This window comes from Corythoichthys intestinalis, chromosome 9, assembly GCF_030265065.1.
Source record: "Corythoichthys intestinalis isolate RoL2023-P3 chromosome 9, ASM3026506v1, whole genome shotgun sequence".
Taxonomy (NCBI): Eukaryota; Metazoa; Chordata; class Actinopteri; order Syngnathiformes; family Syngnathidae; genus Corythoichthys; species Corythoichthys intestinalis.
The window spans coordinates 8,329,426-8,401,514 of NC_080403.1; the positions used below are offsets into that span (position 1 = coordinate 8,329,426).

At 41.5% G+C, this 72,089-nt stretch overlaps 2 protein-coding genes across 2 annotated transcripts; both read right to left on the bottom strand.

Annotated features, from left to right (window-relative positions):
- Nucleotides 1–7,841: 7,841 nt before the first annotated feature.
- LOC130921264 (green-sensitive opsin-like) lies at nt 7,842–10,185 on the bottom strand. The gene is made up of 5 exons (XM_057844934.1): nt 9,700–10,185; nt 9,455–9,623; nt 8,828–8,993; nt 8,490–8,729; nt 7,842–8,396 (listed from the first exon to the last, which is right to left on the bottom strand). Exons 1-5 carry the CDS (start codon nt 10,082–10,084, stop codon nt 8,298–8,300), a joined length of 1,059 nt encoding a protein of 352 aa, XP_057700917.1. The 5' UTR covers nt 10,085–10,185; the 3' UTR covers nt 7,842–8,297.
- Nucleotides 10,186–36,507: 26,322 nt separating this feature from the next.
- LOC130921320 (green-sensitive opsin-like) lies at nt 36,508–51,577 on the bottom strand. The gene is made up of 5 exons (XM_057845044.1): nt 51,148–51,577; nt 50,898–51,066; nt 39,620–39,785; nt 36,871–37,110; nt 36,508–36,757 (listed from the first exon to the last, which is right to left on the bottom strand). Exons 1-5 carry the CDS (start codon nt 51,509–51,511, stop codon nt 36,659–36,661), a joined length of 1,038 nt encoding a protein of 345 aa, XP_057701027.1. The 5' UTR covers nt 51,512–51,577; the 3' UTR covers nt 36,508–36,658.
- Nucleotides 51,578–72,089: the final 20,512 nt, after the last annotated feature.

Consider the following 72,089-nt stretch of genomic DNA (forward strand, 5'->3'; position numbering starts at 1 on the left):
ACCTTTTGACCCACCTTGTATGTCGGGTTGCCCGACCAATGGCGATCTGCCATCTTCTTCATACGGGCCGTGCTCCTGATGAGACTGGCTATGGCTTGGTTCCACACCCTCTTCTTGCGGCGGATCCACAACACGGCAGAGGGTACTCGGGTGGGTGTATCCGTCTGTGGGTAAAGGGGGGCTGGATACCCAAACACAACGTGAAATGGGGAAAAACCAGATGAAGAGCATGGCAGGCAGTTGTGGGTGACTTCGACCCACATGATTGATGTTTTGGGCCCACGTGGTCGGGTGTTTGGAAACCAAACAGCGCAGAGTAGTTTTCAAACTTTGGTTCATTCTCTCCGCTTGCCCGTTGCTTTGAGGATGGAACCCTGACGACAGGCTGACTGTGGCACCAATGAGCCCACAGAACGCCTTCCAGAAACGAGCCACGAATTGTTGCCCTCTGTCAGCCACTACGTCTGACGGAAAGCCGTGGACCTTAAACACCTCGTCGAGCAGAGCGCTGGCCGTCTCTTTAGCGGTGGGCAGTTTTGGGAAGGTGATGAATCCGACCATCTTCGAAAACCTGTCCACCAGCGTCAGAATTGTGGTCTTCCCCTGCGAAGGTGGCAGTCCGGTGATGAAGTCCGCCGAGATGTGCGACTAGGGTAGTGTCGGAACAGTCAAAGGGAGCAGCTCGCCCGCAGGTGGTCTCCTAGGTGTCTTGTTGGTGGAACAGACCACACACGCTGCCACATAATCCCCGACGTCGCTCCTCATGTGCGGCCAACAAAAATTTCCGGGCCAGGAGAGCAAGGGTGCGTCTGCTCCCTGGATGTCCTGCAAATCGGGAAGCGTGGCCCCATTGAATTACCTCCCCTCGGAGGCTCTGTGGCACAAAAAGCAACCCCGTGGGGGTACCAGGTGGGTTGGTCAGTCCCTTGGTGGCCTCTTGGACCTTCTTGATGATCTGCCACTGGAAGCCCCCCGCCAAGCATGATTTGGGAAGGATGGGTTCTGGGTCTTCTGCACGTCCCTCCGAGGGAAACACCCGGGAAAGGGCATCGGGTTTGGCGTTCTTGGAACCGGGTCTGTATGACAAGACAAAATTAAAGTGGGTGAAAAACAAGGACCACCTGGCTTGTCATGCGTTGAGCCTCTTTGCGGTTCTGAGATGCTCCAAATTCCGGTGGTCGGTCCACACAACAAAAGGCTGATCCGCCCCCTCCAGCCAGTGTCTCCATTCTTCTAGAGCCACCTTAATGGCCAAAAGTTCACAGTTTCCAACGTCGTAGTTTCTTTCTGCGGATGTGAGTTTCTTTGATAGGAATGCACATGGGTGCATCTTACCGGTGAGGGGCGAGCGTTGGGATAAGATCGCGCTTTCTCCTGAGTCTGAAGCATCGACCTCGACTATAAACTGGAGAGTCGGATCAGGGAACCTGTGGATTGGAGCGGAGGTGAAAAGGTGTTTGAGCCTTGGGGTCCCACTGAAAGCGACACTTGAGGGACGTCAAGGAGTGTAGCGGTGACGCCACCGAACTGAATCCCCTTATGAATTTCCTGTAGAAATTTGCGAATCCTAAAAAACACTGTACCTCTTTGCGTAAACTGGGCCTGGGCCATTCATGGATGGCTCAAACCTTTTCTGGGTCCATGCGTATTGCTCCTTCAGCGATGACAAAACCTATGAACTGAACAGACGGATTTGGCTTGTGAAAAACACATTTCTCTGCTTTAACGAACAGGCTGTTTTGTAGTAGCTTTTCCAGGACTGAGCGGACATGAATAATGTGGGTGTCCAGGTCAGGGGAATAAATTAGAATGTCATCCAAATAGACGAAAACAAACACATTCAGAAACTCCCTCAAAACGTCGTTGACCAGTGCTTGGAAGACAGCTGGGGCATTTGTCAGGGCAAAAGGCATGACCAAATGTTCGAAATGGCCTATGGGAGTGTTAAATGCGGTTTTCCACTAATCTCCGTCCCTTATGGTGATAAGGGTGTATGCATTGCGTAAGTCAAGCTTCGTGAAGACCCGCGCACCCAAAAGCAGAGGACATTAATGGTAGCAGGTACCGATCCTGGATGGTTATTTCGTTAAGCCCCCTATAATCAATGCATGGACAGAGGGACTTGTCCTTCTCAACAAAGAAGAATCCTGCGCCTGCAGGAGAGGAGGATCTCCTGATGAGCCCTGATGCCAATGACTCGTTTACATACTTTATCAGGCCCGGAAACCCAGGCTATGACAAAGAGTACAGGCGACCCCTGGGTGGTATTGAGCCCGGGTGTAGGTTTATGGCGCAATCGTGAACCGGCCGGGAACTCTGCTTGTTCGTCTTTCTGTTCGATAAGTGTGGTGGATGCAATCTGGGTCTTCGCCATGCAACGTGTTATGCAGGTCCTTTCACATGACGGGCTCCAGGAGACCACCCTCCCGGTGTCCCAGTCAATGTGGGGGTTGTGTCTCTTCAGCCAAGGCAAGCGGAGAACGAGTCCTTCGGGTGGTGAAGTGTAAACATGAAAACTGATACTCTCGATATGACGACTAGGGAATTCCATCTGGATAATGGGTGTGCGTTGTGTTACCCGCCATAGTGGGCTTCCATCCAGAACCACGGCTTCCAGAGGTGAAGGCATCTTGATGAGCTGCAATCCAAGTTGATTAGCCAGGTCCATGTTTAAAAGATTGGTGTCTGACCCTGAGTCGATCAGGGCTTTCTGCTGAAGATAGAAGACAGGTGAGCTTAAGACCACAGTGGGTTGGGCTGAAGATAGAAGACAGGTGAGCTTAAGACCACAGTGGGTTGGGCCCGAGAGGTTATGCCCAGAGAGATGGTGCGACTGATGGACAATTTCTGTTTGTGTGTGTAATCTTGCCTCTTGTTGAGGCATTTGACAGCAAAATGCCCGGGTTTCCCACAGTAAAGACAGAATCTTGCCAAAATACGACGACTGCGCTCCTCTGCAGACAACCTAACTCTGCCAATCTGCATCAGTTCTCCCTGGGTGGGAGATGCGGCCTCCGCGATACCTCGGGGAGCTGTGCGTCCAACGGATGGACTGACGAGATGGGGCCTCCATTGGGTATATTGGTCCGACACTTCTATGGCGGTGCCAATGACTTCGTCCAGCGTCGAAAAACGGCACCTGAGCGCTATCTCCCTGCCGATCTCTGGGTTAAGCCCAGTCTTAAACGACAAAATTAGGTCCTTGTTGTCCCAGCCAGATTCCACCGCCAGGGAGCGAAACCGGCTAACGTACTCCCTGATGGGTTCTCCGCCTTGCCTCATTTGAAGGAGGAGAGCGCACGCTTGCTGTTTGCGGAGTGGGTGGTCATAGATTTTTTCAGCTCTGCTGCCACATGTTCATATGAGGCCAGAAGGGGGGAATTCTGTTCCATAAGGGCATTGAAGTAGCCCAACGGTGCCCCCTCCAGGAGACTGGCTAGAGGCAAGGCAAGGCAAGGCAAATTTATTTATATAGCACAATTCAACACAAGGCAATTCAAAGTGCTTTACATCACATGAAGACAATAAAAATCACATTTAAATCAACACAACGTAAAAACCAAGACAAAAGATTGCATTTAATCACAGATTAAAAATAAATAAATAAAAATAAACCAAAAATTAAAATAAAGCAAAAACTACTACTACTAATAATCATTGAAATCAGCAATAGAGATAAGCACAAGAGGAATAGAAGGCAGGTAGATTGAAATATATAGACAGTTATGGATATGCAGTGCTAAACAAAAGCGTTTTTAGCCCTGATTTAAAGGAGCTAACAGTTTGAGCATACTTCAGACGTTCGGGTAACTTGTTCCAGAGGTGAGGAGCATAATAACTAAATGCTGCCTCACCCTGCTTGGTTCTTGTTCTTGGAACATGCAGAAGACCCGTTCCAGACGACCTTAGGGGTCTAGATGTCTCATAGGAATCTAACAAGTCAAGCATGTATTTTGGTCCAAGGCCATTAAGTGTTTTGTAGACGAGCAGTAGTATTTTATAGTCTATCCTTTGACTCACTGGAAGCCAGTGTAGCGATTTCAAAACCGGTGTAATGTGGTCCAGCTTCCTTGTATTTGTGAGGACTCGGGCTGCAGCATTCTGAGAGGCAATCATGGCTGTTTCCTGGGAAAAGCGACGGGGCTTAGACACAAAAATAAGCTTCAACTGGTTAAAAAACATTCTGCATGTTGTCGGGTAACCTGAGTATTTCGTGGGTGGTGGGATGTTGGACTCAGGCCACACTGGTGTTTCCCCCTCGGCAGTGGGTCGGTTGTGAAATGAAGCAGCCATGTGGGAAAGCTAAGACACTTTCTGGATCAGACGAGACAGGGGCTGCTCATGTTTGTCTAAACGCTGGCCCTGGTTGTTGACGGCCTGTTCATACAGGGAAGAGCCTGCTGGGTCCATGTTATGGCGAGTTTGTTCTGACAAGGGTCAGGGAACAAACAGACCCAATATTGCAGTGCTCAGAGCAGATTTATTGACAATGATCTTGGAAGGAGAAGTCTTGGGTCTTGGTGAGGCACGGAGAACTGTTCGAGCAGGGGGGGACGAGCAAGGTGAGGGCCCAGGCAGAGGCGATCCAGATCTGGTCCTGTGGCAGGTCGCAGAAACAAGGCAGAACTACAGTGCAGGCCAAATTTTATGGTTTTTATACATTTTTATGACTGTTCTTAACTTTTTTAGAGATACTTTGATGGGTGGCCCAGCAGGGATTTGAAAGGTTAAACCCCCAGGAGCCCTGGAGGCCTGCTCAGGTGGAGTGATTTTTTTTTTGTTTTGTTTTGTTTTTTGTTTGCCGTGCTGAGCCATGAAGCAGTGTCGTCTGCCCAGGGAGATACGAACGCCACACCACCCTGCCCAAGCTGGGACCGATGCAACCCTCTTTTACCTGTTTTTAGCCTGTTTTATTGTTTGTTAAATAAACTCAGTGGTGTGAACCGGAAAGCCTCGTCAGCCTCCTCCTTGCTGCTGTCTCAGAGGTAAAACAAACTTACGGGTTCGTTACACAAACCATCTTTAGAATATGCCATATTTTTCTGTAAATTATTGTTGGAATAGAAAGATAAGACACAAGACGGATATATACATTCAACATACTGTACATAAGTACTGTATTTCTTTATTATAACAATAAATCCACAAGATGGAGAGAGATCAACGGATAGAAAGAGTTGTAGTTCATAAAAGATAAATGTTGGTACAATTTATAGTAATTTTATGTTAAAACCCCTCTTAATGTTTTCGTTTTGATAAAATTTGTAAAATTTTCAGTCAAAAAATAAACTAGTAGCTCGCCATTGTTGACGTCGTTGAGCGGTGTTTCCTGCCGTTCTTCCACAGTGTCTTTAATTACATAAGGTAGTGATTGAAATACACCACAAGGTGTCAATGGAGAGTTTTAAATTACTTAGAAATCAAGCCAATGAGTGTGTTTTGTCCCTCGACTGACGCAGTAGTTCCCTTTTTACTGGGTCCATCCATTCCATTCACTGTCATTTGAGTGCTGGCTTCACAACGTACGAGGCCTCTGATAGCTGGTATATTGTGACTACATCCAGTGTTGTTTGTTGAGCTGAACGAAATGTTTGAATATGTTTTGAGTTTGACCAAAGTCTGAGCAAGTTTTGTGTGTATTTTGCATAGTCATTTTGATTGGGAATGCCAGTTGAAGCGCTTTTCTTTTTGTGAACATTTTTTTTTTTTTTTTTTTTTTTGAGAGATAGATAGTAATATTTTTGTTGTGTTTTCACTAAATGATACTTATGTTTGTTGCGAAGGAGTTGCCAAAGCTTATGCTAATAAACGGTGCGGTTCAATGAATGCCTGTGTCCACTCGCCTTTCTCTGCCTCTTAGCTCTCAATGTGCAAAAAATGGCTTCATTTTCATCCGTTTGAGGCAATGCATGAGCTGGTCATTCCGCGCATGCACTAAATGCATCAAATATTTTAACGTGATTAAATTAAATAATTAATTACCGCCCGTTAAAGCGATAAATTTGACAGCCCTAATTTTTTAGATAAATAATGTATAAAATATATTTGTGCACGTTATCACCCAATCAAACATGCGTTTGAGTGGGAAAAATGGACCAGAACATTCAGAAACTGAAAAAGGGTAACTTAATACTATGGTAAGGTCAATTCTATCCTTACAACATATGGGAAGACAATCTAAATACCTATATAACTGAACTCATTATAAAATGCTAATAAGGTAGCTTAAAAGATGGTGGGGACAATTTCAACATGCTGAAAAGTTGTAATGTTATGTCCATAAGCTGAATTTAAGGGGGGGCCAGGCCCCCCTGGTGGCCACTAAAGTGTCATTGCATGTACTTGACTTTCCTATACGTGTTTAGGATTTTAAAATTAAGAATTTTCCAGTAAAATATTGTCTATAAAAGTTGTAAAGCAATAAAACAAACAACAAAAATGAATGCATTTTTTTTTTAATTGTAATGGGTCAAATTTTTCGAACAGATCATGTGACTATTGAAATGATATGAGCAAATCGCATCTGCGTGTTTGATTAGTAATGTCTGCTCGTCACAGCACACGGAAGTCATAGATACGAAGCGAGCTCGAGATAAAAAGCCCGCCAGTGAACAGTTAATGTTGATGCCACTCTTCTGTTCTGTAACTAGAGATCCGTCTGTAAAAAACATCAACTCTTTTAGTAAGTTGTCTTATTCAAGAAACCCACCAATGCAAAGTAACACAACTAGCACCTGAGACGGTCATTTGCTTTGCTTAGCCAAAACCACCTGAGGAACGAAGAGGTAAGATGGATATACGCAAGTTTTTCAAACCAGTGCTCTCATAAGCGACAACAATTATTGAGCAAGAACCAAGGATTGAAAATGTGGACCATGAAAAGCCAGAGAGCACCGCCAAAATGGTGAGCAGAGTTTCAATTTGCCCCGCTAACGACATTACCTGTACAACAGAGTCACCACCGGTGTTCTGCCAAATTTTGCACCCTTATAATATTTTGCTCCCAAAGCTGCTGTGGCGGTGAATAAGCCCTCTTTTGTGCTAAATAAACAAGTAACATCATAAACATACATGTTCAACACGAATATGGCGTAAATTAATGCTTACCTACACGGCAAAGACGTACAGTGAGAAAGCGGCGTGCAGTTGTGTGCAGCTAACATGGCAGGATGTGTCTGAGAACTTTTCTATATGTCCGTCCATGATCAAACGTTAGTAAATATTACTTTATTTAAAGAAAGTTTGTAGTGTTTACTTTTTAACCGCTGTATTCACGGCCATTTTTAACACAAATTTGAAATTCCTGATGGGGTACAAAATTTGACAGAACACCGGTGGGCGTTCCATATTCAATGGATGATAATCTTGATGAAAAAGTATAGCTGTCCTAAGGAGCCTGATTTAGAATTCCCCTCAAAAATGATGAGAGGAAAAAACGCTTATTTTCAACTTATTATTATAAATATTCTTGTAAGTTAATTTTATTGCTGACACTGCGCTTCGGGGTCATCAACATGGTGTGCCCCTCTACCCCAAAAGTCAAACTCCGCCTATGGTTATGTCCCTACCGTCCCTATGCAAACCTACGCCCTTGAATAAAACTCAAATGACATTATCTCCTGTTTTACTTGGTGGATTGACTTCAAGTAAAAACCGGCATGAACCTCAATTTCCGCACTTTCCAATGAGACCAACCAGCGGCATGTGGGTGATGTAATTCCAGCGTGACAAGGCTTCAGAGATGATATGCTTAAACGTGTCGCCGCCGCCACGTTCAGTGTTAAAGGGTTAACAACAAGAAGAAACATTACATACAAATCAGACTCAAAGGAGGAATCAAATCTTTTCATGCATGCATTTATTTACTCAATTCTATGTTTTTTTGTTTGTTTTTTGTGTTAAATACATAAAAACATTCACACTGGTTGCCCAGCGAAACATTACATAATTACATGAAAATAGCCCCACAAGTGATTATCACGAGTGTTAAAATGATGCAGCAGGTTCAAACCTGTGTGTAATCAAGCTCTGAACAGGGAGTTATAGTTCATTCACACTGATACAAACACAGATAGACAACACGGTGCATAACCTCTGCAGCATTCTGGTACAGTATCTTGGTTTTATATACATATTGACAGGTGAGATATTCATTTGTCTGTTAAATCCAAAGTCCATTCATTTTCCATAATTTCATTTGGCAAAAGTCCAAGATGGTATTTTCATAGGATTTTTTTTTCAAAATCTGAATGCAATCAATAAGGAAAATGTCCATAGCTTTTGAGGTGTCATCATATCTAAGACACAGAAGAGACTTCTGTCTTGCTGGTAGAAACTGAGGTCTCATCCTCTACCATGCCGCCCATTCCAATAGTGCTCAGCATGCAGTTACGGAACTGGAAAAAAAGTTAGCATAGAGAATAGTTAATGGTATAGTCACAATATTTGTAACAGACAACAAAGATATTAAGACAGTATGCTGTACCAACCTGTTTGTTCATCAGCACGTAGATGACTGGGTTGTAGAGGGCAGAGCTCTTTGCAAAAAAGGCAGGAATAGCAGCAGTCAGGGCAGAGAAATAAGCTCCCTTGTTCAAGAAGATCCAGCCAGCGAAGGTGGCATAAGGCACCCATGCCACAAGGAAACCAAAGACCATCAACACACACATACGTGTCACTTCCTTCTCAGCTTTTTGGGTGGAGGCCGAGTCCTGCTGCTGGGCTGCAGCCTAGACAGAAAATCATAGATGCTGTTAAATTTCACATTTTTTTTTTTTTAGTATAATGAAACAAAAAGATTGGTGATTAAATATTTTGTATTACTTACAGCTTTGACTGTAAGCACCAGGCTGCCGTAGGTAAAGAAAATGAGGAAGACAGGAATGAAGAAGTGGACAACAAACATGTACATGACGTAGGATTCATTGTTATAGCCTGGAGCCAGTGTGTAGTAGTCAGGTCCGCAGGAGCACTGCATGCCTTCTGGGAGGTACCTGTTGAAATTTTTTAATATTGTGTTAGGCTACTACACTAAGAGATAATGATCTTCATCCATATCAAGCGTTCAGCAAGTGCAAAAGGCTACATGTTTGAGCCGTTCCTTCTTGAGCTTAATACTCTCATTTGACTCCCACAGTCCAAAAAACTCTAGGAAAGGTTCACTAAGTCTTTCGCTACCATTGAAGCAGTAATCCCAGTGCCAGCCCTCCAAGTTTAAATGGATCTGGCATCGATCACTGTCAACGGCCCTGAAACATGATCATTCACTGCCATCCCTCCCAGTTCAAATGTCTGTGGCCATCAAAGGCAGTGAATGAGTTTAGGAGTATGAGTCAGTTCTTTAAGTGAATAATCATCAGCACAGAGTGCATTCTGCCTCTCGATCTTAGTCAGCTAGGACAGGACCCAGTTTAACTGCGTTTTTTAAACAGGATGTCGAAATGTACTGGTGTACCTGGACCAGCCAGCCAGAGGAGGTGCAGCACATGCAAAAGCCATGATCCAAGTGAATGCAACTCCAGCCGCGGCGTGGGACCCAGTGAACTTGAAGCTTCCCATAGGTTTGCAGACAACAATGTATCTCTCCACAGCCAAGACCACCAGAGACCAAAGAGCAACTTCACCTGCAAGACAAGTGGGTTATTTGTTTCTCTGTTTTTTCCAAACACTCCAACCTCATAACTCCTAAGATGATCTTACCTCCTAATGTGGCCATGAATCCCTCAACTGCACAGGCTGTTGCTCCCAGAATGAAGTAGCCATTCACAGCAGATGTGATTGTGATGGTGAACCCGAAGGCGCACATGATGAGACCAGCCACAGCCAAATTGACCAAGATGTAATTGAGAGGTTGTCGGAGCTTCTTGTTCTGAGCCGTGACCAACAATGTCAGTCCATTGATGGGGGTTCCAGTGCAGATAAGGAAGAACATGTAAAGAGCCAGAAGTTTGAACCACATAGGGTCCGCCAAGTAATACTGCTGGTATTCAAAGGGACTTCTTACAATCCCTGTCCTGTTTGACATAGGGATGTAGAAGTTTTTGCCTTCGGTGCCATTAGCCTCAAATTGTCCTTCCCAACCCATCGTTGTTAAGTTCGTATGTGGGAGCTTTGTTCCGTCCAAATTGGAGAGGGTGTTGACTCAATTTATGCTGAACGCCAGCTCACTCCAGTTTGCGTCTGCCGTCCTGGGTGTTGTTTTATACCTCCTCTCAGTGATCCTCAAATTGGCAAAATAAGATTAAAGGTGGATTCCAGGGACAGTGAAGAGCTCACGTCTGACTGATAATTGACTTTGCCAGAGGATGTAAGCACTGCAGGTCACATCCTTAACACTTTAACACGCAGCACACACACGTTTCCAATTGACCATGACAATTCCAATCACTGTGAGCCAAATACCAACCTAAATAAATAAATAAATAAAGGGTTTATTTAACATTTTATATACCGCAAATTGGACGCTTCCCTGCAAATAAATCAATGACATTTTCAGCAATAACCTTCCACCAATGTTCCAATAAATTGGTTCTAGTAAGTACATATTTAAATACTTTGCAGAGGTATTTGACAATATTTTTTATAAATATGTTGTAGATTCTCATTATATGCAATATCATGTCACCAAAATACCATGCAGTTGTGCAACAATAAAAAGGGTATTTCTCAAAAGGTATTGGTCTCATGAGATTTGCAAGCCTAGTGTACAATTGTACAAGAAAAAATGTGTAGCCCCCTTTCCTTTTACTTATTCTTCTTTTACTATTGCTTGTTTCTTCAATCATGGTTTCTACAGTCAGAAGTGTAATACAACTCAAACGACTGCTACTGATTGGAAATGCTCTCGTTGTGATTAAATGTAAGAGGCGGAAAGTGTTTTCTCTGCTTTGTCAATACTTGCTTACAAGCATTGGCTTTTTCCTGTCCTTGTTGCATTGTACTTATTTTCAGATGTTTATTTTGTTTTACTATTTGAATTTATTTTTGTTTCTAAATTAGGTTAACTACAGTGGCTCATGTTTAAATGATTGGTTTGATTATTCAAGAAATGCTGAAAATAGTGACAAGCGTACATCATCTATCACTAACATCCACTTTAAGCCTCTGTTTATATGGACGCTTAACTTGAAACATGAGGCTACAACCATTGAAGCTGAACGTAGAGCTCATGAATGACTGGCTGCAACTTGTCCTTCTAACTAATAGATTCAAAGAAAATGTCTGTATTTCCTTTAGTCGCCTTTCTGAATGCGTATAGTACAATAACCACTCTAAAACAGCTCAACTCCTCAAGGTTGATTAATAGCTTTTGTTATTATTTGATTTGTTGTTGTTTTTTTCTGTTTATTTTTAGCCGCAGGAATGTAAGGTGGAGACTGAGAGTGAATTGGCAGTCCTGCCAAGTGGCTAATTTCCTTGACTACCACTAGGAGGATTCATTCCACCATTCAATGCCGTATATGACTATCTCCTCCTGACTACCAGCTTGCAGAGGAAAATGTCCTTTTGTGATACAGTCAAAGGCAACAAAGCCCTACACATTTACATTTGGAATCATTGGAAAGTTCTAAATATAAGGAACATCTTCAGCATACTTTACATATGAATACCTACCACATATTGTGAATCAAGGACGTAGGTTTGGTCTCAATTTTGGTAGGGACGATAAAACAGCACAAACGGCATGTACACTTTTTGCTAGAGACGGGACATTAATAAGACCAAACAGACTGGGTGAACGGCGATCAGGGCTACATTTTTCACCAATAAGAGCCTAATTAATTGATAGGCTAAATGATGAATGCAGAATAAATCTGTATTGATTTATACCGACTTTCACACTGCAAAATTCATATATAACGTCTTTACAGTATCTGATATTTTTTCGTTAATCTAGTTGAATCATTTTCTTCATCTTGCTTTTAGTTTTAAAGGCTAGTTAACAGATTAATGTGTCAGTTTCTTCCAATTACTTTTAGTAAACATTACAATTTGTTCTTATTAATCCCAAAAATCTAAAAGTCGGTCATTTTTCACCTAAATCAAGAAAAAAATGCTCTCAAATAATGTTTTCAACAATATCTATTCTTGACTTAAGAACATTTCTGACGTTTTTTTTTTTTTTTTAATTAAATATAGAAGCTTTTTGCTTAAAATAAGTCCGTCTTATTTTCAGCTAGGTATTTTTCTTATTTCAAGAAATCTGAGTAAAATTTACTTGAAGCACTGGCAGATAATTTTACTTATTTGTAGTAGATTTACACTGAAAAAAAGGGAATTTAAATTTTTTTTTTTTTTCAGAGATGGGTTTTCGCAAGACATATGTACAGGTTCAGGTGATACACCGTTAGATTCAAACCTTTGTTTTCAAAAACTACGAAAGAAACATTTTGAAAACTTCCAGAATAAATGTCTGGATTTTATCAGCACATTTAAATTGCAATATTCTAACACAAATTTGTATATTAACTAGTGCTGTCAAATTTATCGCGTTAACGAGCGGTAATTAATGTTTTAAATTAATCATGCTAAAATATTTGATGCATTTAACGCATGCACGGAATGACCCGTTCATGCGTTCCCTCAAACAGTTTACAATTATGCCGTTTTAGCGCATTGAGAGCAAAAAGGCAGAGAATTGCGAGTGGACAAAGGCGTTCATTGGAATGCGCCTTTTATTGGCTTAAGCTTAGGCAACTCTTTCACAACAAATATTAATATTGTGGCGAACGACGTGGGGAAGAATGACAGGAGACGATCTTTTTCTCAACACGCTTAATCAAACACAACGAACAACATACTGTATACCATTTGCAGCCACCACTGACAGTCATGGTTGCCCAACTCCCCATCATGCATTTGGGTGGAACAGTTAAGTTCCTACAGTAACATATAGTGAAAACACAACAAAAATAATAATCCTATCTCTCAAAAAATAATGTTCACAAAAAGAAAAGCGCTCAATGCAAAGAGAACTGGCATTCCCTGTAAAACACTGCTGGACAAAAAAGAAAATGTGCAAATAGTAGTACAGTACATGTTCACACCTACAGAACATAAATGACAAGCTCTGTCATTAACGTGCAAACATAATAATTATTGACAGTAACTCTAACTGCAAAACACTGCTCAATGAGAGAAATGGCATTTGGGGGTTACAAAGCTGTTTACTCACATCATCAGCCAGTACTTCAGTGCGTCTTGAATCTGAGAGTGAGATTTGTTTGATTTTTGTTGTCATTTCCTCCTTTTTTTCCTTCGAACATTTCTGTCATCACTTCAGTCATACACTCTGTTATTATTTCTCCATCAGAAAACGGCTTCTTGTGTTTGTTCAACACCCACCACACTCTGAGTGAGCACTCCGTTGCAATTTGTTGTTTTGTCATAGATTTAACAATAACCTTGCTTGACTTTTGATATGACTGCTTCAACCAGTTAATTTCTTGCCTTCTCAATTCTGATTTAGGAGGAATCTTATCTTCAAAAGAGCTGTGCGGCTTAACATAATGGCGTTTCACATCTTCACTTTTTATCAGAGAAACTGTCTTGAAGCATATCAAGCACATAGGTTTGATACTTGCTGTTGGTAAAATGGACGCATATTTGTCAGTCCATTCCTCATTGAAACGGGGATTCTCGTTGTCCACCTTTTTCTCTTGGTCAACTTTGAGCATGCCATTTTGTATGATACGGTCTTTTACTGCGATTGCAAAGTCCGGGTGCAATTCGTGTTTCACACTGCTGTGGTCCCTTCCAATCTAGCTAGTAGCATGCAGGTTCTCTCAGCCAATCAGCGCATCATTGTCAAAGGGATGACAACAGAAGTGGGAACATGGAAGATATTTGACTAAAAATGAAACTGAATTCAGCGATGGAATAGTAGTGCTCTTTTTTTGGGGGGGGGGCATTTGCTCTGGGTCCGCAGAGAGGTGTGCCGTGGTCCGGTCGTGGACCACTGTCCGCTAATTGAGGACTCCGGGTTTATATTAATTTTTTAACTTCTTGATTATTTTTAAATCATATAAACCAGGGGTGTCCAAACTTTTTGCAAAGGGGGCCGACCTTTGGTGACGTCCTTTACGTAGAACAATATATTGAAGCAAATTTTAGCAAGCCATTCTGTGTGTCACATTTGCTTTATTATTTTTTTTTAATTAATAATTTAAACAATCTCGCAACTAGCCTTTGTGGCGTTCTCTTTCGACTCTCAGACTCTAGGGAAATACCGCTGCTGTGAAATTAAACTAGCTTCAAGTTGCTTCAATTTCTCACTGCGTATTTTCCCTGCGAATTTTGTCGTACATGTCAGCGTATCTTGTTTAGTAATATCACCTCACATAGAACTCTTTAAAAACAGCGGCTGTCTCTTTGCAAATGAGGCAAACACAGTTGTTGCTTATTTTTGTGAAGAAATAGTCCAATTTCCACCTATCCTTGAAGCGTCGGACATCGCAGTCAACTTTTTTGTTGTTGTTGATTGTCCCCATTTTAGAAAATTGCAAGAAAAGGGTAACATGGGGTAATGTTGTTCAGAGTGCTGCTGCATTTTAGTGGGTAAATGAGGAGCAGCATTTAGTATATAAGCTACTTCATATGCTGGTAGCAGTATTGCTGACCAATTTATTAAGTCTGTGTGCGGGCCAGACGTTATTGATTTTATGACAGATGCTGGGGGCCGGATGAATTTTGACCATGGGCCGCATTTGGCCCCCGGGTCGGACTTTGGACATGTGTGATATAAACTTTCAATTAACACAAGTTCTCACAGTTCTATTTTTAATTGTATAAAAATAAAAAGTTTCTTTCCACAGGAGTGCACTTTCACAAAGATGTTTATTTTTCAAAAGCTCACGGAGGAATCATTTACACATATTCTTTTGCCCATGTTTAAGAGCAGGGTTCACCAAATCTGGACCTCGATGCCATTTACCCTGTCGTGTTTTCTACGTCTCTCTCCCCTAACACTCCTGAATCAAATGATTATGTCATAAGAAACCTCTCCAGAAGCCTGATAATGATCCTGATTATTTGATTCAGGTGTGTTGGAGGAGGTAGACATGGAAAACCCGACAGGAAAAGTGGCTCCGGGGTCTGGATTCATTGAACCCTGTCTTATGCTGCAGGCATTTTTACATGTTATTGAGCTCCCACTAATGGGCTAACCTGGTGCAGAATATGAAACAAACAAACAAAAAAAAAACAACGTATAAAACCCCGTCAAGAATAGCAGCGGGTACAATCTAAAATCAGAAACATTTTTTCATGAGGAAAATGATTATATCTGCCGTCTCAGGCAGTAAGTGTGAGCGTTCTGGACAGATAGTGTCTCCTGCAGTGGAGAACACACGTTCACTGGGTGTAGATGAAGCTTGAACACATAATATGAGAAAACAAGAAAAAGTCGCAAGTATTACGTAGGATAATGTAGCTGTGAGCCACTACGCACTTTACATACATGTTCCTGAGCTGGGAGCTACGACGAAGCATTTTTATAAATTCTTCTATTGATTATAATTTGATGTAGATGAGGCAAAATAATAAGGATTTTCTTATTTGCAAAACCAATTTCAAAACAAAAGATGCTTTTAATACTGTTGATATTACCGGAGGCGGCAACATGCTACGTAAAGTACGTAGCCGCTTATATAGCTACCTTAGCCCGGTGTAATAATACGACTTTTTGCCGTACTATTCCATCCATCCATCCATCCATCCATCTTCTACCGCTTAATCCAGGGTTGGGTCGCGGGGGCAGCAGAAGACAGATGTAATTTATTGTTTTACTTACCTGGTTCTGACTGGTAAGAAATACACCGCACTCAGCTATGCACTACTCGGAACTTGTATTCCATGAAGCCAGATTACTGGGATTTCCATAATGCTTTGCTGCCACTCATTCAGTCCACACAATAGCAGCTCTACAGCTTTTATCTACAGTATATTTTCATAAGCATAAGCAAAACCTTGCTGCTATTGTGTTGCCACAATATACTGCAGAACTATGTTGTCTAGCTGCGGCTGGGAGAGACAGAAAACTGGGCCACTCTGGTATGCTGTTAGCGGTATTTGGGTGGCAGAGGTACTGCTCTGGCCAACCGTTGCCGTCTCTTTCTTAATCGCACATGCTCGCAGTCACAGATACCTAGCAAGGCTTGTCGCATGCTTTATTCCGATGTGCCGTTTAAGGTTGGCTAAAGACTTACCGACGTACGGACGGTCTTCTTCAATCCAGGTGGACAAAGTTTACAAGTAAACGTTCTATTTTTGCCATCCGGGTCGGTACTGACTTTTTCGTAAAACTCTTTTAAATGCTGGTACTGTGTAGAAAGTTGCTCTGAGCGGGCCGGGTTTCGAGAGCTGCCAGCTTCAGTGTCCATGCTGCCGTTGTTGTGATGACGTATTTGCTTAAACAATACGGCCGTGACAGGCAGCTTGGGTTGCCAGGTTGGATAATTCTCCACTATTGAGGGTAATTTTTTTATTGTGTGTTTTTAGCCTATGGCTTTATATGCAGTTTTGTCGGTAAGGCTCTAAATGTGATGAACTCATGAACGAAGTTATGCGCACCGCTCACAACCACTAGAATGAGCGCGTTCACAGTAACGTTCATGAGACAGAAATATGATACGTTCAATTCACGTTCGCCCAAAATGTGAACGTGTTCATGCACAACACTGGTGGTAGATACCGCAATCGACACGCTACGAAGCCATGTTCATTAGCCGCTACGAAGCTAACTTATCATGGCGGCCGTTCGCGCACAATGCGAAGCTTGTGGGTAAGGATGCAACTGTTCAGATCGTTACACGCTTTGCAAAACAGCACCCTGTGCTGCTGAATGGATTGAGGGCATTAATCAAAGTAAGACTTTGGCCAAATGCGAACATATCAACCCATTTCTGTGCGTAGTGAGTTGCGCTAGCACACATGCTAATGAGGAGGAACTGTTTACCCGGCTGCAATTTTCCCCTTCCAATCCATTTGCTGATGATGCATATCAGGCTCAAAGGCACAGCATGGCCTATCACTCACATACTAATGTGCCCAAACGACTTAAAGAGTTGAATCCCTTTTCATCTGCTAATGTGGGGCATTTTGTGCACAGTACACCAATACCTATCAACGTGTGCAAGCAAGATGAGGCAATGGACTTTCAGCAGACCACTGCATGTTATCAACAGCACGCGACAAGGGGAAGGACTGGGTGTGTGCCCCGGCGGCCTTCCTCTGATAGTGAGGAGGACAGCGAAGCAAGAGAGCAGATTCCTACTCTACATCCTGGCCAGTACGATGGCACGACACCACGGAAAAAATTCCTGCATCGTTTTGAGAGCTGTGCGGAGGCGAGACCTGTCTAGTCTACCTGGACAACATCATAGTGCTAGCTAAGGACATGCCAGAGATGTTGCAGCGTTTGTGTGACACCCCTAACATAGGGTGATCCCATTTGCGTGTGGGAAATGTGTCATTGTGGTATAGTTGAAAGAAAGAAAAAAAAAACATAATTTAATTTTATTAAATTTACTTTTCTAATGATGTAAAAAGTGCAAATGTCAAGGCAATATTTCTGTTAAATATTACTTTTTTTTAATGAAAATATGAAGCAGACTTAGTTGAAGCACTTCCGGGTCGGGATACAGAAAGGAGGGGCAGACTCGCTCTCGCGCTCAGACGTTGTTTGAGCAGCAACCAGAGCGCATCGTGTCTGATTATTCCAACGTCTACCTGTCAACAGGTAAACATTTTTGTTACTGCGGTACACCTCGCTGGACCCGTAACAAATCTTGGGGGCTCGTCCGGGATCGGCGCCACCTTCCGGCTTGGAGCTGATCAAATGATGATATCCAGGGCCACTACCAGAGCTGATTCGTGCAGAGGAGAGCAGTGAACTGGATGGAGAGCTGATGCAAGCGAGGAGCAGTGAAAGTGATTCAGTCGTCGTTGAATCTTCAAGATCGTCGTCAAGAGCAAGGGAGAGCCACAGCCATGTCGGCGAGCCGAAGGAAAAGCCTAATATGGGACATTAGGAAAAGCCTGCTTGCCTTAACGGGCGAAGAACTCTTTCAAGTCGCTGATGGCCTTGGCCCTGTGCCAGGACGGGATGCATCAGAGCTCGACAAAGAAGATCACGAGGCCTGCTTTGAGTACATCAGTTCCTTCATGTACAGTAAGAACTTGCTTGAATTAGAAGATAGTGGTATGGTCAGTTGTTGATGTTGAAAGATGCAATTGATACCATTGCTGCCAATCAAAGTGTACCAGCCGCACACGTTAAAGCAACATCGGAACCTCTGGCATCACAGTCAGCCGCACGCACACTACCTACTCACACTCACAATGCACTAAGTAACCAAACACCACCCACTCACACTCACAATACAGTAGATAACCCACCTACAAATGTAACAGACATGTTTCCCCCAGCCCAGGCCAGTATGTCGAATGCTCGACTGGGTCGGGAGGGCCTGATCTCCTTAAGAGATCTCTCCTACATTCAGAGAAGGGAGTTTAAGGTGCAAGGGGGTCAGGTTGGTGATCACTCATCCGACATAGGTTACAATAACATTTGTAAACAGATGGAAGAGGGAATCAAAGAAGGTTTTATTGATGCAGAGATAGTTCGCGGTGTTTTAAGAATAATTAAACCCGGCACTTTCAAAGATATGCTCATTAATAAAGATGACCTCACTGTGGTGGAACTTAAAGGTTTCCTTCGAGCCCACCTCAGGGAAAAAATAGCACAGAGTTATTTCAGGAGCTAATGTGCGCTAAACAAGAAGAAAACGAAACACCTCAATAATTTTTATACCGTGTAATTGGACTAAAACAGCGCGTTCTATTCACTTCCAAGCTGTCAGATGCAGGCATTAAATACAACATACCCACTGTCCAAGATGTCTTCCTGCACACAGTGTATCAAGGCTTAGGCCACAAGCACAATGACATTCGGCGAGAGTTAAAATCACTTTTGTCCAACAGTGAAGTGAGTGATGAGGCCATCTTACGTCAAGTAATGAAAATTACAAGTGAGGAAAGCGAAAGACAAAGAAGGCCAGGCTCGTCTCGTCGTTCAGCCGCAACAAATGTACACAGTCTAAACCTAAACCATCCCAAGGACCCAGAGAAGCAGGAAAGTTTAATGCCCAAGTCAGAACAAGACCCAATTAAAGAGCTGACAGCCAAAGTTAATGAACTCGCCAATGTGATTGAATCAATGAAACAACTGCGTACACCCCAGCAAACGTATGCGCCAAGCCAGTATTCACAAAATAAAGGCCAAAGTAGAAGAGGAAGACCATATGGTTGTCCACAGTGTGTTGCACTTCAGCGATTAGATTGCAACCATTGCTTCTCATGTGGTGATGAAGGCCATAGAGCTGTTGGGTGTTCTAAAAAGCAAAAGAGTCAGGGAAACAAAGACCGGTCACTGCAGTGGGGCTCCCAGTGATCGAAACAGAAACACAGCCTCAAACTCAACCAGTAACAGCTAAGGAAAGTGAACAAAATAATCAGTTAGCAGCAAAATCACAATGCACCAGACAAGAGGCAGTCGCACAGCTAATTGGAAAAAACAGCTCACATACAGTGCAATTTGAATGGCTTGGTAGTAACTGCATTGCTCGATTCAGGTGCACAAGTCAGTATGGTGAGCCGTGCTTGGAAAGATAGCTACCTGCCTGATCTTCCCCTGCATTCACTGTCAGAAATCATTGAAGACCTGTACGAACTTAAAGTGTTTGCTGTCAACGGAGAGAGGATCCCATTTGATGGTTGGCTGCCCATCAAAATCAACCTTCCTGAGAATGAGGACCCCAATCTTTCATTTAATGTTCCTTTCCTGGTCAGCAGTGTACATATGGAAATACCACTTGTTGGATTCAATGTGCTACAAGAACTCATTGAAGGCCAGCCTGAACGAATGGTGCCAGTTTTGATTAAATTACTTCGTAATGCAATGGGTGACACTGATGAGAAGGCAGAGGCGATTGTGCACTTCATTCAGACCGCAAAGCCGACCACACCACAAGGTTGTCTGCGGACAGGTGCAAAGGACTTCGTTCTCCCAGCTGGTCAAGTTTCATGGGTCAAGTGCCAAGTCCCAGTAAATATGAAAACTTTTGATCGTTTGGTGTTGTTTGAAGCAGTTGTAGAAAGTCAACAACTAGAACAGCTGGACTTGGGCACCGGTTTGTGTGAGATAAAACCTGCTGTCAAACCATATGTCACCATTGCAGTCGGCAACAACACGAAGCATGATATCACATTACCACGTAAAACACCGTTGGGAAAATTGCAACAGATTGATAGGCTTGTGAATGATGATTCCAGTAATGGGCAAATGTCAACTGCAACAGTTAATGAGGTCACCACGGGGCTTCAAGAGCAGTCTTCAATGTTATGGCAGCCTCCAGTAAATCTTGATCACCTGGATCAAGAACAACAACAAATTGCCAGAAAATTGCTTTTTGAGGAATCCAGAGCTTTTGCAAGAGATGAAAATGACATCGGTACCAACCCAAGCCTACAAATGGTGATTAATTTGAAAGATGACATTCCAGTGCAGAGAGCATATGTGTCAATTCCAAAACCACTGCTGAGAGAAGTAAAGGAGTACATCCAAGATCTACTTGTAAAAGGGTGGATTGTCAAGTCGAAATCCTCCTATGCTGCTCCTGTCGTGTGTGTTAGGAAAAAGGATGGCACCCTCCGCCTTTGTATTGACTGTCGCCTATTGAACCAGAAAACTGTACCGGACAGACACCCATTGCCTAGAATACGGGATCTGCTGGATACCCTGGGAGGATATTCCTGGTTCAGTATCCTCGACCAGGGTAAAGCATACCACCAGGGTTTTGTGGCTGAAGGCTCTCGCCACCTAACCGCCTTCATCACACCCTGGGGCCTCTTTGAATGGGTGAGGATCCCGTTCGGTCTGTCCAATGCACCTGCCGTATTTCAGAGAAGTATGTTGAGTTCTTTGAGAGATGAGTGCCATATTTGGACGATATCCTATGCTATTCAGAGTGTTTTGGAAAACATGTGGAAGTTGTGCGCAAAGTGCTTCGGGCTTTACAAAGTTTTGGTGTGAAGCTCCGACCAAGCAAATGTGAGATGTTCAAGAGAGAAGTTCGCTATGTGGGGCGCTTGGTCTCGGCTAAAGGTGTCCGCATCGATCCAAAAGACCTGGAAGCAGTACTGGCTCTCAAAACTAAGGAACCACAAACCGTAGGTGACTTGAGGAGGCTCCTTGGCTTCTTAAGTTACTATCGCTCATATATCCAGAATTTCTCAAGAACAGCCAAGTCACTATATGAGTTGCTGCAAGTGAATTCTTCAACTCAAGAAGCTAATCTTCGTCAAAGAAAAGTCAAGGGGCCACAGTTGTCATCCAAGACGCCCATAATTTGGACCATAGAACATCAGCAAGTGCTTGAAGAGCTAATTGACATGTTGACACACACCCCTGTGCTTGCATATCCCAACTTTGACCTTCCTTTTGTTCTGCACACCGATGCGTCAGAGCAGGGCATTGGTGCTGTTCTTTATCAGAGACAAGACGGGAAGCTACGAGTTGTCGGCTACGGCTCAAGAACTTTGGCACCAGCTGAAAAGAATTATCACTTGCACCGCGGAAAATTGGAGTTCTTGGCGCTAAAATGGGCAGTGTGCGAAAAGTTTAGAGATGACCTCTTCTATGCTCCACACTTCACAGTTTAGACTGACAACAACCCGCTCACCTACATCATGAGCACAGCAAAACTAAACGCGGTTGGTCATCGCTGGGTGGGAGAGTTATCAGGCTTCCATTTCAACATCAAATACAGGCCAGGAAAAGCTAATGCTGATGCAGATACTTTGTCCCGTGTGCCTCTTGATTTTGATCACTTCATGTTAACATGCTCAGAGGAGATGTCACAGGAAGTGGTGAACGCAGCATGGGAAGGAAGTCAAGTGGCCAAAAGGAAAGATGTGGCCTGGGTGGCTGCCCTCTTCGCATCTTCCATCGATGTGAGGCCCCAGCTCCGCTCACCACTGCAAGAGATAAGTCATACTGATTTAATCCAAGCTCAAAGAGAAGATGCAACTATTGGAGAAGTCTTGAGACTGAAAGAGACAAATTCGAAAGTCACCGACACAATCAGACAATCAATAAAGGGGACTGCTTACAAACTTCTCCATGAATGGAACAGACTTCATCTTGAAAATGGTCTGCTCTATCGACGCACTCAAGAGAGAAGACAGTTAGTTCTACCACTCAAATACCAGTCACTCGTTCTGAAACACCTTCATGACGACCTGGGGCATGTAGGCCTTGAGAGAGTACTTCATCTTGTCAGAGAAAGATTCTATTGGCCATACATGAAGAGAGCTGTAGAGGATTATGTGACAAGAAGGTGTTCCTGCATAAAGCAAAAGAAACCAACTGTTCACGTGCGTGCACCTATGAGTAGTTTGAAGTCAAACTTTCCTCTTGAGCTGGTCTGTATAGACTACCTACATCTTGAGAAAAGCAAGGGAGGCTACGAGTATATCTTGGTTGTCATTGACCATTTTACAAGGTTCGCACAAGCCTACCCTACCAAAAATAAGTCCGGTCGTACAGCAGCAGAACGGATTTATAATGACTTTGTACCTCGCTTTGGGTTCCCTGGTAAACTGCATCACGACCAGGGTCGAGAGTTTGAGAACGAACTTTTCCGAACACTCGGGCAGCTCGGCGGTGTAGGCCACTCTCGAACTTTTCCATATCATCCTCAAAGTAATCCAGCTGAACGGTTCAACCGTACATTGTTGCAAATGTTGCGCACGTTGACTGACAAACAAAAGGAGTCATGGAAAGAACATCTTCCCCACATCATTCACGCATATAATTGCACTCGTCATGAATCCACTGGATTTGCGCCTCACTTCCTGCTTTATGGCCGACACCCCCGCCTTCCAGTGGACCTGATCTTTGGCCTGAAAGAGGAAGAAGATTCAGTTACACACAAGGGGTATGCTGAGAAGTGGCGGAAGAGGATGACTGAAGCATATCGTATCGCAAATCAAAACAGTTTGTCATCAAGCGTCAAGGGCAAGACTCAGTATGACCGAAAGGCAAGAGGCGTCGTATTGAAGCCAGGAGACAGAGTATTAGTCAGAAATCTAGGAGAGCGAGGTGGGCCTGGAAAACTGCGTTCTTACTGGGAAAAGAAAAGTTATGTCGTGAAAGAGCAGATCTCAGACAACCCGGTGTACGCTGTTCATCCAGAAGGTGCTGATCAAAAGAAAACCAGGACACTACACCGAAATCTACTCCTGCTGGCTAATGACCTACCAGTAGAGATCGAGCCCCAGTTATCCATAACAACCTCAAAGTTTTCAAAAAGCCATGGTAATCCTCTGCCAGGAACAAGCCATGGAACTGAACAAGATGTAGACACTGACAGCTCTGACTCTGATGACCCAACTGATGGCTATTGGGTGAGAATCCCAGTGCAACCTTTGCCTGAGGAAAGATTCAGTCCGACCCCCTTGGCATCACTTGAAGTCCTTGAACCAGTGCAAAGACAGGAACCTGAAATGCCACAACAAGCACCAGTTGAGGGGAACATTGAAGAGGACATGGTTGAGTCACCAGTTCAACTTAAGACGGTCAGGTAGAGAAAGGCAGCCATGCCGAATGCTCACTTATTCGTCTCTTGGCAATCCAAGTTACGAGTTACGTCCATGTTGTATTTTCCTATCTCAAATAAGTGTCAGGAGCCACTTTTGTTGTTGGGGAGCGTGTGACACCCCTAACATAGGGTGATCCCATTTGCGTGTGGGAAATGTGTCATTGTGGTATAGTTGAAAGAAAGAAAAAAAACCATAATTTAATTTTATTAAATTTATTTTTCTAATGATGTAAAAAGTGCAAATGTCAAGGCAATATTTCTGTTAAATATTACTTTTCTTTAATGAAAATATGAAGCAGACTTAGTTGAAGCACTTCCGGGTTGGGATACAGAAAGGAGGGGCAGACTCGCTCTCGCGCTCAGACGTTGTTTGAGCAGCAACCAGAGCGCATCGTGTCTGATTATTCCAATGTCTACCTGTCAACAGGTAAACATTTTTGTTACTGCGGTACACCTCGCTGGACCCGTAACATTTGGGCCAAGTGTTTGACTGACTCCAACAAGCTAATTTGAAGTTAAAACCGAGTAAGCATTGCCTTTTTCGTCGGCAAGTTGCTTATCTCGGCCACGTGGTGTCTGAAAAAGGAGTGGCCACCAACCCCAGCAAAGTTCAGCAAGTCCAGATGTGGCCCACGCCAACTTCAATCCACGAGGTCAGACGTTTCATAGGGTTGGCCTCATACTACCGCCGGTTCGTGAAAAATTTCGCCACAGTAGAAGAGCCGCTTCACAGTCTGACTAGAAAGAATGCCCACTTCCAATGGCACGAAGAACATCAAACTGCATTTGATGAATTAAAGTACCGACTCACCTCTGCTCCTGTCCTGGGATATCCCCTCGACCATGGCAAGATGACGCTGGACACGGACGCCAGCGACTCAGGTATCGGTGCTGTCCCACGAGACACGAGCTACTGGCCATCGTGGAATTTGCAGCTCATTTCTGCCAATATCTCCTGGGACGACACTTCAAGGTACGCACCGACCACAGTAGCCTGCGCTGGCTACTGTCTATGAAGGAGCCTGAAGGTCAGTTAGCCCGTTGGCTCGAGAAGTTGGCCGAGTATGCCCTCGAGGTAGTCCACCGCCCTGGTCAAATGCACACCAATGCTGATGGACTCTCCAGAAGGCCCTGCCGCCAGTCCTGTCCATGCAAGGTGCATGTCCACTCTGTGCCATCCACAAGTGCCACACATCAGGCGATCCAGTGCGATCTCGGCCCTGGTGCCAGCTATTTACCACTGAGCCCAGTGGGGGTAGCGGCTGTTTCCACTCTGAGTCCAGACGGCGTGGAAGGGGCAACCTTAAACCCTGGCCCTGTGTCCAGTGGGGGTAAGTAAAAATACCCTCACACGCGATACAGTGGCTAGTACACCTTATTTGAAAGTTAATGAGACTGTTTTTGTGACGAAGACATCTGATACTGCGTCTTTGTTGTCTTCCTTATTTCATGGCTGGACTGTTGATGAGCTGAGCCAAGCCCAGGATGCGGACTCTGACATTGCACCCATACGCACCTGGATGCTGGCCAGCAGCGAGCGTCCCCCATGGACCACGGTCGCGCCATACAGCCCAGCCGTTAAAACGTACTGGTCCGAATGGAACCGACTATCTATGAGAGGGCATCCTTGTTCGCCATTTCTACTGCCTCGACGATGTCAAGTTCTACCCCCAAATTGCATTGCCATGCGACCTGCGAGCGGATGTATTGGACCAAATGCATGGAGGGACGGTAGGCGGACACTTTGAAGTCGAGCGGACTGTGGCCAGATTGCGGACCCGTTACTACTGGTACCACATGAGGGAAGACGTCTCCCTTTGGTGCCGGACCTGTACCAGTTGTGCGGCCAGAGCTCGTCCATTGAAACGACCGCAAGCTCCATTAGGGGCTGTCTGAGTGGGGGCTCCCATGGAGCGCTTCACTTTGGACATTATGGGGCCGCTGAACGAGACCGAACACCGGAACCGGTATGTGTTAGTAATTCAGGATTACTTCACCAAATGGACTGAAGCGTTTCCCCTTCGTGACGAGCGAGCTGGGACTGTCGCAGAAGTTGTGCCTTCCGAATGGGTCTGTCGCTACAGGATCCCTCAAGCGCTGCACAGCGATCAGGGGCGCAACTTTGAGTCCGAGGTGTTTCAAGAATGTGCAACTTGTTTGGCATCGAGAAGACGCATACGGCACCGTTCTGACCCCAGTCGGATGGTCAAGTTGAACAGTTCAATGCCACTCTCCAAAAGATCCTTTCAACCACAGCAGATTGTTGCCATTGTGGCTGGGACCTTATGATTCCATATGCAGTGATGGCCTGCAGAGTGACCAAACACAGTGCCATTGGGTTCACTCCAAACTTCTTAATGTTTGGTAGAGAAGTGAGTGAACCGGTGGACCTCGTGGCAGGTTTGCCCCCTGACATGGACGATCAACCTTCTCAGCCGGAGTATGTGCAGCAGATGCGAGACCGGCTGGAGCTGGCCCACAGAATTACCCACGATGTCTTGGGTGAGTCAGTCGCACGTGCAAAACAGCAATATGACAAAAACTGTTTCCAGACACAGTACAAGGTTGGCGATCCCGTGTGGTACCTTGTCAAAGGAACGTGCCACGTCAAAAACAAGGTGAAGAAGTTCCTCCCATCTTATGACGGACCGTTCTTCGTCCTTGGTCAGTTGGATGATTTGGTTTATCGAATCCAGAAGAATCCAAGATCTAAGCCAAAGGTTGTGCACCATGATCAGCTGAAGCACTACCGCAGTCGGGAGCCGTTGGACAACGCCTGGGCCTTGGACCAGTCATGAGAATGGGCACCCACTGAAGTGGCACCGCCTGTTCTTGTGGAGGATCAAGATTACTCAGAACTGGATTTGCAGAACCTTTTCTCCACTTCGATGGTGTCCAGCCTTAACCCTGTGCCCTCGTCTGTTTCCACTTTCACCAACTCCTCTCTGGTAGGGCTCGGCCTGTCCTCCTCTTCCCACGTTGATCATCAAGCTGGTGGGGGTGTGGCGGGCGAGTCTCTCCAGCTGGTAGGACGAGGTCAACGACCTGCACGTCGGACCAGAGCGCCGGACGGTTATGGTGACTGGGTCATGTAATGTTGCACTGTTCTTTTGTGCCTTTGTTGTTAATGTTGTTCTGGCTGCCTCTTGTTACTTGGCAGGTGTATTGGTTTGTTCATGTTCATAATGTGTTATAATTGTTAGTCTGCTGGAATGTTATTTTTCAATTGCCATCCAGAGTGGCGGTAGTGTTGCAAGTGTTGCCTGGGAGACGTCAGGCGGGTGTGTGCGCATGCGCGGTCGGGGGAAAAAGGGAGCCCGCGCTGTAATGCGGAAGTGTCTAGCTACGTTGAGGCAGCCGGACGTATGTGTGTGCGCGCCAATAAACGCCACCACTTATAAAGCAATCAAGAGCAGTCATCCTTTTCCACCTGTCACCTCTCGAGTCACGCGAGGGAGGTAACAGTACACTTCACACGCTGTATTTCTTTGGTCAGTCGTTGTTAGTTTTTGGCAATGGCTTTCAATAGGGGGGCTCCAAAGCGTCTGTTCGCTCAGGGCACCGTGTAGGCTTGGACTGCCGCTGTGTTCAGGTCAGGGGACTGAGATGGTTATATTAGAACGTTGCACTTGTTCCTCTGCATGAATGCCGAAGTAGATTTTGGAGCAGTGTTTAGGGTCTTTGTCTTGTTGAAATATCCAGTCCCCGCGTAACTTACATTTTGTCAATGACTCGAGAACATCCATTGCAAGGATCTTTTAGTATTGACTGGAATATGCAATCTTCAACTTGAACAAGATTGCCAATGCCGACACAGGACACACAGTCACATAACATGATCAGAGGTGGGTAGTAACATGCTACATTTACTCCGTTACATTTACTTGAGTAACTTTTTTTTAGGAAATATGTTATACTGAGAGTAATTTTACAAAGCCAGTCTTTTTACTTGAGTAGATTTGTGAAGAAACGCTACTCTTATTCCGCTACATTGGGCAACACTAGTCGTTACATTTTTCTTCTTTATTCTACATATTAGATTTTACTTCATTTTTTCTCAGGGATGCCAACAGTAGCTCCACCAGTTTCACCAATGACACGTCCCAACAATAATCACATGACTCCACGATACCCATCAGACTCAAGCTTGCTGTTCTATGATCACACCAGCCTGTTCAATCACGTGGCGTCTTTAAAGCACCTTAAAAAAGTATTTGACATAGAGCGCTTCTCTCAACATGACTCGAAGGCGCAGATTTTAACCTCTCCCAGTTTTTCTTAGGCACCGATTGACCAGGGAAAAATGGAGGTATGATGCTTTTAATTTGATCACAGGAACTACGAAGGAGCTATTCACTATTCAAACGAGGAACTATTTTCTCCACTTGAGGGCACTCATGCTCTTTGGACGAATAATGCTTCAGTATTGCAGATTTTTTTTCTTTCGCCGGAATTCAATGATTTTTTTTCCTTTGGCTTAATGTGGTAGTGTAATAGGTTATAGTACAGTATAATAATAACAGTTCATATAGAAAACTGTGCTGAGAAAAAAAATACCATTGTTTTAAAAAAAAAATCAAACATTGTAGCAGTTACTCACAATATTACTCATTATTTGAATATTCTTTTCACCAAATACTTTTTTACTTGTAGTTGATTTTTTGGATGACTACATTTACTCTTACTTGAGTAACATTATTTTGAAGTAATGCTGCTCTTACTTGAATAGAATTTTTTGCTACTCTACCCACCTCTGAATATGATGGAACCACCACCAAATTATACTGTGGGCAACTAGTGTTTGTCTTGGAATGCCGTGTTTTTCACATGGTGTGCATATCGCCACTTGTTATGCCCAAATGACTCAATGTGTATTTCATCAGTCCACAGAACCTTATTCTAAAATGAGGCTGGTTTATCCAGAGGTGCTTTGGCATACCTCAAGTGACTCTGTTTGTGGCATGTGCACAGAAAATGCTTCTTCTGCATTACTCTCCCATACAGCATCTCTTTGTGCAAATAACAATGAATAATTGACCAATGCGTAGTGAAACCATCTGCAACATGATCATGTTGTAGATCTTGAGAGCTGGTCTCTGGATTCAATTTGACTCTCCTAACCATCTCTCGCCACTGCTCATCGAGATTTTACTTGGCCTGCCAACCCGGACCTTGACTGGAACTGTGCCTGCGGTCTTCAATTTTCTTACTATGTTCCTAACAGTGGAAATTGACAGCTGAAATTTCTGTGACTTTTTTATAGCCTTCCCCTAAATTATAATGTTGAATAATAGTTTCTTTCAGATCATTTCACAGTTGTTTTGAAGCTCCCGTGTTACCACTCTTCAGAGATGATGCGAAGAGGAGAACAATGTGCAATTTGCCACCGAAAATACCCTTTCTCATCATAGGCTTTACCTGTGTATGTAGGTCAGCTTATAAAACAAAATTTGAGTTAGAAAAATTAGTACTAAAGATTTTCTAATCAATAAAAACACAAGGGTGCCCAAAATTATGCGCTGGCCTAATTTTTTTTAAAAATATATTACACACTTTGTTTATCCTATAAACTTTATTTCACTTTTCAAATATTACTGTGTTAATCTGCTATATGATACATTTAACTGAATTTTTTGTTCCAAACACTCAGTGATTTATAAAGGAAAATCTTAAAGTGATCCTCTACCTTAAATACATGTAGGCTCTAATAAACCACAATTGTTCTCTTGTACTAAAATATGTCGTTAGAAACACATAAAATGTTAATCAATGGCAATATTTTATAATATTTACTACATATTTTGACCGTTAGTTGGCGCCATGGTTTGCGGGCTCGCAGTGATGACGTCATTGGGATCTTTCCAAATGTGTTGCGTGTTCAACAATTGCTTATTGCTGCCTAAACTCGCGAAGTAAAATGCCACGATGTGCTGCTTTTGGATGCAATTTCCAGTCAAATGGAAACAAGGGGAGTGAAGTGAGTGGTCAAGGTGGAATTATTAATTTTAGTGAATAAATGTGCATAAGTGGAAGCTTCTCCCCCTTTTTGGTCTCTGTATGCATGTATCCTACCCACCACGCGTTACAACTGGCGCCCAAACATTTTTCCTGGATCCTCAGTCAAGTAAGGGATCCGTCTATTTTCTGGATCCGACGGTCCCACTGCGTCTGCAATATTGGTTTCGGATCTGTCTTTTTTTTTTTATTCGTTGGTCCCACAGCGGCTTTTCGAATCGGTCTATTTTGTGGAATCGATGGCCTGATCACGGCTGCAACATTGCCATGGGATCGGTCTAATTCCTTGTAAGATGTGCTCTAATGCTTTTGCATGCTAAGGTTAATAATGTGTGTTTAAAACTAATGGCTATAACTACTTTTCTTATTTAACAGTCTTAAGGCCTTACAAAAGAAAGAATGTGTCGCGGAAGGTCACATTCAACTGAAGGACAGATGCCAGCATGACCCAGAGGGGCAGATTTCCTGTTTTAGGTTTCTATTGCTGACCATAAAGTTTCAACACAATGAGACAAGACAAATAACTGCCCGCACCGATCTCTCAAGATAACAGCTATTTGTCAAGATGTGAAACCCACACATGTATGTTGAAACTCTCTCACTTTGTCAATAAAAGGCTGCGCTCCTCAGGGGGAAAGTTAGAGAAGCTTGTTGTGAGCCACTCGCTCCGCATCAACCTTCCTCCTGACGTCCGTCAGCATAAAAACGTATCTCTGTTCCTGGTCTGATCCTTCTCAGGTCCCTCTCTGGGTCTTTAATTAATTACAAAAGTTAGTTTAGACCTAACATTCCTGGATCTTCGAGTGAGTAAAAAACGCGGATTTGGATTACTATTGCAATCTTTTTTGTTGACTATTCTTCGTGGGAGTTTTCCCCACATCATACCAAATATTCAAAGCACTATGGCACGCTACAGTGACGACAGTGACTCTGACATGGACCTTACAACAATGTTGGAGTTCGTCAGGGGACGCGTGTTTGCGTACTGCTGAGCTGCCGAGTGAAGAGTGGTCAAGGTGGAAATATTTTTTGTGAATAAAATTTGCATAGGTGAAAGCTTCTCCCCTTTCTGGTACTTTTACACAAGTATCCTACCCACCACGCGTTACAATATACAAGACATGGATTTCAGATGTTAAGCACACGACAGCTCTGGATGCTAATGATCTACATAATTATATTGGGATAAGTTTGAAAAGACAATATCTTTACCTTGAATATCTGCTAATAAAACCGGAGTTCCCAACAGCATACACTCTCGCTCCCAACTGGAGTTCCCAACAGCATACGCGCTCTCGCTCTGTTGTAATTGAGACTTTTGCCCAACTTTTGTCTTATCAGGTATTTGTTGCACGCATTTTTCCCTGAAGCTCGTCTTGTGAACAATAATAATAATAATAATGCATTTTATTTATAACGCACTTTACATTTGAAAAACAAATCTCAAAGTGCACATTGGCAAAAAAGAAAATAATAAATAAAATGAAGACTAAGAATAAAAGAGTAAAAGCAAAACAGACACAAGCACAGATAAAATCAGATACCAATCAGATAAAAGTAAAACAGTCAAATAAAATGAGCTAGAATAAGCTTTTTTAAAAAGGTGAGTTTTTAAGTCCTTTTTTAAATGCATCCACCGTCTGCGGGGCTCTGAGGTGGTCTGGGAGGGCGTTCCACAGACGGGGAGCAGCAGCTGTAAAGGCCCTGTCGCCCATAGTCTTGAGCCGAGTCCTGGGCGGGAGTAGACGGTACTGTTGGCCTGACCGGGTTCTGGCTGAAGTATGTGATGTGAGGAGTTCGGTGAGGTAGGTGGGGGCTACACCGTGTAGACAGTGATGGTGTGAAGGAGGATTTTGAATTCAATACGGAGGTGAACAGGAAGCCAGTGTAAAGTGCGGAGGATGGGGGTGATGTGCTCATGTTTACGCACCCTCATCAGGACCCTGGCAGCGCTGTTTTGGACATACTGAAGCCTTTGTAGGCTCTTGCCAGGGATCCCGATGAGGAGTGCATTGCAATAGTCCAACCTGGAGGAGATAAAGGCATGAATGAGTCTCTCTGCAGCAGAACGGGAGAGAGATGGCCAGAGTTTGGTAATATTGCGGAGGTGAAAGAAGGAGGTTTTGCAAATGTAATTGATGTGATTGTTAAAGCTAAGATGGGGGTCAAACCTGACTCCCAAATTAGTCACAGGAGGGGAAAGGGAAAATTTGTGGTCGAAAAAGGAGACTGAGGAAATGGGGGCGGAACGGAGCTGGTGAGGGGTACCAATGTGAATAGCTTCTGTTTTGGAGCTGTTCAGCTGCAGGAAGTTTTCACTCATCCAAGCCTTTATCTCCTCCAGGCAGGAGTCAAGTTGAGAAACAGAGGTGGAGGGGGTGGAGGACGGAGTGACCTTGAAATATAGTTGTGTGTCATCAGCATAGCAATGGAATTGTATTCCATGCTTGCTGACGACACGACCGAGGGGTAGTATGTAAATGGTGAAGAGGGTTGGACCGAGCACAGAGCCCTGGGGGACTCCGCAGACTACAGTGTTAGGGCGGGATTTAGCATCCCCCAGGGCTACAAACTCGGTCCTTCCCGTGAGGTATGAGTTAAACCACTGTAGGGCAGTGCCAGAGATACCTATATCCTATACCTATACCTATATGTTGGAGTAGTGAGCTAACCTGGCCTTGGAGAGTTCTTTGGCCTATTTCCGTAGGCCAATTTATGCACCAGCAGCCCTGTTGTAACATAGGCCCGCTCCAGGACTCGGCCAGTCTTTTTTAGTGATCTCAGCTCCTCTGTGAACCAGGGAGCTCAACGGGTGAAGGTGACTGTCCGTTTTTTTTGTGGCGCATGAGTGTCAAGGATAGACAGGAGATTGTGGTTGTAGTAATCCATGAGTCCAGTGACTGATGTATTTGGAGGAGGGGAAAGGAGCTGCAGATGCTGACTGAGGGATGTGGAGTCGAACGTGGAGTTGAACGACCGACAGTGCTGTCCTGCTCCTCACTTTTCAGATCTGGTTCAAGTAGGAAGGGTAGAACCGACGACATGTTGGGAAAGCTAATGAGTGACACGCTGGATTTTCGGCAACGGGCCCGGTGACGTCCCACACTGCGACGTAACAAGAATGGCGACCTATCACTTAAAATAATTTTACAAACTTTATTAACACAAAAACATTAAGAGGGGTTTTAATATCAAATTATTATAACTCATACTAACATTTAGCTTTCAAGAATTACTTGTCTTAAAAATAGAGGATCCCTTTAAAAATTATCAGGAGTGCCCAGACTTTTGCATACCATTTTATATGATATATTCAGTAAAACATTTATTGTAATCATATATTTATTAAATTAAAACATTTAAACATTTTAAAATGTTACTTGATTTCTACCCTCAAAGCTGGAAAAAAAAATTCCTACAGGAAACAATGTGGACAAACACGCTAATGCACGCATACACACAAAGACACACAAGTGCGCACACACACAATTTATAAACAATTTTCATAGATACAGATCCCTGCAGTGGGATGGTACACAAAACCGGGATAGAATACTAAGTGCATAAATACTGGCCATCCTGGATAATTTAAGCCTCATTTTGATTACACAGAAACAGGCCAAATAGCGTACCGTACGAATGCTATTTTTAGACTGTGATGTCGCCATTGTAACACAGAAGTGGGACATTATAGACACGCTCTCACATACAATCCATGTTATTTCTGCTTGTTTTCTCTGGTAATCTTTCAAAAAAGATAATGCCGATCAAACACGACTGCTATGGCAAAAATGAGCTCAGTATCAGATTACAAGATTCTTTGTTAGCTGAAAGTCACATACCTGTAGGTGAGATGTTGATCTAGCGATGATGTGAGGCCAAGGACCAGTTAAAGTAAGCTGCTGACGATGATCAGCGGAACCTGGTCCCAGCCTCCCCCATCTGTGTAATCAAGGCAGTGACACAAATACACAAACACGAGGAGGTTCCGTTCGATAATAGTTTACAAACACTAAAAAATTTACAGCAAACCACAATAAATGCTTTCTCCCTCCATGTGTGTTGGATTATATTTCCATTTATTGCCAATAATCATATGTGGACATTGCATTTTTTATCATAAGAAAGTTCTTTGTCCTTTGTTCAGTGAATGTCATTGAATAGTTGCACATCCTGAAATTATTAGCTAATGCTAGCAAGATGGGGTAAGGGAGAAAACCTCAGAGAGAAGTGGAGAAAAGAGGTATGCGCGGGGAGACGAGAAGTCTGTGTCCCAGCGCTGGTGTCTTGTCTGCATCTAAATGTAATTCTTTTTTCTTTTTATTCCTGAATTCTGTGTCATCATCTCCTGTTCATTATAAGAATAAAACAACCTGTAACAAGAATAAATCGACTCTTTTCCTTCATATGTCATCATGCAACAAATTTTGAATTATTTAAATGGCAGACATGGCAGATCACTTGAATAGACCGGCCATTTTATTAACGCTCGATTGAATAACTTGTTTTGCAGTCATAAAGTGACTTCAAAACGCAATTATGACTTTGAATAAAGCACTTACCATAAAAATTTCCGTACACCGAGATCTTGTGTCCTGAATCCTGCGCGTTCTCCTGTTCATACATGTTGATGACCCCGAAACGCAGTGTCAGCAATAAGATTAACTTACAAGAATATTTATAATAATAAGTTGACAATGAGCGTTTTTTGTTTCCCATCGTTCTTGATGGGAATTCTAAATCAGGCTGCTTTAGCAATACTTTTCGCCAAGATCGTCATCCATTGAATATGGTACGCCCGCCGGTGTCGTGCCAATGTAGTTACCCCAGTCAAAAATTGTATCCCCTGGACAGAGCCATACAGGGGTAGATTTGTGTCTTTGTTATTCAATCCCAAAAAAAGTTGCTTCAATAAAAAAAATTAAAAAATAAAAACATGCTTCAATCAAAATATATATTTTCAATAAAAAAAAGTTGCTTCAATTAAAAAAAAAAAAAAAAAAGTGCTTGAATGCAAAAATAAATTTGAAACTAAAAAATATGCATGTGAAAGCTATTTTTTAATTTTTTTTAATTTGAGTCAAGTTTTTTCTGATTGAAGTAATGTTTATTTGTGTTTGGGCCACATTTTGGCTAGGACATTTTTGTTTTTATTATTCAATCAAAAAATAAGTATATAATAAGTATATAAATATATATAAATATATTTTCAAAAAATAATCACTTCAATCCAAAAAAAAAAGAAAAATTTCAATCATAGAAAGCATTTTTAAATGCGAAAAAATATTAGAGATGGAAAAATTTGCATTTTAGCACAAAAATATTTTCAATCAAAGAAAAAAATCATTTGAAAAATAAAATTGCCCTCCTCTAATTTTTCTTTTTTGGGGGGGGGGGGGGACTTATATATATGACTGTCTAAGGTGCTAGTCACATGATTTGTTCGAAAAATAATCCCATTATAAAAATATATTTTTTCATTTTTGTTGCAGTTGTATTGCTTTACAAGTTTTATATATATAGGAAAGTCAATTTCATGTAATGACACTGTTCGGCCACCGGGGGGGGCCTGGCCCCCCTGCCCCTCCCTTAAAATCCGATTACGAAAAAATCCTGACTAAGTGTCACATCAACACGCATGACGTGAACGTCGAAGGACTGTGATTGGTCCGCTTAGAACGTTTCCAGTTCAGCACGAAACACCGCCGCTTTCAAACATTTCTAAACGTCTTTTGTGTCGCCTATGCTTCAACATTGGTATTAACAACATTTGCTTGTTCAATATTCATTAGCTGCAGCTGCAAATACACAAGTTCCATCTTTGTTGCCGTTGCTGTTAATGACTGAAGGAAAACTAAAGGAATTCGACAAAAGTCCCCCAAAATCATACAAAGACAATGCCACAACCCTCTAGTGGCATGGCTTTGAATTACAGTTCCCTTGACACAGAACTTCAAATGCTCAATGACAGCGTAGGGTCTATGCCGTCGCTCCTCCGTATCGCAGCAGATGCCCACCTTCAGGGTGGCGTCCGTTGTGACGTCACATGCCGAATGTTAAATTTCAGGTTTTTAGCGCGCTCGGTCTGCATGGTCCGCCCCGGGCCAGTGCGTAATCTATCATTTGGACTGTCAGATTGATGATCCCGGTCGCATCAGGCGCACTGAGGCGTTCAGGACACGTGATTGCTATCCGGCTTCAGCTCGCCAGATCCGGCGCACAGTCACCTGCTATTGGGTTTGGACTGTTAGATTGATGATACGGGCCGCATCTGACGTTCAGCAGGTGTGATTGCTACGAGGATCTGGCGAGCTGAGGCTGGATTCAGCACGGTCACCTGCTATTGGGGTAGTCTTAGTCAAGCTGTGTCTTTGCATTCATCCTGGATGTCTTTATCCTACTTTGTGCAATACCCCCAGACTAGCCCATGAGTAGAGAAAACTTTAACAGAAATACTAAACAAAAACATGAATGTTTTCATAATTGCGTTTAATAAGTTTTTGTCTACACATATACAAAAATATATACAGAACCGCACTAGCCACCTCCATGGCTAGTAGACAGTAGATTGTACTAACTGGACTGTTAATAGTCCGTGCACATTAGCTCATATGTAACATTAAATATAAAATAATAAACCAAAGTATTTCAGGAGACATTTCCTCTTTCTGAGTTTTCTATTAGCCGGTTTACTACAACAGTATAATGCTATCCTGAAATTCTGGCTTTTAGTTTTTGTGTGCAACCCCAATATTTTATGTGTTCCCATCTGGCCACCTCTGTGAAAATTTTTTGGAAGTGCCACTGGTTGCTGGTGAAAAGTTCAGGTGGGATCTAATATTGGTTTCCTTACCATTTCCTACTAGATTCTCAGAAAGAGTCGCATGCCTGTCTCCACTTGCTTACAGTATACACACATGCAGCCACAATTCAGAATCGGGGAGAAGTCAAGTAGAACGTCTGAAGCAGTTATGTCATCAAATTTAAGACACGGATGACACTTCTGTCTTGCTAGTTGATACTGAGGTCTCATCTTCAACCATTCCACTCATTCCAATTGTGCTGAGCATGCAGTTGCGGAACTGAAAGACAGCACATTCAGAGGTGAAATTCTGGAGTACAAATACTAACATAAATAGAGAAAAACACTCAAATCTTTTTATCATATGTACTGTAGTTTTCCCAAAGAAGTCACCTGTTTGTTCATGACCACATAAATGATTGGGTTAAAGAGTGATGAGCTTTTGGAGAAGAAAGCTGGGACAGCCATGGCTGATGCAGAAAAGGCAGCGCCCTTGTTCAGGAAGATCCATGCTGCAACTGTGGCGTAAGGAGTCCAAGCCACCAGGAAGCCGAGCACCATGAGGATACACATACGCGTCACCTCCTTCTCTGCCTTTTGGGTGGAGGCAGAATCCTGCTGCTGGGCAGCAGCCTGCGGGAAAGAAAAAAAAACAATACACATTTTTTGACTGCATTTCAGTTTTTAATCATCAGACATAATGTACAGTGGTACCTTGACATACGATCTTTTCGACATCCGATTTAAAATTTGACTCGTCATTTATTGACATATGACGACATGCTAGAAATATGACAATTTATGTTAGCGTCGCCATTTCATTGTTTTCCCTCAAGACGGATGTACAGCCAATTCTTTTGTGAGAAATAAACATGGATACCAAGAAGGTTAGTGCAGGTGGTGTAAAATAGGAAACGTATTGCATTGAAATTAAGATGGAAATAATAGAATACCGTATTGGCCCGAATATAAGACGGCCCTGATTTGTCAAGTCTCAAGGTTGAAAAACTTTTGAACACCAAATTAATTTTTATACAGAAAATAATTACAGTACATCCGAAACAAATGATTATAGAGATATATTTGAGGAAAAGCATGTTATTTTGCCTCATTCAAATCTTAATATCTGGACATTTAAATATGTAAACTAAAGTGCAATCACATTCGTAAATGAATGGCTTCTGGTTTTTGAAATGTAAATAAACCAATCTATTGTGATAAAACAACAAAATTGCAATAACTGCATTAACCATCAAAGTGAAGTCTAACTGTAACTGTAGTCTTGAAACAAATTTGAATAAGGAAAAAAAATTGCAATAAAATAATGCAAACTGGTTAAACTTAAAGTAGCTGAGATCTGTCATTACAGAACATCGCTTCAATGATATCTGGCGCCATCTAGCGCCGTGAATGGGGAAAGTAGCTGAGATCTGTCATGACAGAACATCGCTTCAATGATATCTGGCACCATCTAGCGTCGTGAATGGGTATAATGTCTAGACCGCTGGGGATGGCGTGGCTCAGTGGTAGAGTTGAGAGAGAGTTGTCCCCTAACCCAGAGGTTGGGGTTCGATTCTTTGCCCTGGTGAACTTGCCTAAGTATCCTTGAGCAAGATACTGAACCCCGCATTGCTCCTGGTGCTGCATCACCAGTAGGTAGATGGCAATGTAGTGTAAAGCACTTTGAGCACCTTGAAAGGTGGAAAAGCGCTATACAAGTATAACACCATTTACCGCGAATATAAGACGACCCCCTCTTTTTCAGTGTTATATTCGGGCCGATACGGTAATGTGAGCTTGGTGTTGGCGTCAGTAAACTGGCTCTACAACACGGCCGGAATATGTCTAGGATGTCGACAGTCCTCCTCCGACCTCCGTTCGCCAGTCTTTATAAGATAAGGTGACAATTATTATTATTGTGTCGCCGGCTTCATCAGGTTTTTAATCACTTATTTCAAAAGTTGTGCAACACAACACGGCTACTGTACGCCGTAGTCGACGCCAACAATAAAATGAAAATAGAAAGTAAAAATTCCTCTCCTCTTTTTTTAGGGGTATGTGTAATCGCAATTAGTAATTGTACCAGTCGTATTTATTAAGGATTTAGCGTAGGTTTTTGGGCTGTGGAACTAATTAATCGAATTATAATGTATACTTATGGGAAAATCCTGCTCGACATACAACCATTTCGACTTGCAAAACAGGTCCTGTAACAAATTAAATTCGTATGTAGAGGTACCACTGTATTGCCATTCTGAAGACCATTGTGATCAAAGGATTATATCTTTGGAAAAAAATACTTGTCCTCTAAATAATAGTAATTGAAACAACAGCCAACAACCCTAATCTATAGAAAATAAAATAGCAGGTTGCCTTCAGAATCCAATTTTCCGACATATGATCAAGCGGTATCTGAAAAAGTCTAACATGAGGACTATAACTGCTTTAGAAAGTCAATATAGTTTAGCAGGTAACTTATTTATTTGATCAGAAGGCTATGTGGCGTGGGATCCTAGATTAAAGAAACCATTTTCAACGATGGGAAAAAAGAATCCAAAGTTAAAAAGCAAAATGCTTGTTATACTTTGGTTGAATAAATCAGCAATTTTATAACAATACAATATTAAATCTTAGGACACCGATACGATATATTTGATTGAAGGGCCTTCAGTCGATTTTCTTCAATCGACGAAATTATTTACACTTTTAACACAATCAGTTACATTTAACTTCGCGCCATAAAAATTACAAAGCAATTTTGACAATTTTAATGCTGAAACATTTCAGAAATTTGAATGAAATTCATTCTTTATAATAAAATGGCATCTAAAAGATGACGATATTGCGCATTGTTTTGCATTTTGAACGATTTAATTTTGATTGTTGCCTAACCAGTCGATATATCCATCCAGATCAATGTGTCCTTACAGCTCTATATAGAAGTGCAAACTTGATTTACAATTTTAATCAAATTGTAGTTTTCATTTTTGGCTTTCTTTTGTTCCCTCAGAAATTGAGCAGCCTAATCGATTCAGATGTGGGTTAACTCCTTGGCACAAATAGCAACTTTGCCCTCTACTATAACACATAATGATTGACAGCAATTAGTGTTCAATTCACACATAGCGCTCATAACACTTACTGCTTTCACAGTCAGCACAAGGCTGCCATAGGTGAAGAAAATTATGGAAACAGGGACAAGAAAGTGACCGATGAACATATACATGACATAGGACTCATTGTTGTAGCCTGGAGCCAAAGTGTAGTAGTCAGGTCCACACGAACACTGCAGGCCCTCGGGGATGTACCTGAAAACACACAGAGACAAAATCAACCCAAAACCAACCGTTAATTTGAACTCTGTAAGCCTTGCGTTACACTGAAGGGAATAGTATCTTTTCTCGTATTACCGTTTCACTGACATACAGAAACTACTTTTTGCTGTAACTTCTAACCTAACTCGTTACATTTTCTCATTCCATTACGGCCCAATAGTTCTCGTACGAGCATTAACCAAGTTATTTATGTTAAGTGATCCAAGTGAAAAGTCTCCCCCTGCAGCGCCGTGACACGTGAGTTTAACTGTAATCTGATTAGTCTCTATCAGTAACAAGCAATCTAAAGCGTTAATTTCCCCAAACCAGTAATCTGATTAAATTCCTTAGTGTCTGCGCAGTACTATTTTGTTATGCCTCATAATGTATGTGGAATGAAGAATACTGTAAGAGCATTTTGAATAGAAATTGTTAGAAAGGTTTCCAAAGGTTCGTTTCCATGGGAACTGTTGGAATTGTGAATACAGTTAACATTTATTCTTTCCTTATAGTTAGTTACCAGATAGGATAACCTCTGTCTAGTTAGCCTTTCCTTTGTTCTGGGCCATGTGGCCCTCATGTGATCTACTCAATGTCCCATGTTGCCTTCCGGACCCCTCCCATCCTATTGTTTGCCCCTAAATAAAGAAGGCTGTGACACAGCAGCTTGGGGGGAGCAGTAACCAACCTCCACAAAAGCTACATCGACTTCCTGCATGTTCTTTTTAGCCAAGCTAGGTGTAGCCTACATAAACCTAGCTTCAAATCTAACATTTTCTTGGTCCTTCGAGCCAGATGCAACATATCTGGACGACGCCAGCCAGCAAGAACTATCACCATCAAGTTTCAACTTTTTACTATGTGAGGTGATTTTTCTGGTTTGTTGGCATCCAAGGATTGACGCGTTGCTGAAGTACAGCAGAAGAACAAGCGGGAGGTAGGTTTAGCTTTTGTTGTGTGACTGTGTGTGTAAAATAGGTTAAATTCCTTTGAGCGGTAACTCCTAAAAGTGTACTAAAATAGGTTTTGCATAGGTTTCCTTCGAGCGGTAACTCGTAAAAATTAGGACGGTTCATGTCATCTTTGAGAGCGCTAACTCTCAGAAAATAGGTTTGGTATTCCTTGAGAAGTTACTCAAAAATTACTAGGTTTCATACGTGTGTATAAATGCCTTGCCAAGGGTCTCATTAGGACTTGGAAGAATACCTGAAGGACTTTTGTCTTATAGGGGGTTTAAATAGGACTTGGTATTCTATCCTTGAGAAGTTCCTCAAAAAAGTACAGGTTTTATACCAGGGTATAAAAGCCTTTTCAAGATTCTCTCAGAACTTGAATAAATACCCGAACGACGGTTAGTCTAATAGGGGGTATGAATGAAAACGTGTGGTTAGTTTAAACTGTTTCACAGTGTGTGTGTTGCTGAGCACGTGGTTGCTGCTAACACGTGTTGTTGCATTGTGTTTAGTTGCTAACGTAGCCTGTATTCCTTTGTGTATTTTGTTAGCAAAAACGTTTGCTAGTATGCTCATTTCTGAGTTAAAACGTGTGTAAAACATAGTGTTCGACACTAACTTGTAATTGGAGCTAGTGTGTTAGCGTTACACCAAAACGATAACTTGGGGAATAAAACAGCGAAGTTTGAACATAATGATTGTGTGTATATGAAGGCGCATTACCCAGGTTCAGAAAAGTACATAAAGAAATGGCGAAAGAAATTTAATTTGAATGGTAAACTGGACTTTGAAGTGAACGAAGTTATTATAAATTGCATCAAGGCGAACGCATGTGGCAATAGAGATAGACAGAAAAAACTTGGCTTAAATGAGGCATATAGGTGGCTTAGTAACCGCTCATAGTTAAATTCTGTTTTGATCACACACTTGCTGAATGTTTTGGGACTGAGAAAGGCATGACGATCGCGGGTGCACATTTGAGCCGAGTGCAGCCACCTGTTGAGATGTGTGAGCGAATGTTGAGCTGTGAATGCACGTGAGTATTTTTCCTTCATTCTGGAATGTTCCAGCGATAGGTTGAAGCCGCTACATGCGCAGCCATTTCGCAGCTTTGCTGTTGCAACGCCGGGTTGTCGTCGCTCCAAGTCGGCAAGCATTGTTTACATCATATTTGTATTTCACATTCACGGCGTGAGGTGACACATCTTTGCGATGTGTTGTAAGTCTGATTGAGTGTAAAGTGCTTAGTTTCCGCCACGTTTTGTGGCAAAACTCACCGCATGTGGGTTCGGCGTACTTCTGGGTTGCATTTGCGCCTGTCCCCACCTTTGTGTTTATTGCGCATTTATTTATGTGTAGTTGGTTATCGTGCAGTCAATTTGCATTGTTTTACATTAGCACTGATTTGCTGTTAACCCTAACACCTAAACCCTAACCCGAAGTTCAGAATTTTTGACATTAGGTTTAATCTTGGAGTTAGCAGGGGTTTAATTAGCCCGTGGAGTTGATTTCAACAAATTCCATGCAGTTTGTCAGTTATTTGTTAGTTTTGGGGCTCCTAAGTGGATAAGTTAGCACGAGTCAATTGTGGTTGAAATCAACTCCATTGACTAATTAAACCCCCACGCTAACTCGAAGATTAAGCCTTAAGTGAAAAATTTTGATCTTCCTCTTTAAATTCAATTATCGGAAAGTTAAATATTTGTGGGGACATTTTTCTATTGTCATTTTTCTGTTGAGGTAGCAAAGGGAGAAAAATTGGTAAAAAAGTAACCTAGAAATTACTTTTTAAGTAATTTAGTTACTTTGATAATAAAGTTTTTGAGGCATAATCAGTAATTAAATTACTTTTACAAGTAATCTGTGAGAACACTGAGGGGGCCACGCTGCACAAATATCCAAAAAGGACACTCGAGTTGTTGTTTATTCTTGCATGAGTTGTAAGTACAGTGATACATTTGTCTTTACTTGACATCTAAAGCCCTTTTCAGACGTACGCATCTAATCATAAATAAATACACATTTAATCGGGCAGCATTTATGTCTGAAAGCAATTTCCCCGGTCCACTGACACAGAGATGACACGGAGATTAACCGGATCGCGTCCTACTATAATGTCCGGACTTATCCGGGATGTGGTATCAGTGAAAGCAGCCGTTTAATTCGCCGGTCACAGCTCGAAGACTGATGACGTAAATTTCATGTCGGGCTAATTGTCATTTCCTCTTTGTTCGCAGTAAGACAAAAAGTGGTAAACAAGCATTACAATTATCAACATGGCAAACTGTTAAGATAGCAAAATTAAACTGGAAACATAATGAAATTAAATTGCTACTGAATCTTAGAGCCGAGGAAGAGACAGTCCATCGCCCATCTTTGGAAATGTGTGGTTTATTTTGTTGCCAATGCTGACCAAAAATGACGTAATGTCCTTGGTTATTAAATTGCAGCCCCCCGCCCTCCCCGCACAGACAGTGGTGAGAGTCTGAAAGTATCCAACCCGGGTAATTCCCGGTACATCTCCCCATGTCTGAAAGCCATGACACGGGGTAAGTCCCGCCTCATTTTACACGGGAATTAAGCGGGATGAAAATCTGAAAGGGGCTTGAGAGTGTTTGTGTATCTGTTAAACAAAGAATAAAAGAAAATTTAAGACATACAGTGTAGTTTATTTATCAAAATACGACACAATCATATAGAAACAAAAGCAACAATAAAATGAAAAATAATTTGTATTATTGACGGGGCTTCTGAGTGAGCCACTAAATATCTTTAGACATTCAAAACCTTTGTCCCCTCATCATATTTATAAATTCAACATTGTCTCACTGCTTGTCGTGTGCTTTAAAAGGTGGACATTTTGTCAGAAAAGCAGATGCTTTTTGGAGTAAAAGAGAAAAAAAGAAAAAGAGGACGCGGAATTGAATGAGTGCAACCGTGAGGTAAGGGAAGCTCAAGCAAGAACAGGAGAACTGTAGACCACACCTTTTTCAGAGATATACTGTAACTATAACTCTTTACGATTCAAAACTAACTTGAACAATGCCAGTGATCTAATGATATATCACAGTTCTATATAATCTGAGTAATAATCTTATGGTAATAGAAGTGCTTTGAAATTATGGGAAAGCTTGCTTGCTTGAAAGCAGTTTGACAGTACAGAGGTAAAAAAGAGAGGCATACACAGGACACTCAAAATATCTCTCTGAGTCCTTCTCGATTCGCTTTGGTACTTTCTGTGTGTTTTTCCAAAAGTTTATGTTAAAAAAAAAAAAGTGTACTTTATCCACATCCATCTCATGATTACATTCCTGTATTTTCAATTACTGTTAGAGCAATACCCTAAATTTGCTCGCACGCACACACAAAAGTCAGGATCTGAAATGCAGTGCGAGGTATAGAAACATCAAAGTGATAAGATGGCAGTTCGTTTTCATTTAGGTAGCGTTTTAAACACTTCTGTTATGATTTGGTGCTAACTGAGCACTCACCAATAGCGGGTTAGAAAAAATCTATAGTATCGAATATATTATATCAAGATTCTGATTCTGATATACCGTATTGGCCCGAATATAAGACAGTTTTTTGCATTGAAATAACACTGAAAAAGAGGGGGTCGTCTTGTATTCGCGGTCTAGACATTATACCCATTCACGACGCTAGATGGCGCCAGATATCATTAAAGCAATGTTCTGTCATGACATATCTCAGCTACTCTCCCCATTCACGACGCTAGATGGCGACAGATATCATTGAAGCGATGTTCTGTCATGACAGATCTCAGCTACTCTAAAGCTTAACTAGTTTACATTATTTTATTGCAATTTATTTTCCTTATTCAGATTTGTTTCAATACTACAGTTACAGTTAGACTTCACTTTGATGGTTAATACAGTTCTTGCAATTTTGTTGTTTTATCACAATAGATTTATATTATATTATATTATATTATATTATATTATATTATATTATATTATATTATATTATATTATATTATATTATATTATATTATATTATATTATATTATAGAATAGAATAGCTTTATAGAATAGATTTATTTAAATTTCAAAAACCAGAAGCCATTAATTTACGAATGTGATTGCACTTTAGTTTACATATTTAAATGTTCAGATATTAAGATTTGAATGAGGCAAAATAACATGCTTTTTCTCTCAAATATATTGTTGTAATCATTTGTTTCGGATGTACTGTATTTTCTGTATTAAAATTAATTTGGTGTTCAAAAAGTATTTTATCAAACTTGAGTCCTGAAAAAGAGGGGGTCGTCTTATAATCAGAGCCGTCTTATATTTGGGCCAATACGGTACTACAGTAATTAAATACAGTATTTTTCAGGGTATAGGTCACACTGGCGAAAAGTAACAGCAGCCAAAAAATGATGAATGAAGAGAATAAGTTGCATTTTGGGGGAAATTTTATTTTTTATCAGTGACTATGAACAAACATTAGAGTACAACGTCGGAATACCGATGCAGGCAAATCATCTGTTCTGCTACTATTGGATCTCAGCGCCGCATTTGACACTGTTGATCACAACATACTACTCAGCAGATTGGAACAGTGGGTAGGGCTTACTGACACTATTCTTCAGTGGTTCGTGTCCTATTTGCATGATGGGGATTTCTTTGTGTCGGTCGGAGACCATCAGTCAGAACGAACCAAATTCACGTGTGGAGTCCCTCAAGGGGTCAATTCTTGGACCACTCTTATTTAACATCTATATGCTTCCGTTAGCTCAGATAATGGAACAGTATGACATCTCCTATCACGCCTATGCAGATGACACACAACTGTACATTTCTGTGTCCCCACATGATTATAGTCCCTTAGTCACCCTGAGCAAATGCATTCATCAAATCAATGAATGGATGTGCCAGAATTTTCTCCAGTTAAATGTGCAGAAGACAGAGGTGATCATTTTTGGGCCAAAAAAGGAAAGGTCAAAGATCAGCAGCCAACTTAGCACAATGTCACTTACAGCTACAAATCAAGTCAGAAACCTTGGCGTAATTATTGACTCAGACCTAAAATTTGATAACCATTTAAAGTCCGTCACTAAATCCGCTTATTACCACCTAAAAAATATAACCAGAATTAAGGGGCTTCTGACTCAACAAGACATGGAAAAACTTATGCATGCATTCATTTTCAGCAGATTGGACTATTGCAACGGTATATTTACAGGTCTTGATAAAAAATCAGTCAGGAAGTTGCAGCTGGTACAGAATGCTGCAGCCAGAGTCCTCACAAATACAAGGAAGCTGGACCACATTACACCAGTTTTGAAATCGCTACACTGGCTTCCAGTAAGTCAAAGGATAGACTATAAAATACTACTGCTCGTCTACAAAACACTTAATGGCCTTGGACCAAAATACATGCTTGACTTGTTAGAGTCCTATGAGACATCTAGACCCCTAAGGTCGTCTGGAACCGGTCTTTTGCATGTTCCAAGAACAAGAACCAAGCAGGGTGAGGCAGCATTTAGTTATTATGCTCCTCACCTCTGGAACAAGTTACCCGAACGTCTGAAGTATGCTCAAACTGTTAGCTCTTTTAAATCAGGGCTAAAAACGCTTTTGTTTAGCACTGCATATCTATAACTGTCTATATATTTCAATCTACCTGCTTTCTATTCTTCTTGTTTTTATCTCCATTGCTGATTTCAATTATTATTAGTAGTAGTAGTTTTTGTTTTATTTTTATTTTATTTATTTATTTTTATTCTGTGATTAAATGCGATCTTTTGTCTTCGTTTCTACGTTGTGTTGATTTAAATGTGATTTTTATGATCTTCATGTGATGTAAAGCACTTTGAATTGCCTTGTGTTGAATTGTGCTATATAAATAAGTTTGCCTTGCCTTGCCTTGCCTTACAATCATATTAAAAACAATAAAATGGAAACAATACAGTTGGTATCTATCAACTCAAAGAAATAGGGAAGCTTCGGATCAAGTGCATTCCAGCAGAAAGAATCCTTCATTAATTGATATTCTGTGCCTTCTTAAGGCCGTTTCAAACTGGCGGCAGCCTAGTGAAAAGGATTCACTACAACCCATTCATTGCGTATGTGCGAGGGGACTTCTCGGCAAAAGTGAGCGGCGGCAGTCGTTTTTGGACGGAGCGGAAAGGCTTGAGTGAATTTTTGCGAGGGGCGGGGCCCAAAATAGGGACTTGTTCTATTTTCAGAACAGCGCCGCCGCACTTACATCAACAACGCATCCAATAGCAGAGGGGCAGGTGTACTTATATCAGTGCTCACAGGCCGTTTCGGCAGACAGATATATGCAAATCAAAGCCAACGAAACCTTGATAAAATTTCACGAGCTTTGGAACACCCGAAAAATGATACCTGTCCTTGTTAAGCTAAATATTAATGTATCTATGTTAGTTCATGTGCAAATGTAGTTCGCAAACAACAAAAAGAACTATTCACTTTTTCACTGAAATTAGGAAAACTCTTTACACGGCTATTATAATGCTGCCTACTCATTGAAATAGAAAAAGTCACAGTTTTCTTGTGTAACAACGAAAAATAAACACATTGGTGCTAAAAAAAAATAAAATAAAAAAATTAACTAATTGTGTTAGTAACTCAGTTACCTGAATGTAAGAGTAATTAGTTATTTGGCAAAGTAACTGGTGTTACCGTTCATGTTTTTTTTTTCTACAAAAAAGAAAAACAGGTCACACAATGTGAAGTTCAAAGGGTTTTTTGGGACAATTGGCCCTAGCCCAATTCTTCACTCTACACTTAACTAGACACAGGAGTATTGCGATAACTAGATAGTAACCTTTGCTATGTGTGGAAGTCATTTAATGTTGTAAATCAACCGCTAAAGTTGTTGAAATTGCTCCCATTATTGCATCAGTTCCCATCTGTCGACTTTCGACATGTGTAAGTTTTAAAACTGTCTCATCATTTAAAGATAGATTTTAGTCAAGTTTTGCCGATTTAGGAGCATTTTAGATAAAAAGTTACTTGGGCGTAGTTTGTAGGCTATTGGCTACAGTCAGGTATTATTGGAGCCACCTAGCATTGTGCTTGCATTGGCGTCCCACTCCCTTGCCTCCTCCCCACTCCTGCTTTGCTCTCTCGTCTCTGTGAGTCGGTCTTTCTCAGACGTTTCTCGCGTCAGTCAACCAACATAGTAACGCATATTAACGCACGCCTTTCCCGCCTCAGAAACGGTAACGGCGTTGCCAAGATGAGAAAAGTAATTAATTAGTTTACTCACTACTGAAGAAAATAACGCCATTAGTAACGCCGTTATATTCTAACGCCGTTATTAACAACACTGTATATCGTATATTATAGTGTGGTATATGATTACATTATAGTATATTTTCATTGTCACTTCTGAACAATTCTGTCAACTTTAAAAGTTAAGAGCACACCTATTGCGCCCTTCTCGTGGCTCTCAATGTTAACAAAAATATAAAATTTGCACCTGAGAATTAAGTCGACAGCCTAGACAAACTACAATTAAAAAAAAAAGTGCAATATATAGAACAGAAAATACAGTAATCAGGAATCCTTGTTAACGACGTTGTCTTTGTTAGGTAGTATATTTAAACTCATCGTGTAGTTTTTCTGTGAGGTCAGACGTGAGGGGGGGCCGACAGCAACCACTGTGAACTAGGACACAAGCTTTGTGGTGCCCACCTCCAGCCTGATAGCCTTTTTGCACGAGCAGCAGTCCAGTATGAAAGGGTCCAGCCTTGGCGACAAGATGAAGAAGCCACCGAATTTCTGATGTAGCTGCATCAGGAAGTAATGCTGCTTTAATGTGGTGTTGTAATTATGGTAACTACCACTTGTCAAGTTATAAAATGCATGAGAACGCCCCCTCAAGTTGTATTTTCTACTGGAAAACTGACTTGGCATTCTGAGTCGAACTGTCTTGTATATGTACACTTCAAATTTATAATGTCTTAATCAGATTATTTTTCTTAAATGTAGGTAAATAACTTTCTCCACCTTGTTTCGAGCGTTAAAGACTAATTAACAGATTATTGCGTCAGATTGTTCCATTTACTTTAAGTAAATAATACTATCGGTTCTTAATAAGCCTATACATTTAAAAGTTGGTAATTGTTTACCTAAATCAAGGAATATTTGCTTTCAAATAATGTTTTGAACAACATCTATTCTTGAATTATGAACTTTTCGACATCTCAAAGCTTTTTTTAATATTAAATATACTAATTTATTGCTTAAAATAAGTATGTCAAGATTATTTTCAGCTTGCTATTTTTCTTATTTCAAGAAATCTAAGTGAGTAACATTTTCTTGAAGCACTGGCAGATAATTTCACTAATTTATAGTAGATTTACACTGAAAACAAGGGCATTTAACTCGTATTAAGGAGGTGTGTTTTTGCAGTGTACTTGTTTAAAGTATATGCCAATGATAGCATGATTTACAGGGGATCCCAAAAGGACTCGGCCCATATCCCTAAACCTGGAATCGGGAACCCAAAATGTTGAATGAGCCATATTGGACCAAAATAACCATGACAAATATGTGAGCCGCAAAAAATTAAAAGCCTTATATAAGACTCAAAATGAAGGCAACACATGTTGTATGAATGTGAATAATGTGCCCCTTATCTGGGCAACAAACATAGTGCAACAAAACGCAGCCTCTATTTATAAAAAATAAAAAAGCACTCTATTGAAAAGTTAGAGTACGGTATAAAATTGGAGTTCATGTTTGCTGGTGAATGACTCTTTCATTTAATAGTCACCATATGTGAACGGTCTCCCGGGTTGCAACAAAATTTGCAGCAATAGTGGAGTTTCGAGATGCAATCCACTTGTTACATCTATTTTTGCACTTGTCTAATTTCTCCAGAAGTAATGCAACCGCACTTACTCGGCTGCAATAGAAATTTCTTGCCACATTATTCTTTTTGTGATTTGGCAACTTCTCAATACAGAGCAAACATTCAGAAAATCCTTCCGAATTGGCAATGAATGCGTATGATTCGGCCCAAGAAACGTTGAATCCTCTGTTCTCCTCAGTTTTTCTCTTTTCCCCTTTGCTATCCATGGCACATCATATAGCCGTCGTTTTGTTTACAACAGTCACCCTGCTGATAGAAATGTGTGTCGCAGACTATAACGCAAATCTTCGTTGACAGAAATGTTGAAATGTAATGTTTATTCTACACTTTTTTACGCCATTTGTAAATGGATGTTAAGAATGTTTGGGTCGTGTTTGTCTTCCTACAGAGACCATATCTAAAAATATATATATATATTTCTCCTCCCCATCTTTTCCATTTTCAAACATTTTGGAAGAAGCTTCAGGGAGCCACTAGGGCAGTGCCAAAGAGCCACATGCCTGTTGCCGACCTCCGCCCTAAACTTTGTCGTCCCCTTGTATGTGGACCCATATTTCCGTATTGCTCTGTGTATAAACTACGCAAGTGCTGAAATATCATCATCATCACCAACTCAAACTGGTGTTTCAAGAAATCGCATTCCAAGTGGTGCGCCTTGAACGTTTGGCAGTTTTCTGTATCAAGCGAAGACACTTAATGGGTGGTGGAGGTGGTTGGAAGAGTGATGATGATAATAGATGAATGAGTTGGTCTAAAACAGATTTGCCCACGCAATTTTTTTTTTTTTAAAGTCTGTGCCTGCCATGTTTTTTTGTTGTTGTTTTTGCTATTTGCTACGGCAACAAAAGCACATGAACAGGACACACCCATAGTTCTCAATTAGCAAGTGCGATCCTCGTTCCCAAAGCAGGCAACCGCCATTGTATTTTTTGTGAGGTGGTCACATGTTCTAATGGGGATCGTGGCCAATCAAGTGCATTTATGCTACAACAAGGAAGTGGAAAGAGAACTGTAATAGTCATGCTAAGCTTTTGCTGTCAGTGCGGCAATGCAATTGTGGTTGTTTGACAACTTACTGTATGTTGTCACGAACGTAATTATTTTAAACAGAAGTTCTCGTAACGAGTGGGAAAACACATAATGTTAATACTCTGCACCTTTCTTCACCACTCGGTTACACATGGCAGACAAAAGTGGATAAATATGAAGTCTTCTGTTGCAAATATCAATTTGGGGAAACTGTACGAAAGAGGTTGGAGGTTGGGTTCGATTTAGAAATTACCTGGACCAGCCGACAAGTGGGGGCGCAGCGCAAGATATTGCCAAAATCCAAGTGAACCCCACTCCAGCACCAGCGTGGCTAGCCGTGAATTTAAAGCTTCCCATAGGTTTGCAGACAACAATGTACCGCTCGACAGCCAGCACCACCAAAGACCACAAAGCAATTTGACCTGTAAGGAGGTGAAGTCACATTTCAACCAACAAGATAACAGATAATAAGGAGAGGAATCGTAAGTGGTGAAATTTCTCACCTCCCAATGTAGCCATGAATCCCTCAACTGCGCAGCCAATCGGTCCAAAAATAAAGTAGCCATTGATTGCAGTGACGAAAGTAATTGTGAATCCAAAGCATACCATGATGAGTCCAGCCACAGCCAAGTTAACTAGAATGTAGTTGAGAGGTTGTCGAAGCTTCTTGTTCTGAGCTGTGACCACCAATGTTAGCGCATTGATGGGGAAGCCGGTGCAGATGAGGAAGAACATGTAGGCAGCCAGTAATTTAAACTGAATTGGATTGCCCAAGTAGTATTGTGGGTACTCAAAGGGACTCCTGACAAGCCCCGTGTGGTTGTTCATGGGGATGTAGAAGTTTTTTCCCTCAGTGCCGTTCTGCATTGTTGATGAAGAAAGAAGAAAATGGATCAAAAGGAAAGTAAAGTGAAAACTGAATGAACACCCAGCATCAAGTTGGTTAGTTTTATACCACCCTTCATGGATTACTTGACTGGGAGTGCCATGGATTAGTGGGTTTAACTGCTTAGCCAAATTAATAATGGATGCTGTCTATAAAGTAGCTCAAGCTGAAATTAAAACCAGGAAAATGTATGGACTTTTAGCTTTAAAATGTGATTTTCAAAAAAGGGGGGAAAAGTGGTGAGACAATATAACAGTCACATTTTTGTCCATATACAACACAATTGATCCATTCTCTTTGAAGCAAGGGAAAATGACCAACAGCCAGAAAATCTTAATTCCCTAGATGACTGTTGGATATTTAAATCACTTTAATTCCATGGTTAAAAAGGTATCATTTTTACTTTCAGCAAATTTTATATCTAACACAAATAATCTTAAAACATTTTTAGACAGAAGTCAAATTCTCATTTGGGGTTGAAACGAAAGACCACTTTCTTTCTTGTATAGTAAAATTGTGCACATAGTTAAACTGACATACGATCACCCGATATTCATCTTAATGTTAGCACTTTTTTTTTTTAAGAAACCTTTTTGATTCCTCACATCACATTATTAAATCACACTGTATAACAAATAACATACAATTCATATTAAAAAATGGCATTTGAACTTTTTCTCTTACTGTTATCAAACAGCAGCATTTGAAACGGTAACTACGTATCCGTCATTGAGATTTAGATGCAATGTTAAATATATATATATATTTTAACCATTTTAGCTGCACAACATTGTTGTGAAAGTAAAAAAAAAAGTGACTCAAAATTACACACCAGTTTTCTTGTTCAACATTATCTGAAGCTAAAAGTGAGAAATGATATTCAGTGTAATCCGATTTACAAATAACACCCCAAAAAGGGGCAAGCGGTTTAGCATTTAAAACCTTTAAAGCCACCGTGGCCTTTGCACTGGCCCTTAGTAATCCCCTTGACAAGGTGTGGTGACTGATGGATTTATAGACTCTTCCTTCCAAATCTTATCACTTATGTAGTTTTCACATCTTATCCAATTGCACCGCTTTAAACTGACACATAATTGAACAATGATGCCGTTAGGGCAGGAATGTCCAAACTATTCCACACAGGGCCACAGTGGGTGCTGGATTTCGTTCCAACAAAACAAGACGATACCTTTTAACCAATCTGGTGTCCTACAAGTGTAATCTGTTGATTGTAGTCAGGTCCTGCCTGTTTTACCAGAAACTCATTGGTTAAACCAGTGTTTTTCAACCAGTGTGCCCCGGCACACTAGTGCGCCGTGAGAGATCATCAGGTGTGCCGCGAGAAGTTATTCCAATATCCCGTTTTTTTACGTCGTCGGGCAGAGTTGCAGTAGGAAAGAAGGAGTAGGTAGAAGGTTGCAGTCGTGTGCAAATGAGCAAGGTATCACTCGTGTCGCGTTCAAGAACTGCTCAGATTTCTAGCCATCAGCCACCTTGCTGTCTGCGACATTGTGGACCCCAGCACATCTGCTGTACATCATTTGATTAGAGTCGTCAAATGTCAGTATACATGAAAGTGTCCTTTCCATTTCATCCATATGTGAGGCCGTTAATCCTCCCATGTTTTATTCCAACACATTCTCGAGGACAGCAAGGTGGTTGATGGCTAGAAGTCCGAGCAGTTCTTGAACGCAACACGAGCAGTTGCATTTGCCCTCGTTTCAAATTAAGTCAATAGACTATTTTGTTCGCCTCTGTGAAAACATGGAGAAACCTTTTTTTTTTTTTTTTAATAGAAAAACTACAAAGGTAAATGAGAAAGCACTCAAAGCCAGTTACCCTTTTGCTGAACTTGTTGCTAAATCCAAAAAGTCCCATATTGTGGCAGAGACAATACTACCTACCTGCAAAGCCATTGTCAGCAAGATGCTTGCCCCTGATGCAATTACAGACATTGCTAAAGTCCCCCTGTTTGACAATTCTGAGCTTTTCAAGCCTAACTTCTATAAAAAAAAATATAAACAGAGAGCGACTAAGAGCTCTTGACGAAGATTCCTGCCAGGGTATCGGCTTTGTGTTCATCCATACAGGCTCAAGTTTCACACTGAGTAAGTATAAATATTGAGAAATGATTTTATGATTAAAAATATACTGTACAGAAAGTAATTTTGGAAGATTTTTGGTTTGTGGTGTGCCGTGAGATTTTTTCCGATGTAAAAACGTGGTGTGACTCAGAAAAGGTTAAAAAACACTGGGTTAAACTGTATGTGTTCAATTGGTAGAACAAAAACCAGGACTCACAGCGGCCCTTGAGGGCCGGTTTGGACACCCCTGCTTTAGGGAAATCGTCTTTATATTGAATGGTAACCCATGTATTTGAATCAGCCTCATGCCAACGATTTCCAACCCTAATCCAATGTGTCGGTTTATATGTGTGTATGCATGTACAGGGTGACCAAAAAAAATAAATAAATAACTTTTTAGCAGTCCAACTAAAATAAAAAAAAACAATAATGATGGAAGAAAAACATTTATTCACAGTCGTTGAATCGTTAAAGTACGTACGACAGGATAAAAAAAAGTCTTAAAGAGCATTATTATGTGAATTAGAATAATATTTTGAGACAATTCGACTATATACAACAATTTGGCAAAGCGCGGATGACGACAAATGACTCTTTTAATCCGCCGTTTAGCCACGCCTACCATTATAGGGCTCTAGCGTCTCCAACAGGAGGATGACGTCGGCGGGGTCATGGTTTCATCTGATTTACAATTCACCCCATTGAGGGGGAATTATTCAGAATGAGGAAAATGCGACGAAGAGAGCCACGAAATGTCATTGTTTCGGTCTCTCTACTCCAATATTTTTTAGGATATTCTTTTTATCCAAGTATTTTTCCCCGATTGCTAAATAAATGGTATGGTCATGACAAATAACAGTCTTGTGCTAAATGGAATGTGAAATAATCAAAATGCATTTATTCAGTAGGACATAGCAAAATTACTCCATAATGGTCAAAACTGTCGACTTCACTTTCACTGTCGCACCTACTGAACAATATTTTATGCCAACGTATTTAGTCAGGCTTTTGTCATTTCCCTGCCCCGGCTTCGGAGAATGTAAACAAACCAAGAGGCGTGATAGCTAGCCGACTTGCTAAACCGAACAGAGTGACGTCTCAAAGTCCTATTTTCGCTTTTCGAAGCGAAAAATCACATAAAACTAGCCCAGATAGTGTCACACGGCGGCGGGGTTGTTAATTGTCTTCGTCGATCTGCAACCCGCCTGGCGGCGAGCAAGCCACAGCTCGTTCCCCTGCTACGGACAGGAGAGCTCGCCAGGGAAGCTGCTGGAGTGAACAGCCAGACGAAACGACCGACATTGGAGGAGCGTGTAGCTGCCACATGGTCAACATGAATATGGCGTAAAATAATGCTTTACTACATGGCACAGATGTAAACAGAGAGCGGTGTGCAGTTGTTGTGCAACTAACATGGTAGGGTGTGTCTGAGGAGTACTTTTCTACATGTTTGTCTATGATCAAAAGTAAGTAAATAGTCCCTTATTTAAAGAAAGTTTGTAGTGTTTACTTTGTAATCGCTGTATTCGGGGGATTTTTAAATCAAAGTTGCAATTTCTGATGGGGTTGAAAATTTGACAGAACACCGTGCACACCATGAGGGCAATAAGCCGAGTATAGGGGGGGGGTGCAAACAAGCCGCAGGTCGTCGGCCGAGTGGCATTCTCGCTGGACAATTAACCACAAAATCCAAGCCACCTCCATATAAAAACGTGTGCAATGATCCCAGTATTTGACATAACACAAAATACAATGTTTACTCACTTCCTTGCAAGTCCAATGGTCCCACAGTAGTAGGGCTTGTTTTGACCAATATCCGCTGTGAACGGGAATCTTTTGAAACCCAAAAAGGCTCACACGCCACTCCCTGGAGCAGCAACAATTTTCTGCAGCCGTTTGGCTGGCATGACATGAAAAATGAACAAATTAATACGCAAAATAAGCTGAATCCGGTGTCCATCTGCATGCTATAAAGCAATGCTTTATTGTGAGATGCTGACCCGGGTGACGTCACATTCGTATTCATCTTAAACCCGCGACTAAAGCCGAAAGTAACTCATTTTCATGGCGCGGTATTCAAAAACTGAATATATAAAACGATCGCTTCCGCACACATCCAAGCGGTCCATTTCATTCAGGAGCATAAAACACAGCGTGAATATGAAATAAACATGCTTTTTGGTGTCATACGCACTTTAAGACATGCAATTTAAGAAACAATTAAGGAATTATAAATTTCTTTCAAAATTACGTCCTTTGAAATGTGTCCTCCTGTACGAATGCATTCTTGAAATCTGCTGTGGACCACTGTTGAAAAAAGTGCGGACATGAGCAGGTGGCAGCACTGCAAGACTGTGACCTTGAGCAAGTAAATACTCTGCAATTTTAGTAACCATACTGCAGTGTTGTGCATGAACACGTTCAATGAACGATCGTTCATGAACACAATCATGTTTTGGGCGAACATGAACTGAACGCATCATATTTTGTCTCATGAACATTCCTGTGAATGCGCTCATTTTAACAGTTGTGAGGGTCGTTCATAACTTCGTTCATTGTCAAGTACTGGTGTTGTGCAGCAAAGAACATTATGGACTACTGCAGTATATGAGATGTCAACTCTTTTTTATGCACCGTAATTCTCGTGCACATCTCACTAGTTATCATATAGACAAGTTTCCCGAGTGAAATATGGGCGGCGCCATCTTGGAAAATGTCTGCTCCGAACTTCCGGTTTAGAAAGAACAACATGAATTGCGGTTGAAGTAAGCAGTGTGTTGACAAAGTTAAAACTGTAAAATCATGCCAGAGGAACCCCCGGAATCTCCAAAAATGGATTCAGCACGACTTAGTTGAGATTGTATGATTGTTCTTATCACTTCGTTGATCATTCGTGAACAAAGTTATAACAACCTGTCAGCCTGTATTGACGAGAGGTATAGATTGATACACCGGCCACTTGAGTGACCAAAATGAGGTGAAATTACAAATTATATTACATTTGCCGAATGCAGAAGGGCTGACACGGATTTTGTTGATACAAGGAAATCCTACAAGGTATGTGCATAGTATAAACAAAAATAGTATGTCATTCTTTTTTTTTTTTATTGCAGATATTGATCCCAATAAAACGGACCTCATTCGGGACTTCCATCGGCTCAACTCTGACGCGCCGGGTCCGTCCGGAGTCCGTCCCTGGGGGAAGGGGGGTTCTTTTAGAGACCCCACAGCAGGCCTGTATGCTTTTTCCTTTTTTCCCCCCAGTCATCATCACTCATTCCACCCACCTGTCAGCATACCTGGTCATCATCACAGCCTCCCTACATACCTGTATACACCCATTGCTCTCTGCTCCATTGCGAGTTTGTTGGCCCTCACTGCAACATACGAGCGTTTTCTAGTTACCCTGCCTTCCCGGACCTTGTTACACCTTTTGACCTTATATATTTTGCCTCTTGCCTGCTCCTCATCTGTGACTCTGCCCTTTTTCTGTTAACTGCAAGGTGCAAAGAGGGCCGGATCTAGCATCCCAGACCCCCACCCCCCCACCCCCCCACCGCCCGCTCGGACAACTCTCCAGGCCTCACCGAAAGACAAGGCTTCAAGGCTTCCTATCAGGGAAGTCATTCAATAAATATCGCACTGAGTCTGCATTCTTGGGTCCGTTTGTTCCCTGAGCCGTGTCAGATTTCTCCCAAGTCTCATCCCATTAACTGTTTGAACCCAGGGTGAGCATGGGACACGTTGTCCCTATATCACATTCATGACTTCTGAACTAGAGCCTTTAAGGCAAAACTGCAGATAAAGCTATAGCCTAAAAACACTTTAAAAAATAAAATAAAATAAAAAAATAAATAAATAAAAAACCTTAATAATGGAATACTATCCAACCTCCCAACTCACACTGCCCGAGGCTGCCACGGCTGTGTTGTTTAAGGAAATAGGACAGATATTGCTCCAGAAGCTTTTATGGTGGCGAATAACAATTCTTTTACATTCAGTTGGACTTTAGATATTATCCAAAGATGCTAGATAAAAAAAGATGTAACATAAACATACTTCTGCAACATGAATATGTCGCAAATGAATGCTTAATGGCACAGGAAGACGCTGTGAGACGGAACTTTCTTTCGTGTGCGTCCATGACCAAACGTAAGAACATAATTACTTTATGTATTGAAGGTTTTTGGAATTTACTTTGAAATCAGTGCATTCACGGCCTTTTGTAACTTTACGCGCATGTGCAGAACTGCAAAGTTGCCATTTCTGCTGGGGTACAAAATCTGACAGAACACTGGCCCAGTACCAACATTTAGTGAGTTTTACGAACAGGTCAGTGCCGACACAGATTTGAAATTGAATATATGTATATTAATCTGACACAGTTTCTGTGTTCACGTGGATAAAATAATTGCCGTCTGTGGTTCTAATATTGAATATCTGTCAATAATAGCTTGCAGCTATTATTAGGGAGAAGAAAGAACTACAAAAGTTAAAAAAAAAAAAAAAACTACAAAAGTTAATTTTTTTTTAACCATGAACTTTTGTTCAAAATTTTGAATTATGAACTAAGAACTGAACAGTTCATTTTAAACTTCGTGAACTGCAATTTGAACTAGTTCATGTAGAAGATGAACTTTCCCAACACTGCCATAGTGAATTCAGGATGAAATTCACAGTATCCCGGCTGAGATGTTGCAGGGCTCAATGAAGAATCTCAACAGTAAATTTCAAGAATGCATTCATTTAGGAGGACACCATTTAAAGGAAAGCATTGTTATTTTTTTTTTTTTTAATGAAAATTCTATCATTGTTTCCTAAATTTGTGTTTTAAGCTTTCAATTACTGTAAATAAAATATTTTTTTCCCAATAGTCTAGGTTTTATCAGACACCGGTAGTTAAAAAGTTGGGAAAGGAGCTTACTGGTCTTGATATACATGGCTCCTATGTACCTCCTCCTTTGGCCGGCTTATGATACCAGCTGGTTATCTGATGTCTGGTAGTGCATACATGTTGATAGCTTGGATCTTGTTCTCACCATTCAGCTTACTCTCAGCTACGATGGGCTAGGCTGTCGCACTTTGGGTCTGATCTGCTCTTGTAGATATTGGCCTCTATGACCCTTGTACTTTAGGCTTGTTCTTGTGCTAGAGACCGTAGAGACAGTGGAACATAAACATTGTCTTTAACATACCACCACGTCCAGGAAAGACTGAACAACTGCTGCAATCAACACAGTGGACCACGACATGCTGAGGAATTCTCATCTGCTTGATGTTGCCCAGGCTGCCGGTGGTAACCACAATGAGCATTTGCAAAATATGAAACAAAACTTGAATTTATGAAAGCATGTGTCCAAGTTTAGTAGTTTTTTGTAATGTTTTTCATTTTTGACATATCGCGTGATGGTTTCGGCACATTCTTTTTGAATCACCATTTGAATACTACGGTGCTGTGCTGTGTTAAGGCGCTCTCTATATAATAAATTAAAACTAAGAATTGGACAACAAACAATGTCCTTGCAGATTATAGACGAATCACACATATATTATCAAATATAACTTTAATTACAGTCAGATAGCAATTGTTCATCTTTGTAGCATGCCGGTGTAGATCTCTTAGTCACGCTGGTTTTGCCCCATCATACTTTGATCAACCTGCTCCAAATACTGAAGCAAATCTGCATCTCGCTTTCTTTTCACTGGACATAAACATTCTGATTTTAAAATGGGCCAAAAGAAAAATATTGTTCATGATAATTGCATATTATCTTATGCGATGTGTGCCGGGATGTGGATGAAGTAGCGCTACAGGATGGAGAACTGCAAGATGGAACTGGAGTGCTGCTGCGACGGGCCTCTGTTTCCATTGTTGTCAACCCTAAAATAACCAAAAAATGGTAATATCATACAGTTCAGGATTATGAAACCATGACAAGCTGCATTACTATAGACGTGAATTATTTTGATATTTTTTTGATCGTGTACAACGATATTGACGACGTAAAATTATTAATGTCGATATAGTCGATATACTCAGTGATTCTTGACAACCGGGCCAAGAACCGGTACCAGCCCATGGCGCATTTGCTACCGGGCCACGGAGAAATAATGAGTAATTTGTGAACAACTGTAATCTGGCCTGTGCCACTTGGCACATAATATGCTTGCCTATTCTATTGACTATCCGAGTAGAGATTTTTATACATCGCCCTCTAGTGGTTGGCCGCCATCACTGGAGTGTTTGCACACCTATAGCAGCCTGCAGAGCCATATGAAGAAAGTCACGAGGGTGTAGAGCTGGTCCACTGTTCCACGGCCGGGACGAAAACCACACTGCTCCTCCTGAATCCGAGATTCGACTTCCCGATGAACCCTACTCTCCAGCACCCCTGAATAGACTTTACCGGGGAGGCTGAGGATTGTGATCCCTCTATAATTGGAACACACCCTCCGGAAAGGGGGACCACCACCCCAGTCTGCCAATCCAGAGGCACTGTCCCCGATGTCCACGTGATGTTGTAGAGGCGTGTCAGCCATGACAGCCCCACAACATCCAGAGCCTTTAGGAACTCCGGGCAGATCTCATCGACCCCCGGGGCCTTGCCACCAAGGAGCTTTCCAACAACCTCAGTGACTTCAACCCCAGAGATTGGAGAGCCTACCTCGGAGTCCCCAGACTCTGCTCCCTCCGAGGGAGGCGTGTCGTTGGAATTGAGGAGGTCTTCGAATTATTCTCCCCTCCGACTCACGACGTCCCGAGTCGAGGTCAGCAGTACCCCATCTTCACTATACACAGTGTCAATGGTGCACTGCTTTCCTCTCCTCAGACGCCGGATGGTGGACCAGAATTTCCTCGAAGCCGTCCGGAAGTCGTTTTCCATGGCCTCGCCAAACTCCACCCATGTCCGAGTTTTTGCCTTGGCGACCGCCGAAGCTGCAGTCTGCTTGGCCAGCCGGTACCTGCCAGCCGCCTCCGGAGTCCCACAGGCCAAAAAGGCCCGATAGGCCTCCTTCTTCAGCTTGACGGCATCCCTGGTGTCCGCCAGCGAGTTCAGGGATTGCCGCCACGACAGGCACCAACTACCATACGGCCACAGCTCCGATCGGCCGCCTCAACAATGGAGGTGCGGAACATGGCCCACTCGGACTCAATGTCCCCCACCTCCCCCAGGACAAGGGAGAAGTTCTGCCGGAGGTGGGTGTTAAAGCTCTTTCTGACAGGGGATTCTGCCAGACGTTCCCAGCAGACCCTTACAATACGTTTGGGCCTACCAGGTCTGGCCAGCATCTTCCCCCGCCATCGGAGCCCACGCACCACCAGGTGGTGATCCGTTGACAGCTCCGCCCCTCTCTTCACCTGAGTGTCCAAAACATGCGGCCGCAAGTCCGATGACACGATTGCAAAGTCGATCATCGAACTGCGGCCTAGGGTGTCCTGGTGCCATGTGCACATATGGACACCCCTATGTTTGAACATGGTGTTCGTTATGGACAAACCGTGACGAGCACAGAAGTCCAATAACAGAACACTACTCGGGTTCTGATCGGGGGGGCCGTTCCTCTCAGTCACGCCCCTCCAGGTTCCACTGTCATTGCCCACGTCAGCGTTGAAGTCCCCCAGAAGAACGAGGGAGTCCCCAGAGGGGGCGCTCTCCAGCACACCCTCCAAGCACTCCAAAAGGGTGGGTATTCTGAGCTATTGTATATTTGCATAAGCGCAAACACCTGTCAGAACCCGTCCCCCCACCCGAAGGCGGAGGGAGGCTACCCTCTCGTCTACCGGGGTAAACCCCAACGTACAGGCGCCAAGCTGGGGGGCAATAAGTATCCCCACACCTGCTCGGCGCCTCTCACCTTGGGCAACTCCAGAGTGGAAGAGAGTCCAACCCCTTTCGAGAGGATTGGTACCAGAACCCAAGCTGTGTGTGGTGGAGAGTCCGACTATATCTAGTCGGAACTTCTCTGCCTCACACACCAGCTCGGGCTCCTTCCCTGCCAGAGAGGTGATATTTCATGTCCCAAGAGTTAGCTTCTGCAGCTGGCTTTGGCTTTGGCTGCCGCCCAACTCCCTACGCACCCAACCCCTTTGGCCCATCCCACAGATGGTGAGCCCATGGGAAGGGGAACCCACGTTGCCTTTTTGGCCCGTGCCTGGCCGGGCCCCATGGGACCACCAGACGCTTGCGTCCGAGCCCCACCTCCAGGCCTGGCTCCAGAGGGGGGCCCCGGTAACCCGCGTCCGGGCAAGGGAAACTTGAGTTCATTTGTTTTACTCATCATAGGGGTCCTTTTGAGCCATGCTTTGTCTGGCCCCTCACCTAGGACCCGTTTGCCATGGGTGACCCTGCCAGGGGCTTAAAGCCCCAGACAACATAGCTCCTAGGATCATTGGGACACGCAAACCCCTCCACCACGATAAGGTGATGACTCACGGAGGGGAAAGAAAAGTGGAAAATAGAATTTAAAAGTTGTGACCTCAAACTTTTTGGGAAACAAAAGTGTTTTTATATGTCAATGCGATGAAACAAACTAGGATGTCCCATTTAGAACTTGGGAACAAACTATGTTATACATGGTGCTATCTTTAATATATTACCACAGGTAGGTGAATCAAGTAAATCTAGACATTCACTGGAAAAACAGTAATCTTGTTGTGAAAAAAGAAAAACCTAAATCATCTTGCATTTCAATGTAAAAGTCGATTTCTCGTGCAAATGCTAACACAAACATGACACTTTCACTCCACATGGGAAGTTCTGCGTAACAGTTTACATAGTTTTCAGTTGTCGCCTTACCCGTCCAAATATAAAACTAGCATTTAAATATATGTCATAATGCAATGACAAAATCAAACTACTACTTAGATATGCGATTTTATCCATTTTCCCATAAATGTCGCAATTACCGCTGTCAGTTCCATTGAAAACCACTACAGCGCTGCTTGTGCTTGGAACTACCCACACCCTACAGGAACCACGTGACCACCTGCGACAGAGAGTGTCGCAACTCTCTTTATACGGCTTTGGCAGCTCGGTGTCAGTCAATGTACACAATGTTAGCTGCTGTTGGTTGATGCTGCGGGCGGTGAGGTCTTTGGACAGCTTTTTTACTGGGAAAAGGTCACCTGCTGAGCCAGAAGAGGAGCCTACAACCAAGTCCATTCTATATAATATGAGGCTAAAAGCTAGAAACAAAAGAGAATGCACTGAGAGCATCATACCTTGTGGTGAACCGTATTGCTAAAGCCAAGAAACCCTTCACAACTGGAGATAACCTCATTATGCCTGCGACCAAGGATATTTGACATCAAGTTTAAGGAGAGGGTGCTGTTAAAAAAATGTTGATTCAGCATATGGTGAGTTACATTTTCCCCGCACTTAATGTTTGATTTTAGCCCTGTCGTGTTATTTTATATTTCCTGTAATTTTCTGCCACACATTGCCGGTCCGTGAAAAAAAGGCTCACGTCACACCGGTCTGTGGTGCAAAAAAAGGTTGGGCACTAATGGATATACTGACAGAGATTTTTCAATTAGACCATCAAAACGATTGTGTGTTTATGGCACTGTGTCAACATTTTCGCAAACTGCATTTCTCAACTTGACACACACAACTTGTCATGGCACCATAAAAGAGAAGAAATTCCTTCTTAGCCTGATTAAATATTGAAGTTTATCAGCGCTTCGGAAATATACAAGCACGGATTATAGTAGTGCTGTCAATTTTATCGCATTAACGGGCGGTAATTAATTTTTTAATTAATCACGTTAAAATATTTGCCGCATTTAACGCATGCGCGGAATGACCCACTCGTGCATTGCCTCAAACAGAATACAATGACGCCGTTTTTTTGTACATTGAGAGCTAAGAGGCAGAGAAAGGCGAGTGGACACAGGCGTTCATTGGACCGCGGCGTTTATTGGCATAAGCTTCTGCAACTCCTTCACGACAAAAAAACGTAAGTATCATTTAGTGAAAGCACAACAAAAATAATATTCCTATCTCTCAAAAAAAAAAATAATGTTCATTCCTAATCAAAATCTCCCGTCTCATCAGACCATAGGACATAGTTCCAGTAATCCATGTGCTTTTTTGACATGTCTTCAGCAAACTGTTTGTGAGCTTTATTGTGTACCATCTTCAGAAGAGGCTTCCTCCTGGAGTGACAGCCATGCGCACCAATTTGATGTAGAGTGTGGCGCATTGTCTGAGCACAAACAGGCTGACCCCCTACCTCATCAATCTCTGCAGCAATGCTGACAGCACTCTTGTAACGGATCACATGACATTTTGGAGGGAAAATGACAAGCAGTACTCAATTTGGACATCTAGGTATGTATGTAGTTTCTAAGGGGTGTACTCACTTTTGTTGCCAGGGGTTTAGATATTAATGGCTATATTTTAAGTTATTTTGTCGGGAAAATAAATGAACTCTATTATATATGCTGCACACATACTACTTTTCATTGTGTCAAAGTGTCATTTTGTCAGTGTTGTCCCATGAAAAGATATACTTAAATATCTGCAGAAATGCGAGGGGTGTACGTACTCACTTTTGTAATACAGTGTACAGTATATGCTGCTACTCATAGCTCCTAGAGTTTGCTGATTGTAACATAATTATAGCTGCTCTGCTTTGGCTATTGTCTAGCACATTCCTGGCATCCAATTGGCTAAGAGGGACCTCAATTGTATGTGTATGTATATCCCAGCATCCTTTTCATTCGTCATGAGTTCCTGACAGCCTTACTTGAGTGTATTAACTTTTATACTTTATTATTTACACTATGCACAACTCACATTTGATGTTTACTGAGCACCAATTTAATTGTAACATACAGTTGTTAAATGTTTTGATGCATTTTTTGCATTATTAAAAATGTATGTCCAAATTTTGCGGGGCTCGGAAAAGATTAGGAAATTTCCATGGAAAACGCGCCTCTACTTGCGGAATTTTCAGCATACAAAGCTACCAACAGAACCAATTATTTTCATAAGTAAAGGTGCCACTGTATATGAGTCAGGTCGACTGTTCAGCTCAAACGTGGGAAAGTGAGAAGGGAACCCTCCACTCAGTAACAATGCCAGAGTGGCTCGTTTTGAACTGCAGCATTCTGCGAGCTGAGCTTTCTTCTTATTGGCCCAAATTCTACAACTTCTGGGAAAAATATGTAATCATCCCTCTTCACTCGGTTGTTTTAGGGCGTAGAAAAAAAGCAAATCATAGACATGACAGAACTCAAGTCAAGTCAAATCAAGAGAAACAATTGTGGCTGTCAGGAATGTTTACTTTTTTTTAAGTAGAGAGAAAAAAATATGGAATCCTTAAATTCTGATGAAAGAATTATGTAGGAATAGAGAACATGGAATAATCAAGCTAACAACACACAACTACTACTTTGTTGCACCTCTTTTGGTTTGAATGAGAAGTTTGAATTAGATTCGTCTGGTTTATTTACAGGCCATGGCACTGACTTTGCGAGAGTGTGGCTTCAGTTTATGCTTTATGGCAAGATACAATGCCCTCCATAATTATTGGCACCCCTGAAAAAGATGTGTTTTTTAGCTTCTAATAATTTTTTTAAATTCAAATAATATAGGACCTTAATGGAAAAAATGAGAAAAATCCAACCTTTCATACAAGTGCATTCATCCAGTGGGGAAAAAATCCCACATAAAGAAATAATTATTTGACATCAAATAATGTGTGTCACAATTATTAGCACCCCTGGTGTTAATACTTTGTACAGCCCACCAATCTCAATCTTGGTCTCATCTGACCAAAGCACACGGTCCCAGTTGAAGCCTGGGACCGTGTGTATTGTTGTGTGAGACCAAGATTGAGCTTTTTGGCAACAAACACTCTAAGTGGGTCTGGCGTCCCACGAAAGATGCGCATGCTGAAAAGCATCTCATACCCACTGTGACGTATGGGGGTGGGTCAGTGATGCTGTGGGGCTGTTTCGCTTCCAAAGGTCCTGGGAACCTTGTTAGGGTGCATGGCATCATGAATACTTTGAAATAGCAGGACATTTTATATCAAAATCTGTTGCCCTCTGCCCGAAAGCTGAAGTTGGGTCGTCACTGGGTCTTTCAGCAAGACAATAACCCTAAACATATGGCCAAATCTACACAGAAATGGTTCACCAGACACAAAATCAAGCTCCTCCCATGGCCATCTCAGTCCCCAGACATTTTTTTTTTTGGCAAAAGTGGGTTGTAGAAACTATTAACACCAGGGGTGCTAATAATTGTGACACACATTATTTAATGTCAAATAATTATTTCATTGTGTGGGATTTTTTTCCCCACTGAATGAATGCACTTGCATTGAAGGTTGGATTTTTCTCTTTTTTTCCATTAAGGTCCCATATATTTGAAATTATTAGATGCTAAAAAACACATCTTTTTCAGGGGTGCCAATAATTATGGAGGGCACTGTACGTGAATTGTGTAGATCCGAAGAGAAAAATTTTAAAGGGAGGTGGGGAACCAGAGTGGGCATAACATTGAATTATTTATCTTCAATGCCAAAAGCTTGAATGCACGTCGACCATGAATGAACACCTAAGGCGTCGTCACCCAGTTGTAATTTTGGAAGACGACAAGAGACTAGTACAAACGGGCAGATTGTAAGTCCATCTAACTAACTAACGACATGTTTTATTTAAGTTGCTAATCTTGTCGCGATATGCAATGAGTCCATTTATCGCACGATAAATAAAGATGAAGGCGGTAATTTTCATGGCTGCGTTTTATCGTCGCTTGCATGCGTGTTAATGGCATATGAGACTCCACTTCCTTTCACAGATGTTTGTTGGTCATCAACACGCCGTAGAATTAAAGTTCAGACATACAAAATAGGAAACACATCTATATTAAACACTGTAAATGTTTGCATTGCTACATTGAGGCTAATGGGGAAAAAAGACAATCTACTTTAGCCTGCCATGAAACATTGGTGGTCGCAAAACGCAAACTTGAGGTTAAAAGGTGACAGTTCAAACATGAAAAATCGCTGGTTAACAGCATTCGCAAACGAAAAAAATGAAGAAAAAAATTATTACTGTCACCACATGCAATGACAAAAAGAGCTTTTTTTTGCGGAGTGTTAAGCTTACTGTTAGCGGTTTGGCAAACATACTGTACTTCCGGTGAACAAAATAAAAGCACGTCATGTTCGTCATATAAATAAAGATTTCTGGAGTTAATCCCACATACTTCAGAATTCAGATTCTACACTAAGAATAGCTTTAAAATGACACACTTGATGAAAAATCTGATTGGCAATGATTATAATACTATTATATATAGTAGTATACTATAATATTAATGCTACATATTTTTTTAAGAATTGTTTTGAATCATGTTGGTCAGTGTCAGTGTTCTGAATCCGTTTACATTCCATTCTTTTGCACTATTTATTGCACTAGTTATATGACCTCATTGTTTATTTGTGATTTATTGTTGTTATTTATGTGTTTATTTGTACTTTAATAAATAATTTAAGTGTTCCAAAATGTTTTTGTGAATTACCGTAATAAGCGCCATCAAAAACTTCATTGCTAAATTAGTAAAAAAAAAAAAAAAAAAGGGGAAAAAATAATTATTAGATTAGTCCACTAATGGTAAAAATAGTCGGCTGACTAATCGGGAAAAAATTAGTCGTTTGGGACAGCCTAGTTGTACAGTGTACCGAAACATATTTCCTCCACACCCTTCTCACCTTTTTAACCCCTGACCCATTTTCATGCCTGTTAACACTTTTTAGAGCAATAAATTAGTATATCTTAAAAAAAATTTTTTTTTTTTTAAAGACAGAAATATTGCGAAGATGGAAGTGGACTGATCTGGTGATATCAATAGTATTAGAGCGGAAGGAAAGTGTGTTGTCGAGGATGACATCCACACTGCAAAATCAATCCTCTTTAAAACAGTAAAACTCTTTGTTTTCAGGGTAAATCTACTAGAAATAAATGAAATAACCAGTGTTGCAAGTAATGTTTACTCACTTAGATTTCTTGAAATAAGTAAGTAAGTATAGCTAGCTGAAAATGAGCTGACCAGACTTTTTGAAGCAATTAATTGATATATTTAATCTTATTTTAAAAAAAAAAAAAAAGAAAAACTGAGACAGCCGGGCCTGAGCACCTGCCATCCAAACTGTCTGAGCACCAGACCCGTGCCGCCCATAAGGCGAGCTAAGCAACAGCCATGGGCGCACCAGCGTCCAGGGCGTCAAGAAAAATATTCAAATAATATTTGATGATAGCAGTATTGAAAAAATTATACAAAACAATAAAACAAAAGGACAACAAAACCGTTCATAAGTCTTTAAATTATAATGAAATCATTTTTCTAGTGTGCCTTCTGCCTGTTTCACTTTTTCCTGTGATACGATAATTTGACCACAGACCCTAGTCTCATTCACCACCCAGCAGACCAGAGAGCTACCTGAAGGTGCTATTTTTACCCTCCGCAATTGAGCGATGTTACAAGTGACAAGTCAACTTCATGAAAAGAAGCCCTCCGAGTCAGAAGAAAAAGAAAGAAGAAAGCAAAGACGTGAAGAAAAACAGGGGTTTGTTGTGATGATTTTTTTCAACAGCATAAGCACGAAGACTTAGCGCAACTGCAAGCTAGTGGATATTTACATAGCGTTTATATGACTTTGTGCTAAAGCTAAATTATACTGTATCATTAGCTAGGCTGTTGTTTTAGAAATATTTTCAGTATTCAGCCAGCTGTGGATTAGTTTCAGTTAAATTTACTCCCCCTCCAATTTTAGAGAAATTTCGACAAAGTGCATGGGAGACTAAAATTGTCTTGCTTATTTTCATGTGATGTGAACCACTTTTACCTTGTGTTAAATTGTGCTTTTCAAATAAATGTGCCTTGCCTAAAAGTGCCAAGGTTAATTAAATAAATATACCATTAAATATGCAATTAATAATTTCAAAGTTTTGTGGTATGTAGGACTAAACGTGCCCCGGATTTAAATGCAAACATTTGTTATTAAATGTCATTAAAATGGCGATCACGTTCATGAAAAAACATATTCAATTTATTCTTTTTTTTTTTTTTGCTATCATATGTTATTTAATTCATTATTATTGGATAGTCCTGTGTAGTTGCGGTGCTTCAGGAATTTATTTTCTTTTAACTACACCCATCAAAGATAGTGGCCGGGTCCAGATGACAGGTACAGTAGGCTGCAAGAATTTAGGCGCTATTATGGTTATGTCATGCTGGTTTCAAAATCAACAGCTATTTGACCAATATAATGTAACATTCCACTTTCTTCTCTATGTAGATGGTCTTCTGAAATATTTCCCTTCTACCTCTGTACATCCTGGGCCATCTTTTACAGTAAACGTATCCACATCAGCACCAAATCCAAAACAACTGTCATAAGATAAGCTTGTTTTTGGGTGCCAAATATACAGTATTATGCCAGTTTGCTCTTCCACAGCTATTATACGTGCACTCCCAAGCTATTATGAAGAATACAGTTTTAGCCCATGATCATGTGCTTACCGGTGATTGATCACAACCTACTGATAAGTAGATGCACACATATATTGATTCATCACACAACGTCTCAGTACTTTTCCTCCAAGCTACAGTACTTTGAGTGTAAATGTGTGTTTAAAACAAAGATATCTTGCCTGCTCAGGTAATTCAATCAGGAAGTTTTAATCAGGAAGTGTGACTGTTCAATCACTGCCTAGAATACTGCCACGTTGGACAACAGCGTTGTAACTGTACTTTGCTCATCAACAAGCCCTCAATAAAAGCAGCGAGCCCCAGGAAGAGAGTGAGAGAGAATTACTGACATTGCGAGTCAAGCTCTCTCCCTGACGGCCGTCAGTGAAAACATGTCTGCGTTCCTGGTCTGATCCTTCTCCCGTCCCTTTCTGGGTCTTTAATTAATTACAAAAGTGAGTTTAGACCTAACACATATGAAAGTGCAATAGATGCTTTTGCATCAGTAAAGACAAGCTGAGCAAGGTTATAGGTCAAGATTTTTTTTAAAAAGTTTCATTTTAAAGTGTTCTGTGTGCCTTTATATGGGTTTGTGTGGGTGGGTGTTAATCATATTGGAATTACAATTGTAATTTATTTAATGCATTTGTTTTTGAAGTGTTTTTTTGGGTGCTTTTGAAAGTTATTACAGCATTTTTCTTTTAATTTCTGCACTTGTTCGTTGTCTTTTTTAATATAATAAATTAGAAAGAGTTAATGTGTTTTTCAGTTTGAGTGTTTAAATATATGTGGTGGGGGACGCCAACAAATGTGTTGCCTAGGGCACCAAATTGGTCAGGAACGGCCCTGCTGAGCACGCCACTGGAAATGGTGTTTCCAAAAAGAGAAAGGGACCATAGACCTTGTCTGACAGCGTTCATTTCACGGAAATCTCTTTGCTCCATTGTTTCAACTCATGTCCTTGTTAGTCTAATGCTAACGTGATGCTACGGGTTATATTTACTGTCTTTTGATCACTCAGCACAGACTTTTAAAAGCTAAAGCATCAATGCATATTCTCTCTGGCCAAGATAGGAAGACAAATCGTACCGTGTGCGCAAGCCTGTAGACTGGAGAGCAGTAGCACTTAACAAGAGTGACATAAGCAGACACAGCTACGATCAGCGTTGTTAATTACAGCGTTTCTAACAGTGTTATTGTTTTCCGTTGTGAAAATCTAGTTCATGACTTTTTCCATCTTTGCAACGCCATTACCGTTACTGAAGATGTGAACGAGCGCATTACCACAAATTAGGGTGACCAAGCGTCCTCTTTTGCCCAGACATGTCCACTTTTTACATTTTGTCCGGGGTGTCCGGTGTGGTTTTATAAATTCATGAAAAATGTCTGGTTTTCTTTATTTTTAATGGGACCGATTAGCCTGTGTTGAAATTGACGCTTTGCACAGAATACTACGGGACTGTGACATGTTCCCACAAAGCCTGCCTAGTGGTTGGTTCTGCTGTGCTAAGTAACAGAGAAAACGGACATCGGAGCAATGTTCAATCGTCCCCCAAAGTGCTAAAACAAACAAACAAATAAAAAATCAAATAAAGACTATTGTGAGTTTTTTTTTTTTTTTTTTTTTTTGTTAAATTAGTATAGTTGTGTGAGGCTACGGTTTGATTTACATTGTTTCAGTGGAAAGAGAAAGAGCTTTTTGTTAAAGCAGAATATTCAACAGATGAGGTATAATTGAGAACATTATTTCAGGTGATTTATTTGTACAGTAAGAATTGAAAAGACATATTTTATTTTGTTCAAGGATGATTCGCTAAGACAGAAGAGGCATTTTTTTCCTCATGATTTCATTCCAATTTTTTTACGTTATTGTTGTTTAATTATTCTAGGAAAGATAAAGCCTGTTGAGGAACCTGCCAGAATTTGAATTTGTGTCTTTGGTTATATAGCTATTATTTATTTATTTATTTTTTTTTTCTTTTTTTTTGATAAAACTTAATTTTCTATCCAGACGGATAAGGCATACTTTAAATATAGTACCATATTTTCCGCACGATAAGGCACGCCTAAAAGCCTTAAATTTTCACAAAGCCGACAGTGCGCCTTATAATCTGGTGCGCCTTATATAGGAATCAATATTGAGCCGCAACAGGTTGCTGTTTTGTTTTTTTTTTGTTTTGTTTTTTGTGATATTGCATTTATATTTCAAAAAATTGTTCACAATGGCCTGGTTTGGTTCCTTTTTTCAGTGCACCTTGAACTTCATGTCTAAACTGTTGTTTTCTTCACTGACCGCTAATAAATCAACATTTTGGGACCAAAAAGACAACATTTCCCCCAAAATTTGAATAAATAAATTTGATAATTTAACATAAGCAGCAGGTATAGTCACAGGCGTTTTTGGTCTTTATACATGCTCTGGTCAAATAGAGCGCATACATTGCAAAACAGTGGAAAAATTATTACCCATCTAACGCAAAAAGGGTGACTGTGGAAAGAAAAAAGTTCCCCTCCATTATGTGATACAAATGTTGCACTACATGTTTTACCTTGCTGTTGTCTTTCTGTTTTGTTGACATTCCCTTTAGCGCAGCACCGTCTAATGCATGCATAAAATAACCCCAGCCCCTACTGTAGCGTTTATTCTATGCGCCTTGTAATGTGGTGCGCCTTATACAGTGGGGCAAATAAGTATTTAGTCAACCACTAATTGTGCAAGTTCTCCCACTTGAAAATATTAGAGAGGCCTGTAATTGTCAACATGGGTAAACCTCAACCATTAGAGACAGAATGTGGAGAAAAAAAAACTAGAAAGTCACATTGTTTGATTTTTAAAGAATTTATTTGCAAATCACGGTGGAAAATAAGTATTTGGTCAATACCAAAAGTTTATCTCAATACCTTGTTAGGCAATAACGGAGGCCAAACGTTTTCTGTAACTCTTCACAAGCTTTTCACACACTGTTGCTGGTATTTTGGCCCATTCC

Bases quoted from the DNA above. Each gene is read 5' to 3' on its own strand.
- LOC130921264 (XM_057844934.1), bottom strand. From the start codon at position 10,084: ATGGGTTGGGAAGGACAATTTGAGGCTAATGGCACCGAAGGCAAAAAC. The intron at 9,624-9,699 runs GTAAGATCATCT...CTTGTCTTGCAG, and splicing joins ATTCATGGCCACATTAGGAG to GTGAAGTTGCTCTTTGGTCT. The intron at 8,994-9,454 runs GTACACCAGTAC...AAATTTCAACAG, and splicing joins CCTCTGGCTGGCTGGTCCAG to GTACCTCCCAGAAGGCATGC.
- LOC130921320 (XM_057845044.1), bottom strand. From the start codon at position 51,511: ATGCAGAACGGCACTGAGGGAAAAAACTTCTACATCCCCATGAACAAC. The intron at 51,067-51,147 runs GTGAGAAATTTC...ACCTCCTTACAG, and splicing joins ATTCATGGCTACATTGGGAG to GTCAAATTGCTTTGTGGTCT. The intron at 39,786-50,897 runs GTAATTTCTAAA...GTGTGTTTTCAG, and splicing joins CCACTTGTCGGCTGGTCCAG to GTACATCCCCGAGGGCCTGC.